Source organism: Cololabis saira, chromosome 13, assembly GCF_033807715.1.
Source record: "Cololabis saira isolate AMF1-May2022 chromosome 13, fColSai1.1, whole genome shotgun sequence".
In the NCBI taxonomy this organism is placed as follows: Eukaryota; Metazoa; Chordata; class Actinopteri; order Beloniformes; family Belonidae; genus Cololabis; species Cololabis saira.
In genome coordinates, this window is record NC_084599.1 from 30,886,386 (window position 1) to 30,940,467 (window position 54,082).

At 39.3% G+C, this 54,082-nt stretch overlaps 2 protein-coding genes and 1 non-coding gene across 4 annotated transcripts; 2 read left to right on the forward strand and 1 right to left on the reverse strand.

The window, feature by feature from the left end:
• Positions 1-3,831: 3,831 nt before the first annotated feature.
• tm4sf18 (transmembrane 4 L six family member 18) lies at positions 3,832-11,592 on the forward strand. Its single transcript, XM_061738639.1, has 4 exons — positions 3,832-4,088; positions 7,315-7,383; positions 7,921-8,063; positions 10,275-11,592. Exons 1-4 carry the CDS (start codon positions 3,909-3,911, stop codon positions 10,471-10,473), a joined length of 591 nt encoding a protein of 196 aa, XP_061594623.1. The 5' UTR covers positions 3,832-3,908; the 3' UTR covers positions 10,474-11,592.
• A 3,357-nt stretch (positions 11,593-14,949) lies between these two features.
• Positions 14,950-34,184, forward strand: cp (ceruloplasmin). Of its 2 annotated transcripts, none has more exons than XM_061738642.1 (24): positions 14,950-15,302; positions 16,662-16,902; positions 16,991-17,203; positions 21,033-21,206; positions 21,319-21,410; positions 22,290-22,452; positions 22,559-22,697; positions 22,783-22,922; positions 25,034-25,174; positions 25,269-25,313; positions 25,403-25,617; positions 27,476-27,626; positions 27,810-28,022; positions 29,219-29,423; positions 29,755-29,894; positions 30,177-30,305; positions 31,503-31,609; positions 31,689-31,744; positions 31,868-31,939; positions 32,151-32,242; positions 33,108-33,247; positions 33,366-33,422; positions 33,725-33,830; positions 33,914-34,184. In XM_061738642.1, the coding sequence occupies exons 2-24, from the start codon at positions 16,794-16,796 to the stop codon at positions 33,937-33,939; spliced, it is 2,925 nt and encodes a 974-aa protein (XP_061594626.1). In that variant the 5' UTR covers positions 14,950-15,302; positions 16,662-16,793; the 3' UTR covers positions 33,940-34,184. The 2 variants fall into 2 exon arrangements, with proteins under 2 accessions (XP_061594626.1, XP_061594625.1); XM_061738641.1 differs by having other exon boundaries at positions 14,950-15,298; positions 16,658-16,902.
• A 4,649-nt stretch (positions 34,185-38,833) lies between these two features.
• On the reverse strand, positions 38,834-38,905 carry trnac-gca (transfer RNA cysteine (anticodon GCA)). Its single transcript has one exon. It is a non-coding gene; the product is annotated as a tRNA-Cys (tRNA).
• Between the last annotated feature and the right edge of the window lie 15,177 nt (positions 38,906-54,082).

The window sequence follows — 54,082 nt, forward strand, 5'->3', positions numbered from 1 at the left end:
GCTGGTTCTGGGAGGGGTTGAGTGGGCCGCTCCTCTCCACCCTTGCCTTCTAGGGGGACTGTCTTTAAACAACTATGCAAAAACACTTTGGTTACGCTCACTTAGCGCTTTCATGTGTCATGAATGTACAAGAGCGCCCTCGCCACCTAGTCCGAGAGCTCGCACACACACCAAAATGAGTTTAGACTACCTGACACCAGAATAAAAACTGTGGATTTTAATCTCATACATTTTAGATTTCCCTCATCTGCAGCTGAGCCATGGACTGAATCTTTGAGCGCCACACCTGTGGCAGCCTGAGCTCTGTACATTTTGTCTTACTTGAAAGCGTCTATGTATTTCTATTGAACATTTATCCAATAAAAACCTGATTTCTGAAGCCTTTTTCTGCTTTGTTTTGTACTCTCTGCTGCTATGGGATTATAACGTGTTGTGCTGAATGAATGACCATGGCAATGGTTGAGTTGTTTATGTGATTGAGTTACGCAGTGCCTGAAAACAATTCCCCTTGTTGAGACCCTACACCCAGAATAGCTGAAGAAGATACACTAGGACAGGAGCAAAGCGGTGAACAAGGATGAAGAAGTTTAAAGCATTTATTTACCTTTTATATCATGGAAAGGGAGAGATCACTGGCAAATAAAGTAGAGGTTTGGGGCACTGATAAAAATAAGGTAATGGCAGAAAAATGTCCTGCACCAATACTTGGCTGAAGGAGTGTATTCTGGACATGGGCAGACATTGTTAACAGTGAAGGAAAAGGGATTTTGGTGCTCCCTCTCAACAGTGAAATCCTGCACACGTTTCTGTGAATTGACACTTCAGATGTTGACATTCTGGAGTTTCCGTCCATCGTTTTCGACCGAGACATCAGATGCGTTAACTGCAACAGCATCAGTTGAGCACCTTGACGCATTGATCGCTGGAGATTTCAATCACAGATCTGCAGCAGTTGGTCTACTGATTTTGATCATATTTTTATTGTGTATTTCTTTACTTATATAAATATATATTCCCTTAATTTGTACTGCAAAAATGCCCTCTGGGAATGAACGAAGTATTGTTTAATTAAATCCAGTTAATTTCAGTATTGAAGTACTGAGGAGCAGACATCAATGTTGAAGTAAAACAGCCAGCAGGCTGTTACAAAATCGTTTTATAATTTCCAGTGACATAAACACTGTAATCATTGGGCTTTGCTATCAATACATTCCTCTGTGTATTGGTTTTTTCTTCTTAGATCCATTCAGTTGTTTACCCTCTTAGATTAAATAACATAAGGGAAATGAGAGTTTCCAGTGTCTGACTTGTAAAAAACAGAACAAAAAAAACACATTTCCGGTACACAATGTACTGACGGCATGTGATTAGGTTCTCTTTATTTCCTAAATTAACTACAATAACTGCTGATGAGATTTTCCTGTTGATAGAAAAGCAAAACAAAAAAGCTGTGTTAGTTTTTTGAGCAGAGCAACTTTATGCACTTAAATACAGTTTTTTTCCCCTTTTGCCCCTTTTTTTTTGGTGATGGCTCACACTCCAGATAACCTGAAATGTGCTGAAGTTGGTACCGTTTTTTCCTCTCAGAATTTGTCAAAAGGAACTGTGTATGCCTTAATAAGTTGGACTGTACAGAAAATTGTTTAAAAAGGGCCGTGTTTGTGTGGCTTTTCATCTTATATTTTAGTAATGATTGTGAAGCACAAGCGTTAAAGATCAGCATCTTGGCCACATCACCTGTAATCATGTGCTACGCTCCAACATATCTATAACTCTTTAGACGTTTCATAAATCATTTTTATTGCATGTGGGAAACGTTTTTGCCTTGTTCATGAGTTTGTTTGCTTTTTAGAAAATGCCCTGCTGGCCATCAGCCCACCACAACAAGAGGACACGTGAATTACGAGGAATGCAGACGAGATCAGTCTGAAACCCTGTTGGTAAACAGCTCCTTAACCACATGCCCAGTAGTTTACTGTGCACACATTTTCCTCCTCAACACAAATCTCTCCATGTTGGACTTTGTTTCAGAGTTGATCTCCTTAAAGCTCCAGTCCCTTGTACCTCCCGTTTACTTGCATAAAGAGCCATCTGTCCTTTCACCCCGGCGCAGCTCCTGATTTGCACAACTTAATCAATGCGGCTGCTTGGCCAAGGTCATTAATGCGTCTGTTACAGTTTATCTGGATATGTTGTGCTTAAACAGTTCACAGTGTGTCGAGTCCCTGAAAACACAAAAATGTACACTAAATGTCCCCTTGTTTGTCTGACAGGGCACTTTTAGAGGACATGTGCCCTATTGCCCTATACACCTGTAGCGCTGTGGAGTCATCACAACCAGAACATTCAAATTATAATCTTGTATTTAGCCCTAAATCTTATTCTCTTCTGTTATTTATTTTATTTTATTTTATTTTATTTTATTTTATTTTATTTTATTTTATTTTATTAGTTTGCACACAATAAAAAGTAACACTTGCAATCAAAATAGTAAAACAAATGTGACAGGAGAGGTCAAAAAGCCAACAGGCTTATGCAGCGGACCTCCCCACAATTTAGGAAGTTTACAATTACAAAAAATGAAAAACAAAAACACAACAAGACGAAGACTATAAACAAAAAACAAAGAAGGTTAGACTACATAATTACAGATCATCAACACACAAAAAATAAACAAAAAAAAAACAAAAAAAAAATCAATAAAGAAAACGTATGACATTTTTTAAACGTGAATTAAATGAGATTATACATTTCTTTTAAAAATCTGAAGCAGAGCTTTTGATAATGTGAGATTTGGAGTTCCATATCTGTACACCGCGATATCTGAGGGAAAACTGACCATGTTTAGTTTTATAAAAAGGAAGATGAAGGTGATTAACCTGTCTAGTATTATATGAATGTATTTGAGAATTATATGTAAAAAAAGTACTAAACGATAGTGGTAAAGAAAAAGGCAAACATATATATTTGTATAAAAACACACATATCTGATGAATATTTATGTCATATACTGAAAGAATTTTGAGTAGAATTTATAAACAAACATTTACGATGCACTCTTCCATTCAAATTTTTGTTGTCATTTGTACAAAAAAAGGGAAACATATCTTTAATCCTTCTATCAAATAAGTTATTGTGCATCCAGTTGTTGAAGCTGATGTCACATGAATTTGCAACAAAAAGCCTCGCACCATGAGACACCGGGGGCATTTAGAAGAGATTTATTTTCTTTAGAGCGTACAGAAGTTCCTGTACACAAAGTTTTAACTGGGAGCAGCAAGCCTGTTGCATTTACACATGACACGGTAAATCACCAAACAGATGCGTACGCCATGCAGACAGAAGGGATTAGGCAGAATATGCAGCGAGTATGTATTTCAACAGTGGACCGGCTGTTATGACCGACTCACTTGGACGGAAAGGAAATGTTTAGAGAGCTCTGTTTGGGTCTGTGTGGCCCTGCTGTCCAGGAGTCTGTGGAAGCCAGGCTCACTGGTGGGATTTCTGTTTCTCTTTTCTTTTTTTTTTTTCTAGATTTGTAGTCAAGCTCTCTGCAGCCACTGGTCAGCCCCTTCCTGTGAGAGTGTTTCCTCACGCACGTTGAGACATGGTAGCCCCCCAACGGAAGGAGGATTTCTCTTACACACACACACACACACACACACACACACACACACACACACACACACACACACACACACACACACACACACACACACACACACACACACACACACACACACACACACACCTCATTTTTTTCCTTTTTTTTTTTGGCCCTGGCTCCCCAGCTGTTAGGACCCTCTGTTGCCATTTCCCTCCTCCTTTTCTTTCCCTTGCCCTTCCCTCCTTAGCTCATTCTAACTGTGTCTTCTCCCCGTGCTCGTGGTCCTGTTTTTGCCTGAACAATGTGCTGCTCAGTGGGTTTTGCCCGCTCCCTGGGCCTGGCTCTGTTGCCACTGGCCCTCTGCTGCATCGTGGCCAACCTGCTGCTGCTGTTTCCGATGGGAGAAGTCACCTACATCCAGCAGGACCGCCTGGCCAGCTACACCTGGTACTTTGGTGGACTAGGAGGTGGAGGGCTGCTGGTGAGTGAACAGTTATGATTGTATGATGAAACTGATATGGATGTATTTGTGGGGTTGGACTGAATACCTGGGCTTTGATCAGATTTCTAGTATTTGGTGAGCAAACACCAAATACTAGGTGCTGATGAGGGCAGTGATACATATAAAAGTAAATAACAGCATACTGTACACCCATAATTTCATGTAATAACCAACTTTTCCTACTTTGGGGAAGTGCCTACTTCCCCTAAACTTCATCCACTCAAATGTTGCTCTGTTTTAAACAGCTTAACAACTTGTTGAATGTCTGAATTTCTGTTCCAGATACCCCCCCACACACATTTGTTTTTGTATGCCAAACAATCCCTTACATTTATTAACTTGTTTATTGATATTATTTCTTGTCGTTGCACGTTATCGCCCAGTCTCAGCCACTGAACGGGTGGGGGTTGCAGCAGCACAATCCATCCTACCATTTTCTACACTTCCTCCATCCTGTTTAAGGTCGGGGGGTAACTAATGCGCTATAACCACTGAGTGTAACCCAAGAATAACTGAACGGAAATATATACTTTTCAAATAGAATAATTTTATACATCATATTTTGCCTCTTCTGAAGACTTTGGCCATTTATTTATTTTACAACCAATTACAATTTATGAAATTAAGAGAAAATAAAACTAAGTTGTTTGAGATCTTTAACTGTTTATGATATGTGTCAGTTTTTTTTGTTGTTTTTTTATTTAATATAGTTTGAGTTTAGTCTAAAGTGAGACAGTGATGCATCTTTGCTGAAGGGCGAGTCAGAAATCTACCAAAACTAACTGCGATGAGATTCACTCCATATGTGGAACCAAATTTCCAACAAGATGAATGAGATTCTTTGAAAAGATTTGAAGCATGTGACTCTGAAAGTCTCCTCTCATCGAGCTCTGCAGAAGAAATCCCTTAAATGTGCCTCACAGTCACCGAAGGCAAATGTCACGTCCTTTCCTGCCTCTTGTAGCAGTGTATATACAGATAGCTGAGTCCAGGGGTATTGACTGGTTTTAATTTGCTTCTCCCTTCCGTTAGAGTGGTTAAGTGACTCAGTTCACATTAAAATGTGTCTGAGTGGAAGTAGTTTCTCCTTCAGCGCCGTTCAGTGTGAGTGAGTTTGCACTTGTTCGTTGAGAACAATAGCGTGTTGTACGAATCCACAGATAATCCGTCTGCTCTGCATGTTGCTGATCAGATGGGTTTATGTTCTGGCCATCCAAAAAGGAGCAGTTCCTCTAGTTTGTTTTCATGGCGCAACAGAGGGGAGGTTGTATTTTTGCCAGATAAGATTAACATTGTTGACCAGCAGAGTACTTGTGGAGTGAATATGAAACTTTAATCTCTAAAATATTTAGATTCTTGTGGTTTGTATTGTCTGAGAGTTTAACAATGTGGAATCAAATTACTGCAGTATGAGGATGTTGTGGAAAAAAAAGGATGCAACAAAAAGTAATTATTAACCTGAGTATTCCATTCCAATTTCATTTAATTAAATGGAAAATAAACTGCAGATGTTCGGTGTGAAGATATTTGCCCTAGATCTCTCCTTCATCTACTTCAAGTAGTAATACATTAGAAGAAATACAAGACACCAATGGTTCCCAAACCTTAAAACTTCAACCTTTGGGCCGTTTACATGCCCCGTTTTATGTCAATAAGATTATTCTGCAGATTTATTGAAGATGTATTTATTATTTATTATCTTTATTACACTTTATTGTTAAAGTGGCGTTTCAAAATAAAAGACTTCCAAAATAGAGCCAGTTTCACACAATGGCTTGAATGTTGAGTTGAATTAAATAATTGTCTTTCTACTGCAGGAAGCCATTAGTGTTCATCTAAATCTGACTTGGTTTTAACTTGCGTCAGTAGCAGTAACAACCTCTGTCACAGCACAGGAGTCACCTGACATCAAAAATCTGCCCCTTTAAGAGTGTTTCCTGGGTGAATATATCTTTTTCCCCTTCACTGGGAAATACATATATCCGGTGCGTATTTTTTGTTTGTTACTTTGTGAAAATGACAGCGAGCCAGTGAGTCAAAGAGCAAACTAAACTCCTCAGAGAAATCTATCTTTAGCCATCGCCCTTCCCCACTATGTTTTCCCTCCACTCATCCTTTCTGACTGTCCACTTCCGTGTGTCGTCAATCTCTCCTTCAGCGTCTGCGTGACGGTGACATCCTGGATGTGCAGCTTTTCTTTGATCTTTTCATGTTTGTGAGTTTGTAAAACCTCAGGAAACTTCCCTTCATCTGTGAAGCTGTGACCTAATGTCTTTGAGAGGGAGACACAGCAACACAGGAAAGAGGAGGAGGGGAACAAAAAGAGGGGAGAAAGGATGATAACAGGATAAATCTGTGAAACTAAAGGATGTATGACTGCAATTATTTTCCAGGAAATGGTATTGAGTAATACTGTGAGACTGTACGACTTAAAACATTGCATTATAGAAAATACTATACTGTATTTTGTCCAACAATAATAAAGAAAAACATACCACAGTATTTTAATGTTTTAGAAAGGTGGTCCTTACATTTTTTTACTTACTTTGGATCTGGTAAGAATAAAAAGAAGACACCTTGTTTGTTTTGTTATTATTAAGTGTCATGGAAACCTAGTTTTGTAAGCAGCATTAAAATCTTTACTTTGTGATTCTTTTTATCATAACAAACAAAATGTGGCATAAGTGCGGTAGCGTTTGGTTCAGCTGGACCCACGTCCTGCTGATACTGACAAAAGGGTTGATCTGTGAGTCTGTCCAAAAAAACTGTCAAAACGACTAGTTCGACTAACTAACAATCACATTATCGTTGTATCTCCTTCGGAGTTTGTGTCCTTGAGTTAAATTATTTCCATGTTGCTCATGTTATTATTGACTTTTTTTTCATTGTTTCCTTTTTGGTGTTTTGGGGATTAGAACAATATTGTTTCTTGATTGTAGGCCTTATAAGTAAAACCAGTAGACCTGGATTTAATGGACAGCAAAGGTATTACAATAAGTGGTAGTTCAGGTGGTGTTATGGATGATTGTGTGCTTGTGGGTTTTTTTTTTAGGTATATCTCAAAAAATACAGCACAATAAAGCGTTGTTATTTTGTCATTGATGACATTAATTGACCAAAAAAAAAACAAATAAAAACATATATAACAGGAAAGTGCTGTTGTTAAGAAACGGAAGTGAAGGAATAAACTTTTCTGTCCTTCCAGATGCTGATTCCAGCTGTGGTCTTCATAACTCTGGGGAAATGCAGCTGTTGTTGGAATGAGAGCTTAATGGTAAGAGATACTTTAAAAACAAGTTCAGTTTGAACAGAGGGCACGTTTCTCACTGTCCAATAAACATCCACAACATTCGTTATTTTTTGAGCTTCGCTCTTCCTGTTCTTAAATATCGATATTTTTTCTCCCCTCCAAAAAGTTCTGTTGTTTCATTTCCGTTATTTTGCTTTCCCACCAGTGGGAGAATAATTCTCTAAAGTTGTCATTAAGCCAGCCAACACGTGTCTTTTTGAGCTGGAGTGCTCATGCTAATCCAGCTCTGATTATTCAACAAGGGTCCTATTGTGTGGTAACACAGAACAAAGTAAGCTTGGATAACACCATTCAGGCCACACGCACAGCTGCAGTGTGCATGTGCGTCTGCAGCAGCTGCCTCAGTAGCTCAAGCATGAAATAGATAAGTGAAACAACAACAACAGTTAATTCATACGGGCAGAAAGTTGCAGACGTGCAAATTCAGAAAGGCATCCAAACATGTGCTTGTCCCTTTTAAAAAAAAAAAAAAAATGTGTCTGTGTTGATGTTTCTCCGCAGATGTGTGGCTCGGTGTTTGCAGCTGTCATTGGCCTCGTGGGCTCCACTTACTGCTTCATCATATCAGGGTTTGCATTATTGCAAGGCCCCCACTGCTTCACCTCCTTCGGATGGACTTATCCCTTTGCAGACAACCGTGGCAGGTGAGGACATACTTTACTGAGGGTCACACATGCACGTTTCTACAATTTCCCAGCTTGGGATAAATAAAGTATATCTATCTATCTATACACTCCTTCTCCAAGGCTTTGTATACTGCTACTGTACTTAGAAATTAATCATAACAATAAAATACCAGGAAAGAACTCTGGTTAGTCGGTAGTGCCATCCATCCATCCATCCATCCATCCATCCATCCATCCATCCATCCATCCATCCATCCATCCATCCATCCATCCATCCATCCATCCATCCATCCATCCATCCATCCATCCATCCATCCACTTCTGTTTATCTGGATTCGTGTCACGGGGTTAGCAGGCTGAGGAGAGAGGCCCAGACCTCCATGTGTCTGATCACCTTCTCCAGCTTTTCTGGAGGAATACTCAAAGGTTTTCCTCTCTCCAGCTTCTCCAGGGTCCAATCCGGGGCCTTGGATAAACCAGGTAGACCCTCTAAAGGCCTCATTAGGAAGGTTTAGGCATGTAGACCCATCCTCTGGGCCAGAGCCGTCTGGGAGTTTGCGAGGCCCTGTGCGAAATAACGCGCAAGGGGGGGATTTTGGGGGTTTGGGGATTTTGGGGTTTTTCGGGTCGGATTGGGTGTCTATATGCGCAATTTAACTCTCCAATTAGCAAAATACTGGATACCTTCCCCTGCCTCATCATCATCTGGCTTGCCTCGACGCGGGGCCCCACAGCTGCTTGAGACCCGGTCGGATCGGTGATTTTTGTAACAAATTTATCAAACAAGCCTTTCAGAGAGGCATTAAACTCTTCCATTTTCTTTATTTTTTTATTTTTTCATCCCCTGATGGAAATTTCCTGAATCTGTCTCGTTCTCTCGACATTGTGTGACAGTTTGTTCCAACTCCACCCGTCTGGATCAGAGCACCGTGTGTCAATGCACTTGGTCTGACGCAGTTGTATTAAACAACAGACACGCGCGTCATTGCACATATATTTATTGATATGCACAGACTAGTACACATATAGGTCTGTAATGGAACGTGACTGTTGATATTTATAAGGGAAAAAAGGAAAAAAAAAGGAAAAAGTAATAATAATTTTGAAAATAGTGCGAGGCCCCTTGGGGCAGGAGGCCCCGTCGCACGGTTCGCACACCCCTTGCGGCAGCCCTGCTCTGGGCTCCCTTCTTAAGGGAGAGAACTAACACCCCGTCTCCCAGACCAGTCTGGTCACACTGCCTCTGATGTCCGTGCAATGTTGCAGACGCCTGTCAGCCGAGACACACCCTAACAACGTCCATAGCCTTGAGGAAGTCAAACCTCATCCACCCCAGAGCTGTGCCGCTGCTGAGCTTTTTTAACGACGTTGACGGTGACCTCTGCCCTAGTTATGTGCAAGCCTTCCCCAGATTCCACGGACTCAGCTTCCTCTGTAATAGTGTTGATGGGACCCATAAAATATCCCATCCATTGCCTGGCTACATCTCTTGTCCGCGTCAACATCCTCACAGAAAACGCTGCTGGTGAACCACTGGCTTCCCCTCCTGAACAGTCTACACCAAAAGATAAAAAGAAAAAATATCCTGTCTGCATAAAGTCAGGTCATTACTAGTTTGGACTATAGTATGCAACATAGTTCTAGTTGTGTTAGGCATCAGGTGTCCTCCTGTGAGATTCAACGACTTGTGTGTCAATTTTAAATCAAACACAGATTGTTTTCTTTTTTCATGGATAAAAAAAAACGAATACATAAATAAATCAATGCAATTTATATCACATCAAAATACCTTGCTCATTAACAACTCTGAGCAGTCCATCACAGTGACCTACATTTAATGACTCATATTAGTGAAAATCAGCTGAAAAATATAACATTCACAGGGTTCAACAAACCAAGAGGGTAAAACATTGACCAGCACCCCTGACTTTCCAGACAGCCAACATTTCTGTGTACAAGGGCCCTTAGTCTGCTGGAAAGAAGACCCCGAGTGTTTGCTTGTCCCCTTTCTCCCCTCAAGAGACCAAAATCACCATAGCAACCAGTGAATTGGCACATTTACAGCTGAATGTGCTCCTTCTTTATCAGCTAAACATTCATCATAGCTGTGTTTGTTTTGTATTTATAATGACAGCAACGGGTGCTTTCTCCTCACAGGGCCTAATAAACCGCAGCAACGATGCACTGGTCACAAATTGCCACTCTAATGACCTTCTTTTTGTGTGCCAGGTATCTGCTGCAACCAGAGACTTGGTCACGGTGCCTTCAGCCAGTAAACATCGTGGAGTGGAACATCACGCTGTTGTGTGTTTTACTGGGCCTCGCCGTGCTGGAGTTCATCATCTGCCTCTTACAGCTGGGAAACGGCTTAGTCAACGCCATCTGCCGACCCTGCTGCTATAAGCAGGAATACAGTCTCAATGCTTAGAGAGGCACGCATGAATGTAGATCCCACCGGCGCGTGCACAGCGTTCATATAAGGAAAACAATCCCACAGACACCAACCTTACAACAAAGGACAGATGCACATGCAGAGGTCTGCAACGCAGACTCATTACACCAGCACACGCATGCCTGAAAGTATAGCACAGCCTTGTTTAGAGAAACACAAATGCACAATAATGAACATGAAACAAGTGTTATCCGCGTAATCAGTGTTTTCAAATTTCTCGTTTGAAGAGTTTCAGTCAGCATGCAGTCAATGACAGCCATAAAGACACATGTCCGCAATACCGTAGCTATATGTGTCCTTTGCATTTCATTTTTACACAGAAAAATCATAGTAATGTACTCGGTAGTCAAAGGAGTTTCAACTGGAATGTTTCCAGATGATGAGAGAGAAATGCCTCATTGTTGATTATTCATGATAATGATTACAAGTTTACTGGAGGGTAAACTTCAAAGTGACTGTGAGTTCTCACAAGACATTTTACTAGACATAGTCCATAGGGCAGACCACTTTTTTTTTTCTTTTTTTTTACCTTTACTACAAACTGTATACTTTCTATACCCTCAACCCAACAACTACTGAACCATAATTACTGTGTGACTTTGGATGACTGATGAGGGTGAAAGGAATCGCTGAAATATGTCAAGTATTTAAAAAAAAAAGAAATATTCTTGTCCGAAAGAAAGAATCAGCAAATTAAACCATAGTTACCGGTTGAGCAGATACACTTTGGCAGCAGAAGAGAAGCGGTATGGATTACCAGTACACTTTTAAGGGTGTCCCGTTTTTGTTGTCAGTTTTTAGACATTGTGGGAATTTCTTTTGGCTTAGAGATGTTCTTGTGAGAGGTGATGCACATTGCCATAATTTTACTTCCTCAATGTGCCGCTGAGCGCGCTGACTTTTAAGTTTTTGATTGTGCTTGTAAAATAGTTTTAACTTTCAGTACATTTTGTTGTAAAATGTTTTATTGACGTCGTTCTAATGCTATTTCAGCATTTACAGGCATTTTATATATATATAAATATATTAGTGACAATATTTTTATAATGTATGGTTTATTTGGTTTACTTTGAATAAAAGAATGGTTTCCATTTAGTCTGTCCAGTTTTTGCTGATTTTAGAATAACATATCATCGACTCAGACGTGCAAATATAACACAACTCTATTATTTGTTTGGGGGCCAGCCCAGCCCACCCCAGACCCGGATCAGAGTGGGATTATTCAGCCTCCCCGTCCTTATCTCCACCCAAGACAGGATCACCACGAGGAACGGAGGAGGTGAAGTGGACTAAGGGTCGCCTCCGCTGCCTCAAACCAGCTGCTGTGAACACAGCAGTGAAGACAAGTTTGAAAAGGGAGGGTTTCCACTTTATTTGAGATATTTTGACCAGCAAAACCCTAAGAAATAATGAATAAAGTCATAATGTTTCTACTTTAATATTTTTTACTTACAATGGTTTCTTGAAGTTTTTGCAGATCTTAAGAATACATTGTTTACACCCTCATTTAATTTAGTCTCTCAAAGTCCCATATGTCAAAAAATGAAATAAAATCATCAACCATCTTATGCTCTGTCGTTAGTCCTGGTCGTTCAGGTATCAAATGTTTGGTCCCAAAATGTGCACACACTGAAATATGACCTGCATAGGTTTTTTGGAACTTGAAACGGGTAAAGTAAACGATTGGCTTGTTCAAAATACATGTTTGTGTTTTTGTGTGTACTTAGGATGTTGCAATCAAATCCTGCGCAAATGTGTGCTGGATTTGTTTTAGGTCCCAAATTGAGTAACTGTTTACTTTAAAGGAGACCTATTATGAAAAACAAGTTTTTTCTTGATTTAACATATATAAAGTGGTCTCCCCTCAGCCTGCCAACTCAGAGAAGGAGGAAAGCAACCAAATTCTGCAGTGTCTGTTCACCCCGCCCAGAGGATCCTTCCAGTGTCATCTGACTTCTACGAGCCGTTCAGAATCTTTTCATAGGCTGGCCTCCGCTGCTGAAACCACGCCCACATTACATGTGTTTAGTTTGACAAAGTGATTAAAGCAGCACAACGTAACTTTCAGCTTTTCTGAGTTTGGCGGCATCTTTTGGACAAAAGCGGTATTGTTTTACCAGAAAGAACACTACGTTTCCCATGAGCACCAGCGCGTACTGCCGGAAAACTCCTGTCCCGTCGCTGCATTTGTTTTGATGAGAGGAGACGGGACACTTTTCTGTTTCACCAAGTGAACAGACAGAACGCAAAAAAAAGATGTTAAACTGCTGGAAAGGAACTGGAATTTACCGGGATACCTTAAACAAGGAAGCCAGGGAGCGGTATATGGAGAAAATAATGATTATTAATGATTATTAATTATAATAATAATTAATCCCTACTGAAGAGCCATGTGTTTCAATAAATTTGTATAATAGTACAACATACAGTACATGTTTTGTATCCCTCTTACTTCTCTTTTCTTTTTTTTGACTGCTATATTATGCTGAAGAGGCTCCGAGGCGTGAGCAATATTTTTGTTTTCCTCGTGAGATTATTTTTTTCCTCTGCAGCTACAAATAAGAGTTAATATTTTTTCCTCAACAAACTAGTTTTATCTGAAGATTGGGGTTAATTGCACCGCAGAGAGCTGGCCAGCAACTGCGTTTAGCTGGAGAAGTGGGGAATAAAACCCGTGTTTTGATCCGACCCGGTCTGTGTGAGTGTTTGTGGTTTAAGGCTGTTTATGGTTCTGCGTTAAATCGACGGAGAACCTACGGCGTAGGGTACGCGGCGACACGCACCGTACGTTGCGTGTCGCCACGTGCCATAATTCAGGCTTTACTGTGTGGAAGCCGGTGTTTGATCGTTACAGCCGCGATCCAAAGCGAGCCGACGACTCTTTCACTCTTTTACTTTGTTATGTCAGATACTTGGCCTCCGTGGTTCTGCCTCCGAGCAGGAAACCGTTGAAAAGTTAAACCATTAGGATCTTTTCCCCACGTCTGTTGTGTGGAGCTGCTGCAGCCACAACACAGCAACAGGTTCTGCGGGGCTCTGAGCTCCACGCCCCGCCCATTTTCGTCTCGACTGCGAATCGGGAAGGAGGGGGAAGTGACGTATGCCGTAAAGCAGTCAAAGTCGTAACGATTTGTAGTTTTTTAGTGTGGCAGGGTTCCTACCATGCTCCTCAAAGTTACATAGTGCCAGTGAAGGCGATACAGACCCCCCCAGATCATGACAGAGGTGTCATTAAACCTGTTGGAAGTTGATGTACCATCACAATGACTCTGGAAATATGATATTAAGGTGGAAAAGTTACGTAGTGTCGCTTTAACATAGGAAGTTCTTTTTTGTTGTTGTTTTTTGTACTTTTATTTTGGTGACCCTACTAACCACTGTCTCTTGGAGGTTGACTTCCGGGTGAGCGTGTTCTCATGGGTGCAGACCATGGATGTATTATAGGTGCAGACCGGTGCAGACATGAGCATGCAGCCACAGAACACCAATTGATGGGATCCAGCTGTGTCAATTAACTACCTGGTTGGGCTGTACCAAGTAAACCAGGACCAGAGAGGGGAGGAAGTAGAGGGTTTTGTTGAATTTAGCTTCTGTTTGACATTTCACTTTATTATGTATTTTGTTTAACCTGTGTTATGCAGTATGCATTTGTAGATTGTTTGTTTAAATATAATTTGCAGGATTCATTGATAAACATATTTTCTAAACTTACTTAGGTGTGTGGGAAATGGTAGAGGCCGTCAGTAGATAGGCCACAGGTATGAGATCAGGTGGGGGGTGAGAGAGAGGGGCGTCAGGTTGGGCTTCGCCTTTGCTGCCAGGATCTGCTGCACCTGTAAGCCTGTGCTTTGTTTGCCCTGCTCCATGTATGAAAGAAGTGTGACCTCATGCAACTTAAAGTAAAGAAAAACAGAGTTCTGGAAAATCCCTGCTGGTCTCGAGTTATGTCATTGCTCGCTCTACACCTGAATCCCGCAAGGTTTCATCCTGCATGTAGGGTTACCATCTCCAAAAACTTAGTTTTAGAAAGGTATTTTGCTTAACTTATTGAGAATTACTATTACTAATTATTAAGAACTATTTAAATAGTGATGAACCCATCTTGATTTAATAAGTTGTTGCACAAGTTTTTTCCCTCTTCTTCAGGTCCTCCTGTGAACGAGTGAAAAAGCTGCACAGCTGTATTTTGAGTTACAGTGGCTGCTTCTGAATTACATTTGAAAACGTTGTTCAAACGCCCTAATTATTTGTCAAAAGTTGCTAAACCCACAGAGTTGGAGATGGTTGTTCAGGGTTTAATGATATGGAGGTTGCAGAGTAATCTTATCACTTAGGGGGTTTCCGTGCGTCTCTTTTTCGTCACCTCACTATTGGATGGTCAGTGACCTCTTTGCCGCGGTGGCTGAGCCGCCTGTCAGCAAACACAGTATAAAGTTGGACTGAAGACATAGAGGGTCCAGAGTTTAGATAGACAGACTGAAAAAACAACTGTCCTTAGTTTGCATTGTCTCGTCATCTTTACCATCTGCTGGAGTACTTTACAGGAAAGAAAACCCTTTTTTTGTGTTTGTCTTTTTTTTTTTTTGTCAGTTTCCCGTTGGATTTGTTTTATGAGAAAGGGCCAACGCGGTACTGCTAAAATGCATATCTTTGGGATGAGAACGGCATGGCTGCTGTGCTGTGCTCTAACATGTGTTTCTGGGGTAAGAAGAGAGTATTTTCTCAGGATAGAGGAAGTGCCCTGGAACTACCTACCGAGTGGTATGAACCTCATTCAGAACCGCACACTGCAGGAGGACGAGTAAGTGCTGAGAACATACACACTGCATTGTCATCACAATAATTTCATCTTTAGATGAAGGCACTAAGCCGTCTGCACCCCGGGAGTGAACTTCAGTTTATTTGTGAAATGAACAAAAATGCTGCAAGAACTATATAACACTTGCAGGTATATGTATATATGTATATACACCATCAAGTGTTACTATGTTAATAGTCACATACGAGCTTTGGAGAGGACATGTAATATAATCTACTTAAAACTTAGGTTTGATAAATTTTTCCAACAAGGTAAATGTATAAAACAAATCTTTAGTGACATGGTTTGGAACAAAACTGCATTAATAAATCCATTTAGATGTGTTAAAGGGAGAGTACAGGTGTAAACTACAAGTGATTCATGCAAACGTATGTCTAGGAATTGTCTTTTGTACCTTACATGAGTCTGAAAACAGAACATTAATACTTTTATTCAACAAAATACATTTGTACTCATTCTGCTGTGTCACTGTGACATGCTCAACCACTCATGTCGGGTTTGCACTGTTGGTTTTTCTAATTTAAACCACACATGACCCTAATCTAAATCCTTATGTATGGCTCTCAGTAAGATTGTAAATGATCCAGCACCCTTTCCAAAATATATTTTTTTAAGGCCCAGAGTTGAACACAGTATTTTGATATAAATTCCATCAGTCAATAACAACAATAATAATAATTCATATTCATTGTTTCCAGAAGGAACCACTGGATCTCATGATGATGAAATCTGACCCTTTTTTAAAAAAAGGCAGAATATCCCTTGACTAAAGTGTCACTGTGATATAACCTACTACCTCTCGTTTTGCAGATTTACCACTTTCTGATTGCAACAATTCAATGCTTCAAAAGATAATACATTACATAGTACAACAATCACATTTGGGCTTGACAATGGTGGACAATTTCTTTTTCCAAATGGTCATGTATACCTTAATAATTTAATTACTTTTTTTGCTCAAAAGCCGAATCTGACATATGGGCACCTCTCCTTTCACTGTTTTCCCTTTAAGTACTAGAGGATTAGAGACCAGCATCTAATTAACTTTTCCTTTCCTCAAGTTATCATTCTCTATTATCATTCATGAAATGTGGCCAAGTTGTTGCTTTCTTCTTCTTCTTGACCAATTCTGTGACAACTTTTGGAGAGAAACATTTTTTTCCTATATACTTTTAGGCACCTTGAGCACCACAAGTGTAATACCATCTCCAGATAACTAAAGATTATAACTCAAGACAAAAAAAATGTAGATGGAGGAAGCACTTGATGCTGGAAAAATGTGTATACATTTTGGGCTTAGGTGATAAGTACACAGTCATTCTGTTTTGCATCTTTTCATAGAGAGGCTTCAGTCTTTTTAAAAAAAGGCCCCCAGCGTATCGGCCCCGTCTACAAGAAAGCCGTCTATAAACAGTACACGGACAGCAGCTACAGAACAGAGGTCACCAAGCCGAGCTGGTTGGGTTATCTGGGACCCATGTTGATGGCTGAGGAGGGAGACACCGTATTTGTCCATCTGAAAAACGCAGCTTCCAGACCTTACAGCATCCACCCACACGGACTCAACTACAGCAAGGGCAATGAGGGTGAGAGACAAACACACTGATGAAATATCAATGCCTGGACAGATCCAAAAGGTTGGGTCGATACATGACTATATTTGCTTTTCTGCAGGAGCCCTGTACCCAGACGGCACATCTCACTCCCTGAAGAACGATGACTCAATACCTCCTGGTAGGATAGTGAGCTATGAGTGGACCATCCCAGAGTCCCACGGCCCCATGTCCCTGGACAGCAACTGCATGAGCAGGTTCTACCACTCACACGTCTTCCCAATAAAGGACATCAACTCAGGACTGATAGGACCCCTTCTCATCTGTAAGAGAGGTACCGGCGCTATTCTGTTCAGTGGAAAACACATCTAATACATATAATATAACACAAACACATACTTTGACACAAAGATTGTCATAATGGCGCAAACTGCCAAGATGCTTATTAAAAAAGCTGAAACGGAAATGAGGAGTAACTATGAAGGGAAGCCACATTTATTAAATTAAACTGGTCCTGTAATAGAATACACCGAGAGTTTTCAGACTTAAAATAGCACAAATTGAGCTAATAAGAGTTTAACCTACCTATTTGCCCAGAGTTATGAGTTTAAGATTGTCAGTGCATTTCACTGCATAGATGGGCTCATTTCCTTTAGGATGACTCTATTACTCAATAACGAACACCGATTTAGATTTGCAGAAAACGCTCAAAGTCCAATTTTCACCAGAAACAGACTTAATGTGACGGCCAGCACAGGAGTGCAGTGGTTAGAGCCGTGTCTTTATGGGATTTCTCCAGGTGCTCTGGTTTCCTCCAAACCCAAAAATATGTTTAGACCAACTGATAATACTAAATCCCACATAGACTTCATTTACATTAACTATAATGTAATTTGTTTTGTAGGAGTGATAATAGGAACAATAGGAGTAAATATAGGAATAATTTGGCCTAATTAAGAAATTGATCTAATTAATGTGTCTGTGAGGAGAAGCTGCTTGTCACGTGGATCATTTACAATCACCGGTTAGTCTAACGCAGGGGTCGGCAACCCGCGGCTCTAGAGCCGAATGTGGCTCTTTAGCGCCGCCCTAGTGGCTCCCTGGAGCTTTTTCAAAAATGTTTGACCTTTTTTCTCTTTTCTTTTTTTCCTTTTTTCTTTTCTTTTTTTTCTTTTTCTTCCTTTTTCCTTTCCTTTTTAATCTCGACATTTCAACTTTTTCCTCAACATTTTGACTTTTCTCTCAACATTTCGACTTTTTTCTCGAGATTGTACTTCAACATTAATCTCGACATTTCAATTTTTTTCTCGAAATTTTGACTTTTTTCTCGACATTTCAACTTTTTTCTCAACCTTTTGAATTTTTTCACAAAATTTGGACTTTTTTATCAACATTTCGACTTTTTTCTTGACATTTTGACTTTTTTCCACAAGATTGTACTTCAACATTAATCTTGACATTTCGACTTTTTTCTCGAAGTAAATATTGAAAAAAAAAAAATCTTCCCCCAGTTATAATAATAATAATACATTTTATTTATATAGCGCTTTTCTGGGCACTCAAAGACGCTTTACATTAAAACAAAACACATAATACAAATTACAATTACACAGGACAGTACAAAAGGACACAACATGAGACAGGACATTAATCACACATTAAAAGCAGTTCTGTAAAGGTGAGTTTTGAGATGGGATTTGAATGCTGGGAGGTCTGTACAGTCACGGATGTTTTTGGGGAGGGAGTTCCAGAGGGTGGGTGCAGCGATGGAGAAGGTCCTGTCGCCCCAGGTCCGGTGCTTGGTTCTGACAGGAAGGGACAGGAGGTTGGCGTCAGAGGAGCGGAGGCTGCGGGAGGGAGTGTAGCGGTGGAGCAGGTAGGTGAGGTAGCAGGGGGCCTGGTTGTGGAGGGCTTTGTGGGTGAGGAGAAGGATTTTGAAGTGGATCCGTTGAGGGATGGGGAGCCAGTGGAGCTTCTGGAGGACTGGGGTGATGTGATCTCTGGAGCGGGTGTGGGTGAGCAGGCGGGCGGCAGAGTTTTTAATATATTGGAGTTTATTGAGGACCTTGGAAGTTGAACCGTAGAGGATGCTGTTGCAGTAGTCGAGTCTTGAGGTGATGAAGGCGTGGATCAAGGTTTCAGCGGTAGAGAAGGAGAGTGATGGATGGAGACGGGCAATATTTTTGAGGTGGAAGAAAGCAGTCCTTGTGATGTGGTTGACATGGTGTTGGAAGGAGAGGTTGTTGTCCAGGATAACTCCGAGGTTGCGGATGTGAGTGGAGGGAGACAGAATGGAGTTGTCCATGGTGAGGGTGAAGTTGTGAGCGGTTTTGGTGAGGGATTTTGGGCCGATGATGAGCATGTCCGATTTGTTGTAGTTGAGTTGGAGGAAGTTCGAGTGCATCCATGACTTGATTTCAGCGAGGCAGTTGGTCAGGGTAGAGTGGGTTGCAGAGGTGAGGGATTTGGTGGAGATGTACAGTTGAACGTCGTCAGCGTAGCAGTGGAAGTGGAGGCGGTGGCGGCGGATGATGTTGCCAAGGGGGAGCATGTAGAGGATGAAGAGTAGAGGACCAAGCACCGAACCCTGGGGGACGCCTTGTGACAGAGGGGCAGTGGAGGAGGAGCAGTTGTTGATGCTGATGAACTGGTGTCTGTTTGTGAGATATGATTTTAACCAGGAGAGGGCGGATCCGGTGATGTAGAGAGATGATTCCAGGCGGGAAAGGAGGATGGTGTGGCTGATGGTGTCGAAGGCTGCTGTGAGGTCCAGGAGAAGGAGAATGCTGAGGTTGCCGGAGTCGGAGGAGAGAAGGAGGTCGTTGGTGACTTTGATGAGGGCTGTTTCTGTGCTGTGACGTGAGCGGAAACCAGATTGAAATGTTTCAAACAGATCATTGGAGATGAGGTGGGTCTTGAGCTGAGTGGCGACGGCACGTTCCAGAATTTTTGACAGGAAAGGGAGGTTGGAAATGGGCCGGAAGTTGTTCATGGTGTCAGGGTTGGGTCCAGGTTTTTTGAGGATGGGGATGACAGCTGCCAGTTTGAGGGTGTCCGGGACTGATCCAGAGCTGAAGGAGGAGTTGACGATGTTGATGATGAGTGGGGAGATGGCTGGGAGACAGTTTTTTATAAATGTGGATGGGATGGGGTCCAGAGCACAGGAAGAGGTTTTCATGCCCATCATGACTGTTGAAAGAGACGCTGAAGACATGGGAGAGAAGTGAGACAGGGGCTGAGTGGTGGAGGGGGGGAAACAGGTGGGGAGGTGGGGGGGGAAACAGGTGGGGAGGTGGAGGGGGGAAACAGGTGGGGAGGTGGAGGGGGTGGAGGAGGTGGTCAGGTTACTGTAGATGGTCTGGATTTTGGATTGAAAAAATGAGAGGAAGTCGTTGCACTTAGAGACTGTGAAGGAGTTGGAGATGTTGTCACTGGGTTTGAGAAGTTTGTTGATTGTGGAGAAGAGAGCCTTTGGGTTGGAGGAGTCGGAATGGATGATGTTGGAGAAGTAGGTGGAGCGAGCTGAGTTGAGGGCATCCTTGTATTGGTGGAGATGATCAGTGTAGGCGAGTTGATGAACAGTTAATCCAGATTTCTTGCAGAGTCTTGCAGATATTATTACTAATATAGATACGTCCAGCATGTGTTTCCTTCATTCTAAGGCTTATACAAGACTTTTCCTTTTTTTGCGGCTCCAGACATATTTGTTTTTTGTGTTTTTGGTCCAATATGGCTCTTTCAACATTTTGGGTTGCCGACCCCTAACGTGTATGTTTCTGGACTGTGGGAGGGAACCAGAGTACCTAGAAAACCCAAGTAAGCATGAGGAGAAGATAGATAGATAGATAGATAGATAGATAGAAAGGCCACAGCTGGAATTGGAACCAGCAACCTTCCGTCTACGAGGTAACACTCCCAACCACCACACCGCCATGCTGCTCTTTGGAGACAGTCTTTGCTTATACACACATACAGTCATTTATGAATGCTAATGAGAAGTAACAAAGACCTGTGAAAACATTATGGTATTGATCAATTCACTGTCTCACACTTATTTATGACTTTAATAATAATCAGTTTAAGCAAAGATACAACCTCTAAACCTTTTAGGCATCGACAGTCAGTACCGGGATAAATATTTCCAAATGTCCTCTCTTGCGTAGGAACTCTGGATATAGACGGCGACAGTGCAGTGGACTACACGTATGCTCTGTTGTTCATGGTGTCAGATGAGAACTTCAGCTGGTACCTGGATGAAAACATCAGGACACACGTCTTGAATCCAGCCAGAGACCTGAAGGAGGATGAAGATTTCAATGAGAGCAACAAGATGCATGGTGAGAAGGGAGCTTCACACACACACACACACACACACACACACACACACACACACACACGTATGACTCTAAATACACAAATACACTATTTAACCCTGTGTGTGAATTGCAGGAATAAATGGTTTTCTGTATGGAAATCTACCCGGACTGAGCATGTGCCAAGGCAACAAAATCAACTGGCACATGATAGGCTTAGGCAATGAGGTAATTATTGTCTTATTTCATATTATTATTCCCATTAAACAATGCTCACTGTGCTTAATATAGGTCATTGTTACTCTACACCAGGGGTGTAAAACTCATTTTGCTTGGCGGGCTGGATTTTACCAATTTTTTTTCTCGTGGGCCGCACGCTCAGAATAACAAAAACGGTGCGAATTTTTTTTTTTCTAGTTCTTTTTTTTTTTTTTACTATTGTTATCTAATCCAATATCAGTTTAGTTAATTTTAAAGGAAATATGCACTTTGTTTACACTCTAATTATGTAAAACATATTTCTTCAGGATCTTTTCTTGAAATTTCTCATTTTTTTTCAAATTATGTAAGATACTTTTAATATCCTTTTACAAAGATAAACAGAAACAAGTATGTTTTTTTTATATTTCGCTTTTTTATAGGAAATTTAATTAAAAGCAAAACCTTTCTTATTACATCCAAGAGTGTTTCTTTGTGATAGTAGTCAGTTAATAAAAATAAACGACCGTCTACAAAGAAATAAAATCGGCAATTGCATTCTAGAAAACAAAAAAAATGTCAAACTGCTCTCTTTGTGGAATAACGATGGATTTGTAGAAGAAATATATTATCGGATATGCTGCGATTCATGGGAATTGAATGCCTTCCTTTTTAGTAAATTAACATTTCGTTTTTTGCATTGGAAACTTCTCGGGGGCCACATGAAAATCTCTCTCGGGCCGCATGTGGCCCGCGGGCCACACATTTGACACCCCTGCTCTACACTGTGCAAGCGTTTTATTTTTAGTTACATTCTGGGTTCTTATTTCAGGTCTTTTGCATCCTTTTACACCAATACTCTTATTCAGATGAGGGAAGTTCTAAAGTTCTGATGCTATTCAACTACAGGTGGACATGCACTCAGTTCATTTCCATGGCCAGATCCTGACCACTTTGAACCATCACACTGACACAGTGAGTCTCTTTCCTGCATCCAGCACCACGGCTCACATGGTGGCCGACAACCCCGGGCACTGGCTGCTCACATGCACCGTCAACGACCACCTGATGGGTGAGACCATTTATGTGTCAGCGTGAGGCCGATCGACTCGATCGACATGAAAAGAAAGGAATCGTGTGATTAAACCTGCTAATCTTGTTTTGATGTTTGAGTTCAGCTGGAATGCAGGCTTTGTTTGAGATCAAGAAGTGTTTCCCCAATGTCCACAAGCCCCGGCCTCACGGTGAGGTCAGGCAGTTCTTCATCGCTGCTGAAGAAGAGGTGTGGGACTACGCCCCGACAGTCCCTAATGATGCGTAGGTTATTCCCCACACAGAAATGATGCTTGTGTTTGTGTTGAAACGTGTCTGTGCTCCAATCTGCTCGTCTGTGTGCCTGCAGTGAGGCGGAGATGTTTGTAAAAAGAGGTACGAACCGGATTGGAAGTCGTTATAAGAAGGTTCGCTACGTTGAATATACGGACAACACTTTCACCACGAAGATGCTGCGGAGCCCAGAGGAGAGGCACCTTGGAATTCTGGGTAATGCAAGCTGGACAGAGCTGGGATGACCAGAGTCCTCGCTCTCTTCTTCAATTACTCCAAACACCTACATGTTCTCTTTAACCACATCCACAAAACTGGCTCCTCAATGTGCAGACTTCCATAATCACCCCACTCTTAAGCATTTAAGAGTAAAAGTAAAAAAGCGTTGACTCACTCGTAAGGACGGTTAGTTACAGTAGTCTGTATTTTTGTCTTCTTTATGAGTAGAAAAAGTGACATGACAGGACAATACTATTTACAAATTCTGTGTTCGATTAAGAGAGCAGCTCATTACCAACGTCCCAAAACATTTAGAGGAAAAAGAGAGCAGCACTCGTAAGATTATACTGCCTTTACAAATGCCTTTTAATTTAAGTGAACTTCTAATTGTATCGCCATGTAATAATAAACCCAACTACCAGAACATAAGAGCAGTCATAAGGCAGAATTGCATACTTCAGAAGACTTGTGTATTCATTTAATAACTTTAAGATCAAAGCTTAAAGGAGAGAGAGCATTGGACACATTATCATTGTTTATGAGAGCAACTTTGCAATAAATGTTTTATTTATCATTACATCATAGTTTGATTTTATAATAAATATCCAATGTCATTTTAAAATGTAATTGTTGAAAAAAATAAAAGTATAAGAGTATCAACTGCAGTTTAAGCCACAAAACTGAACTGTAGAAGTATAACAAATGGAAATGGTAGCTTTAAAAGTAAGAATGCTTTAAAACTTTATTACTGATTGTGATGATTACTTTATACTACTGCTTAAAGTCACAGTCTGAAGCACATAACAAGTGGTTACTGATAAGTACCTCTTCATTATGTCCTGAAAGTTTAAATGGTGAGCACTGAAAGCATAAAACTGACACAGAAAATGAAGTCATGACCAGTGGTGGACGGTAACAGAGTAAATTTACTTGAGTACTGTACTTGTACTGAGTGGATATGTACTTAAGTACATATCCAGAGGATTTGTACTTTACTTGAGTATTAGATTTCTTTGGTACTTATTACTCTTACTTGAATACATTTCCAAGACAAATATTTTTACTTTTACTCGAGTAAATTTCTAGGAAGGCTGAAAAGTACTCGTTACTTTCAGGTCTGCTCTTTTTTCTTCTTCCCTAAAATCCTATTGGACACAAGCTGTTTTTGTCAAAGGAGGAGACCTATCACAGTGCACGCTCTCCACTGGGATGTACGTAAAGCGGAAATACGTCAAGCCTCCTCAAAACGATACCACCAAAGTAGCCTGCGTTTGTCAAGACAGAGCCGCAACAATGGCTACGCCTGCGTCAGGAGAAGAATATTGGGATATTGGGAGACAGGCACGGAGACAGACATTGGGAGACAGGCACGGAGACAGACAAGACAGACATGGGGAGACAGTTTGTTATGCTCTATATTGCTATATTGTACTGGTACATGTCCTTCCTGTAAAGTTAAGTGACTTCAACATTGAGTTATTGAAAGCAGAGATGTAGTTTTTTGTAAAGCAGTGGTCTTTGAGGGGGATCCAGACTTAGTTGGATGGTGCAGGTTCATTTGGTTTCAGTTCATGATTGTTAATAAACTCTGCATCATCTGCTGTCCTCTTATGATCCCATTCATTTGATTTGTTTTTGGTGTTTCTGCAGGTTTTATATAACATTGTGGTTCTAAAAGCAGCACATCAGTGCAGCTGGTTTCAAAATGTTAATTCTCAGAAACAAGAGTTAAAAGATCCTTAAATTAATTTAGAAAAAATATAGTAATTTACTGATGTGGAAAATAAGAAATTTACTCTTACTTTTACTTAAAGTAAATTTAAAAGCATTTACTTTTGGATACTTAAGTACCTTTTAAAAGCAAGTACTTTTCTACTCTTACTCAAGTAATATTTTGACTGAGCTACTTTTACTTGTAACGGAGTCAATTTTGACCAGTAGTATTTGTACTCTTACTCAAGTACTGGGGTCGAGTACTCTGTCCACGCCGGTCATGACTGAAATGTTCACATATTTTGATAGTGTCTTAGCACCATCTATTGGCCCTGTGACCTAAACCGCTAACAATCATTGTGTCCATATTTGTCTGTACCTCGTAACGTCTCCAGGTCCTGTGCTGAGAGCTGAAGAGAAAGACACAATCAAGGTGATGTTTAAAAACAAAGCCAGCCGACCTTACTCCATACAGCCACACGGAGTCCAGTACAGCATAGAGCAGGACGGGACACTCTACTACAATGAGCTGGAAGGTTAATATATCCACAAATAACAAAATACATCAATCCTTGTCTTTTACCTTTTATCTCCCTTAACATCTGAACCGCCTGCTCTTCTTCTTGACAGAGTCGTACACAGAAAAGAAGCTACGCGAGCTCAAGAGACAGCCAAGTCAGTTTGAACCTGCATCCCAGAACCAGCCAGCAAGATGTTCTTATTATCATTGATAATAATGCTCTCTCTCTCTGTGTGATTTTTAGGAGTGGTGACGCCAGCACCGGCTGCTCTGGTCAGACCCGGGACGGTGTACAGCTATGAGTGGTTGGTGCCGGTGGGTGCTGGTCCGGTGCAGGGCGAGGCCGACTGTCTCACCTACCTGTACTACTCTGCAGTGGACCCAGTGAAGGACACCAGCTCTGGGGCGGTCGGGCCTCTCCTCATCTGTCGGCCTGGATCTCTGAAGAAAGGGGTTCAGGTAAAAGGACAGACAGGCTAATAGACAAAATATATCAGCCCTCTAGATTTCTTTTACTTTACTTTATTTATTTATTTATTTATTTATTTATTTATTTATTTATTTATTTCTCAGGACAATGCACATTGATGAACATATAAACATATGTAAATGTGCCAGATTGTAGCACAAGGCTAGTTTCCATCTGTAGTCCAATATAGGCAGGTAAGGTGTTGCCGTTCAGCTAATGCTTTTTGGTGTGCGGTTTGCAGAGGTGTCAAAAGTATTCACTCATTACTCAGGTAGAAGTATAGATACTAGAGTTTAAAAATACTCCTGTAGAAGTTGAAGTATCAACTCAAGTTTTTTTACTCAAGTAGTATAAAAGTACTGGTTTCAAAACTACTTAAAGTATAAAAGTAAAAGTAATGTAAGGGAAAAAAAGCCATTAAGGACAAAAGCCATTGAAAATGAATGCATCTCAGTATAATGCAAATATATTAAAGAACCATATATGTGTACTATTGAGCATTAACATGTGTTTCAGAGAGCAGGACATATGATGACTAGTTGCCTATAAGTAATGGCAATTACAATTGTAATGATGCAAAAAGTCAAACTTCAGAGGCATGTTATCATTTATCCTAACAATTATTGGAATGTACATCCAAGTTTAGTTGCAGGAATCTGAGGGCAACGGATGTAAGAACAAAACTGGACAAGAACATCTGAAACAACCACAACCAAATTCACTCTATCCGGATGGAGCAATTTAACTGGATAGTTTTTATTAAAGGCCAAAATGAAATAGAGTAAAGAGGCTGTTTTTAAAATGTAAGGAGTAAAAAGTACAGATAATTGATAATTAAAAGTCGTCTGAAAAATAATTACTCCAGTGAAGTATAGATAACCAAAATTTCAAAATTTAAGTAAGGTAACGAAGTATTTGTACTTCGTTACTTGCTTCTTTACTGAACATGAAGAGTTCTCTTGGGATCCATTTAGGATGTCCCAGACATTTTGCTTGATGTAGCCTGGTATAGACTCCAACTCCCACAATCCTCCGGAACCAGTGGCTGCAACCTTTTTCTGCCCTCAGTGAATCATGTCTGTCAGCTGGTTACAAGCTGTTATAAACATGAGGCGGCTGTGCGGCTTATAACTTTCAATGAGGTCATGCAAGGTAAAGGCCTTGTGAATGGGTTTATTGAGGCCATCAGTCAAACGAAGAAGCAGGTAATTATACCGATGATGGTTTGAAAATGTGATTTATTTTAGCACAAAAAACTGTTTAGGGTGTAAACACCTCATGCCTGATGAAAGCTGACATAGGATACACCTGCACATAACCCGAATGGATGGCTGGATGGATGGATGCGGCCTGATGAAGTTGTATCTGGAGTCGTATCAGAGCACAACAGAGATTTGAGGAGACAATACATAAAATGTAGCTTGTGAATTAATGTAAATATTTTGCATCCCCACAAAAAATGAGCCCAATATTAAGGCTGATTTGCAGGTTTTTGCTACCCAAAAAATCAGCAAAATATCAAGCAAATTAAAAGATAAGAGCTCAAAGACATCGACAATCAATCTGAATCTGCTATGAAAAGGCTTTCATCCACAAGATGGCACTAAAAGACAAGAAGAAGAGTTTTAAGCAACACATTCAAACTTTGCCTGCTTGACTGCATTAAAGTAAATGTCAAGGAGTCATCAAAGTCAAGTATTGTGGATTTCTGTGCCAATAGTGGTTTTCTGTCAATTCAAATGCACGTATTTCAGTTGTGACCACTTACCATGGGTCTAATACTATTGTAAAAACAACTTTTAAAGAAAAATAAATGTCAGAGTTGCCTTTTTTCTGTGTTTCATGCAGAAAAACTACAATAAAGAGTTTCACCTGATGGCCACAATTTTTGACGAGAACCTCAGCTGGTATCTGGATGACAACATCCGGAGTTTCGCCACTGCTCCCAACACTGTTAACAAGGAAGACGAAGGCTTCAAAGACAGCAACAAGATGCACGGTGTGTAGCGTCTGACTTTCTACACTCACAACATTTGAATGTATTTGACGTGAAGGAGAAATTATTTATTCTTGGAGGCCTTTTTTCTTCAGCATCATGTAGAATTTAATATTTTCCCTGATTTGTGTGACCATATTTGACAAACCCTGCTTTTTGTGACTCTGTGGCTGTTTTATTCTTTAGCCATCAATGGATTCGTGTATGGAAACCTTCCCGGCCTGAGCATGTGTAAGGGGGACAAAGTCACATGGCACCTGTCGGGACTGGGTTCGGAGACGGACATCATTACCCTTTACTTCCAGGGCAACCGCTTCCTCTACCAACAGAGCAGACGAGACACCATCAGCGTCTTCCCTCACATCTCACACACCGTCAGTATGGAGCCCGACAGCATGGGTACGACTCTTTCTCTCTGGCTCCATCACACATGCAACCTTTTATTTCTGCAGTGCAGCTGGAAGAAGTCTCAGTCAAGGAAGAGAGTAGACAGGATGCATGACTTATCCTTGCATGTCAGGTGGGAGCTGCGTAGATGTGAGGAAGGTAAAAACGTAAAGAAAGAGGGGATACATTTCCAGGACCCACACTGACCCTGATTACTACAACCTAACCAGCTGTCCAAAGTTTTTAAGACACTCAAGACGCATCTTGCTTGAAAGGGATCTCTGCATTCATCCCAATATGAACTGGTTCTCACACAACCTTCCTTTTCTAACATTTATTGGTAGTTTGATGAGAAACACATGGCCTTTCAGGATATGTAGAAAAGTGTTGCACAGGTTAATTGATTTAATTTCCTTTCTTCTGGTAAGACCTGCTATACATCCCTGATCTTATGATCTAAACGCTTTTTTAAGATCGCGTTACACTCTGGCTTAGATGGCCAACAGGAAATGATAATTATTCCTGGATTCACTTTTCCATTGGTTCATAAGATAACAGCAATCACCCAGCGATAAACATTTCATTACAATCTTCTATAGGTTTTTATAAAAATATAACTATTTTCAGGATTTTATCAGTTTCACTTCCGCTTTCTTTTTACATTTTTAATTTCAAGTTTCAAAGAAGAGGGGGGATTGCTGACTTTCATTGAGCTTGATAGAAACCCAATGGAAAAATAGTTTAACATCTAAATATGCTTATTATAGTAGCATCCAGACATCTGCTAAGATAAGTATAATTGTCAGACATTTATTGGAAATCTTGATTCCACCTTCAATCAGGATTTTGTGTCCTGGAGATGTAGATTTTGCTGTCCTGACATTTTAAGGGCAGGATTAAGTAATGGTTCATTAGAAAATCAAGATTCACCCCTGAAATTGCTTCAGTAATGAACAGTCCCAAAGCAGAAGTAAAAAGACACATGTTAATAGGAGGCAGCTAACTTCAGTTTGATTTAAAAGCTTTTTTTGAGATGCAACAAAGGTCTGTGGCTTGATTCAAACTATTTAAGTGTCACCCCAAAACGCTGGAGGTGCAAACTGGAGAGTCAGTTATCAGAGTCAACAACTTGACACAGATAGAGACTCAGTTCTCAGTTGATTTTCATGAGTATATTACCCCTCATTTATTGTCTGTGCCCATTTCAGGTCAGTTTGAAGTGGTTTCTGCTACTGTGGACCATTATCGTCATGGGATGCGAGCAAATTACACGGTGCAGAAGTGCAGCGTCTTTCAACGACAGGGTGAAGTGATGCTCCATTCAAAAACGTACTACATCGCTGCCGTTGAAACAGACTGGGACTACTCTCCAAACCGCACCTTTGAGACGGAGATGTTCAGAGGTGCAGAGAAGTACGTCCTGCAAAACACAAATCCTGAAACAATTACTGTACAAATACAGCAGTGCAATTTTCTTTTTCTCTTCTCTCTCCTTTTGCTTCATGAACTCGTTCAAATGTGCCATCATGCTTTAGTTTTACTCAATAATGTATTTAGATCTTCCATAAATATTAACATCAGCAACATATATTTCAGTCTGCAGATAAATCTGTCCCAAATGTTTGCTGCATATCCAGATCTGTGGTTAACTTTTGCCACAAATTCATTTCCTTTCTGCTTTTATTCTATTTCATTGTATCATCTTTTGAAAAAGTATCTTATAACTACTGTTCTCCTGCTGCAGTCCTGCTCTCATGTTCGTTGACAAGCGCGATGGATTTATTGGCTCCCGTTACAAGAAGGTTGTTTACCGAGAGTTCACCAACAACAAGTTTACGAAGCAGGTGGAAAGAGGTGCCGATGAGGAACATCTGGGATTAATGGGTGAGCTGTGAAGATTGCACAACTGTTTTCATCTGTGGGAGTTTGCTCTGACAAAGAAAAGAAAAGAAAAAAAAAGATCAGTTTTTGTGCAGTAATTATGGATGGACACAATCTTGGCACAAACATGTGAAGGCCCTCCACATGTGCCATCAAAGACTTGACGGTTGCACAAAGATCAAAGACGTTTTGCATAATTTTGTGCATCTCTGTTGTCATTTTGCATCTTTTTTGGCTGCCATTGTATAACTGAGTTCATGATTGAAACCTTTCCCTTCCATTCAGGTCCAATGATCCATGCCAACGTGGGGGACAAAGTTAGTATAGTTTTCAAGAATATGGCATCCAGACCTTATTCCATACATGCCCATGGAGTCAAAACAGAATCACCTGCTGTCCACGAAACCAAACCAGGTACAGGAATACTTAAAAATTGTAGAAAATCACAGAATGCTCATTTTTCATGGCAAAGAGATCAAATCAGTTGGAAATGTGAGTCTTTGTTTGAATTTATTTGTTTGATTGCTCAAACGTTTTTATGACTCTAACAGCTTTCAAGTTTGGAGTTGATTAAGGCTCTGCACTGGTGTGATGTATGTGCATGAATCCTATAAGCAACTTTACTGTCTGAGTGCACAAAAGCATTATCAGTCTGGGGGAACAAAATATGCTTTGCTAAGAAAAAGAAAGAAACAACAAGCTAATCATAGTGCTACATCGGACATTGTCTAATGTTGTGTCACCACAAAGCAGCCGCAGCAGGAATGAAAACAAACTCTTCATGGCTCTGCATGGTTCAGTAGCCGTGGTAGATTATCCTATAATCACGCTTCAAGAATGCGATCATGACTCTACTAGAAGTATTTGTGTGTGTTTAGGTAGAGTTGAGTGTGAATAGACATTTGTGAGAGAGTAATTGGCTTTTTTTTTTTTTTTTAGCGCGTGGATTTTATTTCAAAATATGATGTATGTACTTGAAAAATACATTTTTCTGTGCTGTGAAAGTTTCATTGCTCTCTCAGGATTTAGGCACAGATATTATGACATAAAGATAAATTGAAGCATGGAGCACTTTATTTTTCTCAGGATCTCTCCGTGCAGCTCTGATGGATTATATGCAGTTTCTTGATATATACCATCCATTCATTAACTTCAGCTTATTTGAGTTTGGGTCACAGAGGCAGCGGCCTAAGGAGAAAGGCCCAGAACTCCCTCTCCCGAGCCGCCTCCTGCAGCTCCTCTGGGAGGATACTGAGGCATTCCCAGGCCAGCCAAGCGATATAGTCCCTCCAGTGTAGCATTGGTCTGACCCCTGAGAGGAGTCACTGAAGCCAAGAGTTACCAAAACCACCTCGGCTGCCTCCTCTCAATGTCCTCCCCGAATCCTAGCCAGGTGCTGGGGCTCCTTGGCCGGGCGGTCCATCGTGACTCAGCTCTAACAAGCCACATGGGTCCGCCCTCCTGCAGACTCAACAAACGCAGCAGGGACCATACATGTTAGTTGCAGTACACTTTAGGCAGCAGCCGGTTTTGGGAAATGTGTCAGGAGACGTGGAATGTCTTCATATTTGCCGCAAGTCAAAATTATTAATAAAAACAACTCTGTCACAGGTGAAACTCACACATACGCCTGGTACGTCAACAAGAACACAGGTCCGACTGCTGATCAAGAGGAGTGCGCAGTGTCAGCATACTACTCCACTGTAGATGTTGCAAAGGTATGCAAATGCACACAGGATCAAACACAAACACACACACACACACTCTCTCACTCACTGTTGTGTATCTGCCTGTCAGGACCTTTACAGCGGGCTGATTGGTCCGCTGGTGATCTGTCGCCGCAGCTGGGCCAGGTGAATGGATATAAATCTACATGTTGATACTAAAAGTGACAATTACTTTGTGTGAATTATTATATTTTTTTGAACACGGTGTGTCCCCCCCCCTCCCCCCCCCCCCAAAAATGTTGCTCTCAGGTCTCTAGGACTAAAGAAGGAAATAGAAGAGTTTGCTCTCCTCTTCGTGGTTTTTGATGAGAATGAAAGTTGGTAAGTAACAACAGTTTGACCTTGAAAGAACGACCTTCACACAGTTGGACACCTTTTCATTATCATATACTTGGAAGCATCATTTAACTTTTTTGGCTTTGATACAGACTCTTATACAGAGTTTAGTATAATGTAACCTGCAGCAGTTTCATAAGAAACAGTGGAAAAAAAAACCGACATATATTTTATGTGTATATATATTTTACTCTAGGTATCTGGATGAAAACATCAGGAATCACGTCAACAACCCACGTCCAAATTTAAAGGATGAAGATGACTTTATAGAGAGCAATAAAATGCACGGTGAGGAAAGCACACACTATTACGTTCATAAACCCTTTATTCCCTCTCTAAATGATTTTTAGTTTTGTGTTTGAAAATGTCTAGTCTTTAAAAGCCTGAAGAATCACAATTGTTTTAATAGACTACATCAAAATTGTACAAGAGTTTCTACAAAAAAAACAACAACAAAAACAAAAATCTTACAACATTAAGGAGTAAATGCACCAAAGGGAAAAATAAAATCTCTCTTTAATTGTCAAAAGTCAGTATCTCCACTAGTATTAAATTGTGGTGAAACAAAACATACTTCTTTCCAGGAATTCTGTCATTTGTAGGAACATTTCTCATTATAAAGTAGCACACATAAATGCAAATTTACAAATAAGTGACACAATCTTCCCTAATTTTTAGCAGTTTATAGGACAATCTTTTCACTGGCTATAATCCTACAAAAGGGGTTTTTATTTCAGTTTGTTGTCTTTGTTGAAAGTCAGGGGTTTCTATTCCTACGTAATACCTGGTGAACCAGTTTATCTTTGAGTTCAGGAACTCTACAAGTAACAGCCAGTAAAGATTTGGTTTGTTGCACAAGAACTTGAACTTGTTCTGTGTGTTTGACCCAAGCGTGTATTTGAAAAGGTTGCTCAATGCTCATATATTTTGTAATTTCAAAGTTTTCTGCCCTGATTTCTGACTCAGTCAGCACTAAACAAACAAACAATAAAAAAAAAATCAAAGAAAATTCAAGTCTTCAATTATACCCATGAAATAAACTGAACTATTGAGGAATGGCCATAAGGCATGTTTTATTGTCAAAGGAAATGTCTTTAAACGTTTCACCAGATTACATGTGTTGACTTATTCTCCTTTCTATTTTTTTGCGCAGCAATTAATGGTTATGTGTATGGAAACCTCAATGGTTTGAACATGGAGGTTGGTGATAAGGTGTACTGGTACCTGATGGGAATGGGCAACGAGGTGGACATACACACTGTACACTGGCATGGCCACAGTGTGGAATATAAGGTATTTGAATAAAAAAAGGGCAAATAAATACTGTAAAATGCTCCCTCACTCAGTCACATAATGAAACCAAAACATCCCATTAAAAGAAATACTCACTGTATCTGTTTTTTATGGGCAGATGGGTGGAGGTCCCCACCGCGTTGACTCTTATGAGCTGTTTCCAGCCATCTTCCAGGTAAATCTGCTCGCAAGACATTCATTTATCTCAGTCTTTTGGAGAAACTGAGTATTTGTTTTTTGCTTAATGTATTTTGACACTTATAATAACAAAGCAAATAAAAAATACATCAAGTAAATTAAAAAGATATTAAAAGGAGGTTAAAAAGAAATGTTATTTTTAATAGGACGGAATAATAATAATAACAACAGTGCTGTGGACACGCTTAACGCACGTTACCAAATGTCATGTGAATAAATTCCCAATAAGATTCGATTTAAAATTTCACCCTTATTATCTTGGTTTTTCTTCGTTTCCAGACGGTTAAGATGCGTCCTCAGTTTCCAGGCACCTGGCTGCTTCACTGTCACGTCACTGACCACATTAAAGCTGGAATGGAGGCGTTGTACAATGTCTTTGAAAAACGTAAGAAACCAGCTTAACCCAAGAGAGAAATTCTGAAAACATGGAAATTAAAAATTATTTTTTCCCCTCTTTCTCCTCAACAGCACAGAGAAAGGGAATCATAGGATGAGCTGCTGATGAGAAGACAGTCAGGGACACGTTAAATGTTGGTTTTTATGTGCCTAATTAACCGGACAAACTTGTTTGTAAAATCTGTCTAATGTGAAGAGCTTGCGGCACAAACTGCAAACAGAATCAATCCCTCATGTTATCATGTATGTCAAGCATCCAATAGGTGTTTTGGGATTTTTGAACAGTGAAAACTGCCTGATACATTGTGAACATTTTTAAATAAATGAATTTTAAAGCTTGGAACTTTAACTCATGTCTTAGTATGTATTATTATTATGTATTATTATCATGTATGAATCATATAAACAACCTTGGTCTTGTAGCCACAACACAGAGTACTGTAAATCTGTCTGCATTTAGAAGCATGTACAACTTGACAGTGTTTAGTGCTGTTTGATAACACAATTAGGAACAAATTCCTCATCTCAATTTATTTATTTACTTTTTCATTAAAATGGCATTCCCCTTGAGACGAGGGGAAACATTTTCACTGAAGTTTTTTTGTGTATCAGTGCTCTGCTTAAGGGATTATGCCTGTCCACATAGTTTAATAAGTTAAAGTGTAATTTGTAGGTAACTGATCAATAAGGTAACAGTTGTACACTTTAAAAATGCACATTTAACTCACATGTTGTTGAATTTAATTTCAATTTAATTTTATTTATATAGCGTCTAATACAACAGAGTTGTCTCTAGACGCTTTACAGAGACCCATACCTAGAACATGACCCCCGAGCAGTTATTACATAAACAATGGCAGGTAAAAACCCCCCTAGTGGGAGAAAAACCTTAAGCCAAACAGTGGCAAGGAAAAACTCCCCTTTAGGAGGGAAGAAACCTTGAGCAGGACCAGGCTCGTAAGGGGGGACCCTCCTGCAGAGGGCCAGACTGGTGGGTCAGGGACAGCAGCAGCACAGCAGGCAGGTGGAAGCAGCAACGGGATGACCAGGGGTGGGGACCGCAGGCCAGCATGCAGCTCCCGAAGCTCCGGCCCAATCAGCAAGTCCCAGGTTGGGGTGCAGGGTCAGGAAAAGACTTGTGCTCCATAATGCAAGCTACAAGCCACCCACGACCACCTGCAGGTTTTATTTATTTAATTTATTTATTTTAGATTCTTTATTTTTATAGATTCTATTAATTACAATACAAGTTATCTATAGACGCCTTCCAGAGACCCATAACATGACCCTCGAGCAAATAAATATATATAAATCTCAAACATTTGCTGATTTTAAAAAGGTAGTGCTGGGACTTAAACCTTCTGTTCTTGCTCTATAGCACCACACTTGGTTGGAGGCTGGACTACATGGACCAAGAACTGTTACGTTGTTAATTCCTGAAATTTTAAGTAAAAATAAATAAATTGAAAAAAAGAGAAAGTGAAAAGATATAACCTACAGAAAAACTGGAAACGCGCAAAAATATCAGGTGAAACTCCATGTGTATTTATTAGTTTTAATTTTTCCACAAATGTTTATTTATTTTTTTTTAATTACATTATGTTGCTGATACTTGCAGTCACTCATCAACATCCTGGGATCTGGGGACTGTGGGGGTTTTGAGGGATTTTTCAGGCTCACAAATGATTTGACTTGTTAATTTAAACAAGAGTCACCCAGATTGGAAGTGGGGACCTCTTGATCTGCAGTCATATGCTCGGCCACTGAGCTACACCCTCTTTATGCTGACAGACTATTGTTGGGGCTTGAGCTGCAGGACCTGGCTCTCCTCTTGTGCATTGCACATGTGGAGTAGTCCTTCCATTTTCTGTTTAAGCTTTTTGTGGGATACCGTGACCAAGAGAAACAAGAATCAACATAATTCCACCGACAGTATCCAAGGCATTTTTCTTGTATATTAAGATATGACTTGCACATACAGGAGGAACACAAATTTAAACCGGGGACCTTTCAACCCTCACTTAGGTAAACCCAACATCTTAGCGGCAACATTTCTTATACAGATGTGCGCTATTTGAGTAGAGAAAAAGAAGGTAGTGGCCTTCTTTAGTGAAGAAGGTATTGAGGAGATGAAGCAGCTGACAGCCTCACCGAATCTTCTAAAGTATTTTGTTGAAACATTAAACGCAACCTACTTTAACAAGGCAGTCAAGTGCTCTACAACTGAGCTACAGAAACTCCAGATGGTATACAGTCATGTTTCAAGGCTTGTTTCACAGAGTATAGACAATTTTTGACTGTTGGACACTGGTCTTTCGGCACATAGATGGAAAGCACACATTTGAATTGGGGACCTGGTAGCCTAATGGTCTTCTTGGGTGTAGAGTGAAGCAGTTGACATCCTCAATGTTTTCTTCACACTTTGCTGAAACATGAAATGCAATTGAACTGAGAACCTTCTGACTTTTTCTGCCAAATGTTGCAACACTTTCAAAGAAGATGCTGGAGACAAAATATCAGCTAAAATGCAGTTTGTATTTACTCTGCTTCTCTCTTAATCACAGATATGCCCCTGCTCTCAATCCACTCCGAATAGCATTTCCATATTTCTTGACGAACATATAAAGCCTTTTTCTTCTTTTTAGTCCACTATCAAGCCACTCTAAGCTTTCAAAGCTTTCCATTAGCTACAGCTGGACTCTGGCTGGCTCTCCCATGTTGTACCTTACATTTGTTGAGGGGTTGTTTCTTCTCCTAAATTGTACTCACGCTTTTAAGGAGTTATCATGGCCTGAAAAACTGAGACTCTTTACCAAGATAATACTCCCGGGAGTACCTGAGGGAAAGGATTCTTTTGTTGTATGTGGATAGGAAATACAATAGGATGACTATGATATTCACATAGTGTATAAACTCAGATTTGAATTCGGGACACGTCAAGCTTCATTTTTGACAAGAGACTCTCGTCAACACTGGCAGCCTGTGGACGGCATACCCTCTACTGTATGTTTCAACAGTCCTCTGACCCAGAAACAAGTACAGAAAATGGAAGAACAGTATACTAGTAAGAAGATTGTATGGATAACCTTTTTTATAATAGTGTCATGGACAAAAAGGATGAATGAATGAATGAAAATATATTTATTTCGGTCAGGTCATTCATAATGTAGTCACCACTGAAAGCATTAGTTCACATAAAAAAACAAACAAGACCTAACCGAAAAGGAATAGGCTGAAGCTATTGCTTATTTACGCCTACCCTTCTCACATGATCAACTTATTCAGATCAAACATACAAAACATAATATAAAAAAATAAATCATATTGTTTACACAATCCCAAAACATAATTCCGTAATAGTTTCATCTACTGGATCCCTCATATTTTTCAAACACTTTAAACTTAAACAAACGTTTGAAAGCATAAATCGACTGGCACATCTTCAATTTATCATCAAGTGCATTCCATATATTTACTCCCCTTACAGTAATACATTGATCTTTAATTTTAGTCCTAGACTTTGGTTTTTCAATCATACGATTCCCTCGAAGCTCATATCTACTTATCCTTATTTTAAACATGCTTACAATTTTACTAGGTAACAATCTGTTGAACACTTTGTACATTATCAGTGCTATTTTGTATTCCACTAAATCCAAGAATTTAAATGCCCTTAATTTAATAAATAATTCATTTGATGGTTCTCTATAATTTGATTTTGTGATAATCCTTACCGCTCTTTTTTGAAGAATAAAGATCGGTTTAGTATGGGTAAAATATGCACTCCCCCATATTTCTAAACAGTATGTAATGTATGGAAAAAACATAGTGCAATACAAAATATACAAAGCACGCTGGTTCAACATATCCTTTACCTTATATAATATGGCTATCGATTTAGCTAATTTAGATTTGACATGATTAATATGCATCTTCCAATTTAATTTATGGTCCATGATGACACCTAAAAATTTTGTCTCAAACACCCTTTCTATTTCTTTATCTTCTATTCTCAATTTAACTACCTTATCTATTTTACGGTTCCCAAATATCATAAACTTTGTTTTACTTATATTTAAAGATAACTTATTTACATCAAACCATTTCTTTACGAGTTTCATCTCATTTTCAACAGTAGCTATAATTTCAGTTAACTGGTCCCCGGAACAAAAAAAATTTGTATCATCTGCAAAAATGATACAATTCATACTTTTAGACACTTTGCAAAGTTCATTCAGATACAAAATAAATAATTTTGGCCCCAGCACAGACCCTTGCGGGACCCCGCATGTAACCCTCAATAACACAGAATCAGTTTTATCACAAGATACATATTGCCATCTGTTACTTAGGTAAGAACATTTATTTCCAGGGGTCTTCATGTCCAGTCCTTGAGGTCTGCTGTCCTGCATGTTTAAGATGCTTCCCAGCTCTAACACACCTGATTAGAAATAATTGATTACCAGAGGTGTCAAGTAACGAAGTACAAATACTTCGTTACCTTACTTAAGTAGAAATTTTGGTTATCTATACTTCACTGGAGTAATTTTTCAGACGGCTTTTTACTTTTACTCCTTACATTTTCACACAATTATCTGTACTTTTTACTCCTAACATTTTAAAAACAGCATCGTTACTCCATTTCATTTCAGCCTTTAAAAAAAAAACTATCCAGTTAAATTGCTCCATCCAGATAGAGTGAATTTGGTTGTGGTTGTTTCAGATGTTCTTGTCCAGTTTTACTCTTACATCCGTTGCTCTCAGATTCCTGCAACTAAACTTGGATGTACATTCCAATAAAGGTTAGAATAAAAGATAACATGCCTCTGAAGTTTGACTTTTTGCACCATTACAATACTTAGGCAACTAGTCATCATTGCTTCTGCTCTCTCTGAATCAAGTGAGCTGCAAAGTATCTAAAACATGGACAGGACTTGGAAAGCTCTCCCAGGGCTTTTTTCCTGTGGCCTTGTTAAATTTAATCTCATAAACAGGGGGCACCCAGGCTTGAACTGGGGACCTCTTGATCTGCAGTCAAATGCTCTACCACTGAGCTACACCCCCTCTTGAGTTGCTGACATCCACAGACTCTGCGCTGACATCCAGGTGGTACACAGTTTCCAGACAACAGAATGCTATTCTGAATAGGTTTCAAGGAGTATAGACAATTGTTGACAGTCGGGAAACCTGTCATCAACAAGCCAGTTCACCAGACTGTTGATTAACAAATGACATAGCGGACTCCTATTCATTCTTTATGGAGTTATTCAAGCGACAAGTAGCTCACTGACTCATCAAGCCGTCCTGCAGATAGCTTGGATTCACTTCACATTCTTGATCTGGCCAGCAAGAAAAAGGTTTTGGTTATATGAATCAAAGTGAGAATAGCTCTAAAAGTCCCAGGGGAGAACATTTAAGGCTGTACTGAGTCTGTTGGGTAGCAGAAACCTTAGACCATCTATGTAGATGGTATGGAAAGCATACATCTAATTCTTAAGATAATAACTACATTGTGAATGAATGACACAACTGGGCCCTTTGCTGTTTAAAAACAGTTGCCCATTCATGGGATGACATGTGTGGCTTTGTGTCAAGCTTAAGCACATAAACAGGGGGCACCCAGATTTGAACTGGGGACAACTTGATCTGCAGTAAAATGCTTTACAACTGAGTTACACCCTCTTAGAGCTCCTCTGTTGATGGACTCTCAGCTGAAATCCAGCTTCTACACAGTAACATGCTGTTACATCACCCTGACAACGAAAATAATTAATTGGATACAGAACATCAATGGATAGACAGAGCTCCGGGTTCTTAGGAAGTGGACTGAAAAGCACTGCTTCAATATTGATTTTAGCTATGTCTTGGCTATATCTTGGTCGGTAATCAGGCCAGAAGACCAGACTTTACATGAAGTAAACAGCACCCTTGGTGGATGTACATGAAAATGACTTTGGCTATAATGTATTCATATAATCATGAGTGAATGAACAGTTCATTCACATAAAGAGGAGACAGCCTGACTTGAAATGATCTGTAGTAAACAGATGAGTCACTTACAGAAAAAGCAGTCAAGACATCTAAAATAATAATAAAAAAAAACGTATGGGGCTCCACAAAGCTCGGTTTTAGGTCCTACACTTTTCATCTTTGTTACGACCCAGCTCGGCCAGGTTCGGGAGTTGCAACAAAGATAATCTTTACATTCTATCTCCTACTATAAACCAGGGCCGATTGATGTGCTTTTTAGGTTTATCTTGTGAGGTTAGAGTAGGTAGAAAATTCTGCACATCTCAGGATAAAGCAGAAACTCTAAAACAGAGAGTCAGTGCAACATTTCAAGAATTAATCCTATTAAACTAAAAATAAACTTTAGTAAAAAACGCAGCAAAGAACATGCTTTATCTTCTGAAAAAGTTCGATATGAGATAAATTTAAATCAGCAATATCTATGAGAATGAAATATAATCTTGACTTCATCTTTTGCACTCGACTTTCACAGTTTCAGTGACAGCCCTGTTTTGACCCAGTTTGAGCTGTACAACATGCTGAGAGTAAAACAGAAGTTTCCAAACTAAGAGATGAACGAAGCAGATGTTCACTGTGGACTTTACTCCCTGTGAAACTTAGCACTACAGGGAACAGCAAGTTCTTAAATCCAGATGGAGTCTATTAAATATGCAAGCTATTTTGGGCAAATAAAGCTGAGTTGATGGCTTGAAAGAGTCTTGAGATTGTTTATCCAAAACATCATGGATGGATTTCTGAGGATGCTCGTCAGGCAATTACCTAAGGGCTCTTCACTGGTCATTGTCAAGTAACCCTGGAAAAAATAAGAACAGAGGGATAAACAAACAAACAAAGCAAATGGGTGCAAAATGATCATAAAGCAATCCTACATTTCTGAACAAAATGTTGGATATTTCTTTTAAACCACTTGTGTGTGAGGATGCTTATCCTTGTTTAAAGGCACTTCTCACAGAAAACCTGATGCCTTAAGTTTCTGGGAATCAGTCAAACCACAATGATGAGAAATTCAGGATTACTTGCTATATTGTCTCACACTGCGCTGTTAATCGAACCACATCCCCTACACTGCTCAGATGAAACTAGATTTGTTATTTTTTAATAAATAAAGTTTCCAGATCAAAGCGGTGTATGTGAGGAATCATCAATATACATCAGAGTAAATCTGCAGTGCAAAAGCAAATAACATTGTTGTGAAGGTAAAAACAGAAAATTAACTACTTTTCTCCTCTTTGCACCCAAGAAGAAAACAGAATATCAGAGGACTAGTATCTGTTATTTTGCCAGCTCACGCGCTGGATATAAATAAATCCCATGAAACTACAAGAATTTGTTGCTCAAGCGATGACCCCAAACAGCCACCTGTCAGCAAAGGAAAATCCCTCCAGGGCTGATATCAATCTGGGTAGTCCTTAAACAATACCAAACTCCATCATTCACAAATAAAATCCTTCAGCCATTCAGAATGTAATCATCCTGATCCCACATGTACCATTGATGCTGGCCTCCCACTCTGCCCCTTGCTGTTGCATGTTGCTTGTCTGTTCTCAGTAAAGCTCTGCTTAAATACACAAAAAAAATTCATCTTCATTTGCCATCCAGGGTTATCCCCAACGTTTTAAGTTTTCTAGTAATAATGTCAGATGAAGCGTTCCAAACCAAAAAGAATGAGGCCTCTAGTGTATCTCTTAGTTGCCTTGAACAGGCTGTGTGCTGCAAAATGTGCTGCAATTCTGGGCCGGAATTTCCCACGCTGGGCTGCGGATGTGACGTCACATGACGCTGCATGCGCGTTCTCCCTGTTCTCCCGTGCCGGCTTCGCTGTTGGCTCCAGTACCCCCGACGGCCGTCGTGGTGAAGGGTGGCGCTAATGAGTCTCATTTCTTAAAAGGAGCCTCATGCTCCTTTAACCAAATTCAGACTGTGTATAAAAATCTGGCATTTGGAAACATTGTCTTGAAAATCTGGAGCAAATCAGCCCCCCGATATGTTGACACTGCTTTCTTCTGAGGCTCTTACTTGGTCGGAGGCATTTGTGTAATGTCATTCTTTTTCTCCTTTGTTATATGATATCTAATCCAAAATGTATAAATTAACGTTCCTCAAATAATTATATTTTTAAAGCACAGAGTGCAGCCTTTTAAGATTGAATCAGTGGTTTACAAACATTTGGCATTTGTCTTGTTATGACCCTAACTTCTTATCTAAAGCCTCAACAAACCTTTCATACACATAATAGTTTCAGGTCGAATAGGACCCTGAATAGGAATATGCCATGGAGTCATATTCCCATTCAGGGTCACGGGGATCTGCTGGAGTTAAATCAGCACTCTTCAGGGACATTGTGGACATGTCACACACACTGCTTCTTATAGACAATTTCAAATCTCCTACCTAAAGTGCATGCTTTATGGATTATAACAAATACCTGGATATATTTGATAAAAACTACAAAGAAATGTCTCTGCTGGCATTTGAAGGAGGGACCTTCTTGCTGTGAGGCGACAGAACTAACCACAAAGCCAAGCCAAAGGATGAAAGTGTGGCATCATTATACATTATAAATATTATAATTATGCATTCAATTATTTATCATGATTCATTTTTGTAATTTGGTTCACGCTTTTGAAGGTTTCTCTGACCTAAAATGCCATCCTTCTGGCACTGACTTTTGCTCTGCTGCATTCTGGAGGCCTACTTCTGCTTCATCTCTCGTTCTCAGAACAAACTCCTCTCAGAGCTGTGCCCGTGGCTTTAGTTTCAGTTTAGCAGTTTGATTTTGGGTGCAAAATCTCAAAAAAAAGCTCAAATCTGATGGTCCATCAGTTCTTTGTTTATTTTGCCTCCCACCCTCATCTCATTGAATATTGTGGTTATAGATTGCTGATCAATTACATTTTAGTGGGGGTAGCATCTTTGTATGCTGCATGCTCTTTTCACGTCTTTAAGGGTTTAACATACACATGCAAAGTTGTCCTGGAATTGGTTACACCGGGTGATAAAAGCCTATAATATTGTTCTGGCTAAACGGGTACTAAAGGGCTAAAGGGACTAAGAGATGTAGAAAGCTGGTAAAGAAATAGAAAAAAATGCTTCAGCATCAACAGAATTACAGAGAAAAGATAATGGAATTAAATGGTAGGATTTATACATGGAGATTTGTGGGCATAAATTGTTTGATGAGAATTTTGGCAGATTTTAATTATTTTTCAAAAGACTAAAATGTCAACAACATCAGTAACTCATTAAAAAAGATAATTTATTTAGCTGTGAAACCTAAATGTAATAAGATCTACACAACAAAGACATATAAATTGATGTTGCAAATGGAGGAAAAATGCACTGAGGATGTGAGGTTGTCAAAATTATAATTGCATTTATATAAAATAACAGATTAACAGATATCAAAAGTCTGTGCAAAGATGAAGTGCATCAAACACTGATGCTGTAAGACATGTCAGTTGTAATGTATGTGCTTTTGTGTTTGTAAAATTACACTTAATAATCAGACCACATCTACGGTTGTTCGAGAGCTAACTAAAACACATTTTTTTAACAGTTTATGAGCCCTTCTATATTATACTACTAACTTTTTGCCCTTTGGACAAAACTCCTCGAAGTTCTGAGATCAAACTGAGCTGCAGTACTTCTGAATGTTGCATATTTTTTAAGTGTTAAAGGACATCTAGACAGTTGAAAGTTGTTCCAAAGGCATTTATCCCTTTAAGCTATTAACACCTTTCAACGAAGTGTGTTTGATTCTCCATAACATGACACTTTGATGATGTTTGTGTTACATCTTGTTCACATAGCAAAGCCCACTTCCTTGTAGATGATGAAAACGGCATCAGAGTATTAAGTTAGGTTGATCAATTCTTTCTGGAAAAAATATTAGTGAGGAACCGTAATACTTAAACTTCTCAGTGCACACACACTCAAACAAATGTAATTAAAACATTGAATCATAGATAAGGACTAGATAGACATTTGTGGTAACAAGCAAACTGAAGAGATGAGCTTGTTTTCCAGGGCAGTTTGGGCCTGATCGTTCCCACAATGCTACTGTACATCTTTAAGCGGCTGAAATATCGTTTAGTATTTATTTGTTAAACACAGTTATCTTGGGGGCTCTTCATATCCAGTTGGAATTTCAAACTTTCATGCAATTTTTTTTGATGCAAGCTGGTCATATAGTTTGAGCAATGACATGCATATGTGCTGACATCTCCATCATCTCGTCAATGACACACGGACCCACACAAAAACCTGAGAAACACCCCTCTTGTTCCTTTCTGTGAAAAATGACCCTTGGGTGAGTTTGTTTCTGTCATCTCTTGAAAAAAATCAATTGGTACATACAGGGGACTTTGATTCTTTCTAGCAACATTCTTCAGCATCAACAGATTAAAAGCCCCAGGAGATATGAACATCCATTGCAGTCAGATTTCCCATTTTTGTCTTCCCTGTGAACAGCCTGAGAGCTGCAGTTTGAATGATGCTGCTTAACAACAGTCATTATTAAGACTATAATTTTCAAAAACGTGTCACTTAACAACGCATAGGTCCATATGGGTCCAAATAGGTTTGTTTGGAAACAGTTTAGGTCCTTTTTGGCTAAAGTTGAAAATCTAGCAATGATGACATGTTCATATGATAAAAATGTTGTGAATGTTCAAATCCATCAGCTCTGTCCATCAGCAACCAAATCAAAAAACAACGGGATCAAATCTGCTGGTTTTCAGAGAGAGTCTCTCATGTGTCTTTCATCCTGAAGTAATGACTAGCTTTTGGAGATATGGGTGCAGGAGAAACTCTACAGGTACCAACAACTAAAATCACATGAGTGAAACTGAGGATAATGTGGCCACTTAAGTAATTATGATTCATTGGTGCAAGCCGCTTTTAAGTCTCATAATTATAGCTCTTTTCCGTTCTCTGCACTTAGCTTCATCAAACTGAATGTTACGTAGTTTCTGAGACTTGAATAAGGGGTGAATTTTGTAAAGAGATAAAATGAAATGACGACCAAACTGCATATGGACAAACTTAAGGACATACCTTTTTTATCTATATTTCAAAATGCATAATCATCAACCTGTGTCTGTTTAATTATTCTGAGGATATCTTGTCAGTCTCAAGGTGAAAGAGAGTTTCTGCTGCAATTCAGCCTTATTTAATTAGGTGATTTTCACAAATTACTTTGAAGGAAATATATGTCTTAAATATCAAATAAAATGCCAAAACTAAATGTTTCAATGTTTCATCTATCACAAGTTTTTTTTTATGTGGGGATAAAACAACAAAAAAACCAACAAACAAACAAACAAAAACAGTAAAGCAATGTCACTATACGTATATACATGTATACATGGAGGGATACTCAATGTTTTTTTTTCTTTATTTCCAGCCAATCACTGGACTTCTTTCTTATTCAAGTGATTGATTACCAACCACTCCAACCCTACAAACTATGTATCATCACCTTCCAAAGTCATTTTTATGCCTAAAATTACCCCAAATCATCCAAACCTTATGGAAGATACAGCTCAACAATGCTTACATGTAATCAAAAACACGACAGACTCAGTGGGCAGTCTTTGTACTTTCATCAAAAAAGCTTTCATTTACTAGGTCTTACTTGTTTTTTTGCTTATAGGATTGCTCAATATGTTATTGACAAGAAAAAATGTAATCAAAAGGTCCAGCATGATCCATCTTAAAGTGTTGTTCCTCTGAGTCTGGAGCAATCGGTTATTATGATTTATATTATCTCCCCTTCAGATATGTTAACATGAAGTACCGAATATTTTTCATGTTTCATATCCCCTTTCTGAATGAATAGACAACCTACTCGTGCAGCAAACACTGATCTGCATGGCTTCATGAAGGGGCACCTGTGACTCAAACAGTCACCTGCTGATCTGAAGGATGGTGATTTATTTATCTGGTTTCTTCAGTTCACATGGCGAAAAAACCCTTAACAAGAAACTGAATCCACATTGTGTGTGTGTTGTGTAAAAATGGGTTTGAGAGAAAACCCTGATGTTAATGCAGTCAGTTTACCTTTAAAATGCAGGCTATAGGGTTGCAAAAGGAAAGGTTTGTAAGAGCATTAAACACCACAGTTCTTTATGCCTTTGTAGTACACTTATCTCTAATTTCAAGCACATTACATGCACTTCCTCAGTGCAATTCCTCAGTGTCATCAATTGTAATGTAACCTTTGTTCGGTGTAAAAATTAACTTCAAGACAGTCAAAGTGTGTTAATGGCCTTAGACATCACCACAGACATTGACGTGGGCAAATATAAGTGATGCATGATAATTACTTTGATGGATTAATAATTTCCAGTCTGTTCAGGTAAAAGAAGCAACCTTACAGAGTTTACGGAAAGTAAAGGATCCCAAGAAAATCAGAGGAGAAAAAAGAAAAGCTGTCTTGTTTTATTGTCTCTGCCGGGTCTTTTTTGTTGAAATTAAGCAACCATAAAGATTATAAGACATTTGGCACATTTCCAGGTTGTTTTGCTGAACTGTATCTCCCTGACTGAGCAGATCTGGACAGACCTGCACGGAGACCGGTTTCATCCAGAAGGTTTATCACCAGGACACAGCAGCAAAGTCTTGATTATAAAAAAGAAATGTCTTTGAAACAGCTTTACATGTTACTAACACAATCTTTATGTAAATGCAACAATGACAAATAATTCAACGTTATGCTGACTTGATCTTTATAAACCCTTTAAACTCCAGACCTTCATTTGACAGATGGCATCCACCTAGCTTCCTATTGTCCCTGAACTGTCTGTGTAGTGTAACTTTCTATCTTGAGGTGGAGTTAAGGCAACTTTTATGAAAGAACTCTTACTTTCAACATTTCAGGCTCCCCTGTTGTCCTTGGTTTATCCCTCAAGGCCATTCTTCCACAAGTTCTCATCCTTTTCACTAAAAGTTGTCCTTGACTCAAAAAGTAATCGATAACAGAGTAGTATTGGGAATAAAGCAGAGGTTAATTTCATCCATGAAGCTCTGTGTTGGCTTATCACTTCATTGATCAGGGAAATCTTTTGATTTGGTTTCATTACAAAACACAACATGAACACATAGAAAAAAGTATATATAAACATATTGATGCAGATCTTCTGAAAGTGACTTAAAAGCTAACATTTTTCTCATGGTTATATTTCATTGCATCCCATCAAGGGGCTTTTAAAATACATTCAGCAAATGTTTCTGAGTGCAGTATTGATAAAACCTCCTTAAACATTTATTTTTTAAGATTGCTGCAATAAAGACTCATTTGGACAAATTTGGAGTGTTAAGTAAAGAAATAAGCAAAAAACAGACTTGAACTAAATCGTCATTCTTTATAAACCCCACATCTACCAGCACCACCACCCTGCATTGTAGTCAACAGTGTATTGTATTATATAATAAGATATGTTGACTTAGTTACATAAAAAGAAATCAGTGGAAAAAAATTTCCCCTCTTGCAAAATGTACAAACTAACAGAATGTCTAAAGGGTAACCGGTACATGATATTTAACCTAATCAGACCACCGCGCAGAATTTTGATTTTCAGAAAAAAAAAAAAAAAAAAAAGATTTCCATAATTAGGTGCAAAATTTGCACTCAACTAAATGTTTCCGTCTGTTTTGCTGGGATAGATCAAAGGTAACAGACACTTCTAAATGTTTCAATTACAAGAGAGTTAGACTATTTTTATGTGACTTGGGGTCTTATGAAGCTTATTTTCACATAAAAGACCTCATAACAAAGACAATTTTGCAAATAGTTATTATTTGATTGGGGAAATAATGGTCCTTGAGGCCCAGTGTTCTGCATGTTTTAGATGTTTCCCTGCTTTAACACACCTGCTTCCAAATAATTGTCATCATCATCTTGTCATCAAAGTCTGCACAATTCCATTAATAAAAAATTATTCAGGGTCCAATGAAGCAGGAAAACATCTAAAACCGGCCCTCGAGGACCAGGATTGTCCAAGGGGGTAACAAACGAGCATTCACATGGACCCTGATCAGACATGGCCTCAAAATATGTCCAGAAAGATCTGATTACACGTGGCCTACACAAATGTGAGGTCTGTACGTATTCCAGGATGGAGTCAGTAGTTCATACTTTATAGGGACCTGCCTGAAATGGCCAGAACCAGACAGAGAAGAGACATGATGGCTATGGTTTGTGTTTTTGGTAATGCAGTGATGTTTATGTAGCGTGGTATATAGCTCATACCAGAGCTGAAGCTGTCCAGTAGAGATACATAAAGCTCTTCTCATCTGCAGATGGTCTTTAAACATGAACGTGGTCTGGGATTCTGGGGGAAGTTCAGCTGTTCAGGATATAAGTCTTTTGATTTTACAGCCAAGTGACTGCAATAAAGCTCTTGTCTTCAATATTTCAATGCATTATAGACACCCCGAACTGTATGGAACACCTTTGTTGAAGGATGGTTCTTTCCAGCAAAAAAACATTAAAAAAAACACTTTACCAAATTAATATGAAGAAGATGCACTCAATGATCCACTGTAGGGAGCCCTTAAGAGAAAAGCTGAAAGGACTCGTACATGTTAAACACAAACCCAGACACATACAAAATATGCATGAGAAGGTAATCAGCTTATGGGTAAATACTTTTTGTATTGTATAATCTAACTTTCCCACTTTTTGGTGTCATTTTTTCTAATTCTGCATGCTGAAGAAGGTGATGATGCAAAGTATCACTTCATTTTGGAGTCCTCCCGGATTGTTCTCATTAAATCAACTCACTCATGTGTTGTCATTCACAAGGCCAGAATATCAAAGCATCTTGGCCCTCAATGTAGAGAACATTAAAATAAAAGGATTAAACATTTAGAGACCTGACACATCTTGTTCATATCTTTTTGCAGCTGCAGATTTGCTATTCACTGCATGTTTGTCTTAACCTAACTCAGTCCCTTAGGCCACAGTTTACAGTTTTTGTAAGAAAAAAACCGATACAAAGGTCATGTGTTGTGGTGAATTTTTCAATGAGAAGAGCAGGTGTGTGCGTGTTTGATATGGAAATTAGTCTAGATCCTAATATTTATCACTTGTCAGGCTTAACCAAAGATCTGAAAATAATACCAATGCAACCTTGAAAAGGTTTTCGTCATAATAATGTTTGCTCTGATAGATTCACTTCTGCTGCTTGTTGAGCTTTTCCCATTTTGTCAATTAGTTTTGCCATATTTAAGCCACTGTGCAGAGGTTTTTCGGAAATACAGATAATAGAAAATGACATGATCTCCACTAATGCAGAAAATAATTATAATTCATAATTCATAATTTCCTTGCCACTGTTTGGCTTAAGGCTTTTATCCCACTAGGGGAGTTTTTACCTGCCATTGTTAATGTAATAATTGCTCCGGGGTCATGTTCTGGGTCTCTGGAAAGCGCCTAGAGACAACATTTGTTGTATTAGACACTATACAAATAAAATTGAATTGAATTAAATTGAAAATACTAGCTTTATAGATCATACTAATTCCCTATCTTTATATCAGGATTTTGGAAATTCGTTGATCTGGTTCATTTTTGAACAGATGTATAGGGTAGCAAACAACCTACTCCTAAGCAATATTCAAAAACTGTTCTTATGGAGGGATGGGGGATATAAACGGAGGAGGGAGTCAATATTCAAACATTCTTGGTTTCGTACAACTTTTAAAGGTTTTTCTCTTTTTGTCTGTGGAGTGAAGCTGTGGAACAGATGAAATGTAGAAATAAAACAACGAAGCATGAATGGTTTGACAAGTGGCAAAAAAGGATGAAGAAAGCCATTAACTCCATATAGAGGTAAATAAATAGCATAAAAGTGAGTACGTATGTATGTATGTATGTATGTACAGTATTTCCGCACTATAAGGCGCACCGCATTATAAGACGCACCTTCAATGAATGACGTATTTTAAAACTTTTTCCATATATAAGGCGTACAGCATTATAAGGCGCTACAGTAGAGGCTGGGGTTACGCTCTGCATCCATTACACCAAGGGTCGGCAACCCGCGGCTCCGGAGCCGCATGCGGCTCTTTCATCCTTATACTGCGGCTCCGAGTGGCTTGGGAAAATAAATTACAAAAAATAAAACTAAGTATTTAATTGAAGTGTATTTTATTTGTGTTAGTTCTTTAATATTTTACTTCTAAATTTGAAGATTATTGTGATCTTGACATATTATAATAAATATATTTGATTGTTTTTCGTTGCTCAAAATAAACGTCATACTCGCGAAAGCCGGTACACCCGCCAAAACGCCATCCATTCGTCGCGACTTTCAACCCCAGCAAGGCCAAGTATGGAGAAATGTAAGAAAAGAAAAATATCTGAAGAAAATCTAACATTCAATGATGCCTGGACAGATTCATTTGCATTTACCTCTGATGAAAGTGGCCTACCAGTATGCCTAATTTGTGGAGAAAAACTGTCTTACAATAAACGGTCAAATGTCGCAAGACATTTCAACAATACACACAGAGCCTTTGCTGAAAAATATCCAGAGGGAGAAGAGAGAAAAAAAGCTGTTTCAGAACTGATGCAGAAGGCTGATCTGACGAAAAATCACTTCAAGAAGTGGGTGAAGTTGCGGCTCAATATTGATCCATATATAAGGCGCACCGGATTATAAGGCGCATGGTCAGCTTTTGAAAAAATTGAAGGCTTTTAGGTGCGCCTTATAGTGCGGAAAATACGGTATGTATGTATGTATGTATGTATGTATGTATGTATGTATGTATGTATGTATGTATGTATGTATGTATGTATGTATGTATGTATGTATGTATGTATGTATGTATGTATGTATGTATGTATGTATGTATGTATGTATGTATGTATGTATGTATGTATGTATGTATGTATGTATGTATGTATGTATGTATGTATGTATGTACGTACGTATGTATGTATGTATGTATTCATTAATACAGTATGTACTGCCGTCACCAAATAAATAAATAAACAATATAAATGTTTGAAACTTTTTGAGGGAGAAGCTAAAAAACGAGCCCTTTACAACACTGTAGCATGGATATCACCGGTAACTTCCTTTTATCTTATGTTATATAGTGTTATACACATATATTGTGCCAAGTCTATTGAATATCTTGATAGGATGATGAAACTTGTTGAAATTTGTCACAACACCATCTTCTGAATGAGGTTTTGTGTCTATGGTGCTACGTACACCCGTCACTACGACTTTCCCTTCAATCCCGCAAAAATTGAGGCACAAAAACCCACGACCAGAACGTGAACAAAAGCAAAAACACGGGTCTAATTGGTCGCCTAAGTGGTGACAAATTATATGTGTGCCTTACGGCTTTCTCAGGCTTGACATTTATTTCTAGGTGATAATTTAAAGTATGTTTGACCATGTGTTTGATTAAATATTCAAAGAAGAAACTTTTTTTTCCTTCTTTTTAAAAGGCACGGTACTGGCCATGAATACCCAATGCTATAAATTTCCCATATCTTTAAACAGCTTTGCTGAGACTCTAATGTAGGAAGATAACCCATGGATATTGTGAACTTAAAGCCCTGTCTGTTTGGAGCTTGTCTTTTTTTGTTGTGTGTGTAATGAGCCCTTTGTTGGACTTATCTGCATGCTGACACGTTCCACCCATCTGGCTCTAGGCATCCCCACTGGGTTAAGAGCAGCAAGATGTGCCAGCGAGCATACTCTTAGAGGATATAGTCATTATGCAAAGCTTTTCGCAGGAGTCAAAGGGGAGGCTGTGGGCACAGTATGTGAGTGTTTCAGGTTTTCCTGGGGTGGTCACTGACCACCCCAGGAAATGTCCAACGTAAATGTCTTCTGCATTTTGAATGCTGCTCATATTCCTGTATCCATCACTGCCCTGGAGTGTGTATTACTAAACTGTTTAATGAAACATTAACTGACGTGGTGGGAAAACATTAACTTGCTTCTCTGACTGGCAGGGAGTCCTGATGATTTGGGGGCTGAGCTGCTGTAGCTGAATGCTTGGTGATATCAACTAATAAAGCACAATATCTGCCAAGGATCTCCAAAAGTCTCTGTAACTCTGGAGATATTGAGATGTAAATCATTTATTCTCAAATAATATCAAACTTAATTGAGACTCCTTTAGGATTTCCATTATTCATGTTATGCGGATCTGTGGCCAGGCTCGGGGCATGCTGGGAATCCAAAGATCGGTGTAATTACAGTCTGAGGAATGGCCGAGCCATGTATTGGACAGAAGCCATTTTTTCACAAGGTCTCATGTTCTACAATCTTCGACTTACCCCTACACACGGACTACCTCGTAGATCACACAGTCACAGCATTACTACACTATGACTGCGCTTTATCTCCAGTACGTTTTTATCTCAGAATATTAATGACCTTGATTGACTGGATGGATTACAGCTTCCGATGCAACAAGAGAAAAAGCAAAACAATGATTGGGACGGATTGAAAAACAGATTCAGGTTTTTGTTGTATTTTTGTGTCTTACAACTTTATTGTGCTTTTGGAGCAACAATACTGCACTAAAAATGCGATGGTCTGGTTAAATATCCCCCTTTCTTCTGAGTCCGTGTTTACAAGTACACAAACACAATGATGGTCATGGTGATTTTCTGCTTTTTGTGCACCATTGACTGTGCATGTCGTCATATCAGTCTCACTTGGTTTCACAGAGGAATCACATCCTACGTCTCTAGAGATCATTTTGATAGGAGGCCGGCAGAGATTCTGATGACTCTCCACAGTGCTGACCTCTCACACCGACAGAACCACCCCCCTTTTCTTTATCCTGCTGTTTTGTGAATTAAAAGTAGGAATTTAGCAAGAAGGGAAGAGACAATGGCTACGCAGACAAAAAGGCGCTCTCATAAATGTGATTGGTGCTGATTTAAGCAGGCGGATGTGGAAGAGCTGGACCTTGATATCAAAGACACCGGATGAAGATAACATAACAGCAGAAAGCCTAAGCTTTGTCCCTCTAATCTTTGTTTTTGCACAAAGAGCTTTTTTTCCAGTATGGATTAATTTTATCTAAGTGCATTCTTCCCTTATTCCAGATAAACTGAAATAATGTCTTTTACTGGGTACCGGACCTCAAGAATATTCATTTAAGCTTCTTTCATTAAATTAGATAATAAAAATGAACCACTGTAACAACCCCTAAAGGGAAAACAAAGACAAAAAAGAAAAAGAAGTGTCATGCAAAAGTAGTTGAAAGTCTGGAACGACTCTCATAGGAGTTTGAATTTTTGTAAAACATTTAACTCAGAAATTCAAAGTGCATTTTATTGTTCCAGTAACACTTCTCCACAGAGGAGAGTTTAGTGTAGTCATGCTCATTAACAAGTGTGTCTCTTCATCCACTATAACCGGAGTACAATTATCCCTCACTTTACTGTAACTAAACAGTCCTTTGATATCAATTGGTTTTTTTCTATTCATTTCCAACAAAAAGAGAACTGATATTCGTGTTAATCACAATTTCAGACAAACACAATGGGCCTCATTCATGAAACACAGAGTCTGTTTTAACAAGCAGTGCTTGTAGATATTACTGTAATTGTCATCATGAAACTTTGCAGAAATGATGCATTCTGTGGTCTCTTATTTTAACAGTATGGAAATATCTTTAAAACATGTTTTAAATAAAGAAAGATATGAGAATAAATCAGAAAATCTCAACACATTTATCTAACTTGAAGGGAATTTATTTAAATCAGGTCAATGAACAGCTGAAACAGGAATTTAAGAATAAATAAATTAAAATTCCACACACTAAAAATGCAGCTAATTATTGTGAGTAATGGGGTATGAGAGGATAGAACAAGACACTCACAAACATGAAAGTACCAGCCATGGAAAATTTGTTTTAGGAAAGGAATTAGACATAGATATATGAAAGCAACCAAAGCAGAGCTGAGACAGGTGCCCAGTGCATCATGGGAAGTCACTGAGGATTGTAGGCCTATAACAGCATAACTAAAGGGATGTCCCAGGAGTTCCTGGAAATACTGAGATACAGTAAACCAGTTGAATCACTGAGGTAAATAATCTGTCAATATCACATCAGTGAAATATGAGACCTTTTATGTTCAAATTAAAGGTAAAAAATAATGACAAGATTTCTCATAGGAGTACCAAGGCAAAGCTTATGCCATAAGCTGTGTTCTGAGGTGTTTTA

Bases quoted from the DNA above. Each gene is read 5' to 3' on its own strand.
- tm4sf18 (XM_061738639.1), top strand. From the start codon at position 3,909: ATGTGCTGCTCAGTGGGTTTTGCCCGCTCCCTGGGCCTGGCTCTGTTG. The intron at 4,089-7,314 runs GTGAGTGAACAG...CTGTCCTTCCAG, and splicing joins TAGGAGGTGGAGGGCTGCTG to ATGCTGATTCCAGCTGTGGT. The intron at 8,064-10,274 runs GTGAGGACATAC...TTTGTGTGCCAG, and splicing joins TTTGCAGACAACCGTGGCAG to GTATCTGCTGCAACCAGAGA.
- cp (XM_061738641.1), top strand. From the start codon at position 15,108: ATGAGAAAGGGCCAACGCGGTACTGCTAAAATGCATATCTTTGGGATG. The intron at 30,306-31,502 runs GTACAGGAATAC...ACTCTGTCACAG, and splicing joins TGTCCACGAAACCAAACCAG to GTGAAACTCACACATACGCC. The intron at 33,423-33,724 runs GTAAATCTGCTC...CTTCGTTTCCAG, and splicing joins TGTTTCCAGCCATCTTCCAG to ACGGTTAAGATGCGTCCTCA.